This window comes from Pelodiscus sinensis, chromosome 7 (assembly GCF_049634645.1).
Source record: "Pelodiscus sinensis isolate JC-2024 chromosome 7, ASM4963464v1, whole genome shotgun sequence".
Taxonomy (NCBI): Eukaryota; Metazoa; Chordata; order Testudines; family Trionychidae; genus Pelodiscus; species Pelodiscus sinensis.
In genome coordinates, this window is record NC_134717.1 from 395,833 (window position 1) to 463,666 (window position 67,834).

The following is a 67,834-nucleotide window of genomic DNA, read 5'->3' on the forward strand; positions in this document are numbered from 1 at the left end:
ACTGGGGTGCAGGAGGTGGGGGACCCCAACACGCTGTCACAGGCTGTCTCTACACTGGCCAGTTTTTCCACAAAATCATCTGCTTTTGCGGAAAAACTTGCCAGCTGTCTATACTGGCCGCTTGAATTTCTGCAAAAGCCCTGAGGATCTCATGGAAGATTGTCAGTGCTTTTGCGGAAATACTGTGCTGCTCCCGTTCAGGCAAAAGTCTTTTTCCAAAAAACTTCTGCGCAAAAGGGCCAGTGTAGACAGCTCAGATTTGTTTTCCGCAAAAAAGCCCCGATCACGAAAATGGCGATCGGGGCTTTTTTCCGGAAAAGCGCGTCTAGATTGGCCACAGACGCTTTTCCACAAAAAGTGCTTTTGCAGAAAAGCGTCCTGCCAATCTAGAGGCGCTTTTCCGAAAATGCTTTTAATGGAAAACTTTTCCGTTAAAAGCATTTCCGGAAAATCCTGCCAGTGTAGACGCAGCCTGGGAGCGGTCGTCCAGCCAGCTCTGCCCCCACCTCACAGCAGCCCCCTCTAGATCCCGGCTTTGTTCATGTGGAGCCCTCCAGGGCATTCTGTTGGCCCTCAACCCTCGTGGGGTGGGACAGAACCAGGGGGCTGCGGCCCATCCCAAGCCAGCCCCATCTCCACCCTGGCTGCCCCCAGAGCTGTGCCGCCCCCTAGGCCTGATGCCCCAGATGCAAAGATCGTTCTTCACATCAGCCAGCAGCTGCTTGTCCTCAGGGTGCTCCAGGGCCTGACCCCAGGGCCGGCACTGCCCTCTGACAGGCCCCGCCCCTGGGGAGCAGCTCCCACAAATCCTGCTTCAGCTCCCTAGGGCCTGGCGCTGGCTGGTGCTGTGCTGAGCCCTCACCTGTCCTGCCTGGTTCCTTGCAGGCCCCCGCTCCACAACTGGTCCAGTGGGGCAGGAGCTCCTGGGGGCTGTAAGGGGCTTTGGGCAGGGCGCTGAGCTGGCACGGAGCACTCTGTCTCTCAGGGGCTTGGCTGGCTCTGGCTCACCCACGCAGGGTCCAGCTGGTCCCCATATGTGGGGGGGGAGGGATTTTCCCCTCTGCCCAGCCTGGCAGGGACCTCGGAGTTTTGTTTCCTTCCACTGCAATGTGGGGAGCGGGTCGCTGGCCAGGATCGTCTGGGGGTATCTGGTGTCATTGCCCTGGCAGGGCGGGGCCTCAGGCATGGCTGCCCCTCGCTCCCTCCTCTGCTCCACCTGTGGCACCGTGGGCTGCTCTTCTGGGGGGGGGTCTCATTTCGGTGGCTGGGTTCGCCTGGGAGGCTGGGGGGGCAGGCTCAGAACATCTGGGGCCACAGGTGCCCACAGGCCAGGGGGCTGCAGGCGAGGGGCCGTAGGTGCCACGGGGCAGGGGGCTGCAGGCGAGGGGCTGTAGGTGCCACAGGGCAGGGGGCTGCAGGCGAGGGGCCGTAGGTGCCCACAGGCCAGGGGGCTGCAGGCGAGGGGCCGTAGGTGCCACAGGCCAGGGGGCTGCAGGCGAGGGGCCGTAGGTGCCATGGGGCAGGGGGCTGCAGGCGAGGGGCCGTAGGTGCCACAGGGCAGGGGGCCGCAGGCGAGGGGCCGTAGGTGCCCACAGGCCAGGGGGCCGCAGGCGAGGGGCCGTAGGTGCCACGGGGCAGGGGGCCGCAGGCGAGGGGCCGTAGGTGCCACGGGGCAGGGGGCCGCAGGAGAGGGGCCGTAGGTGCCACAGGGCAGGGGGCCGCAGGCGAGGGGCCGTAGGTGCCACGGGGCAGGGGGCCGCAGGCGAGGGGCCGTAGGTGCCACGGGGCAGGGGGCCGCAGGCGAGGGGCCGCAGGTGCCACGGGGCAGGGGGCTGCAGGCGAGGGGCCGTAGGTGCCACGGGGCAGGGGGCTGCAGGCGAGGGGCCGCAGGTGCCCACAGGGCAGGGGGCTGCAGGCGAGGGGCCGTAGGTGCCACGAGGCAGGGGGCTGCAGGCGAGGGGCCGCAGGTGCCCACGGGGCAGGGGGCTGCAGGCGAGGGGCCGCAGGTGCCCACAGGGCAGGGGGCTGCAGGCGAGGGGCCGTAGGTGCCACGGGGCAGGGGGCTGCAGGCGAGGGGCCGTAGGTGCCACGGGGCAGGGGGCTGCAGGCGCCCACGGGGCAGGGGGCTGCAGGCGAGGGGCCGCAGGTGCCCACAGGGCAGGGGGCTGCAGGCGAGGGGCCGTAGGTGCCACGGGGCAGGGGGCTGCAGGCGAGGGGCCGCAGGTGCCCACAGGGCAAGGGGCTGGGCACATCAGGTGCTGGGGGCACTGACTGGTGCTGTCCGTGACTCCATAAGCGGGTCTCTGCCCAGCCGGAAGAACGGGGTGGGGGTGGGGGTGGGGGTGGGGAGGGAGCTGGCCCTGCCTGGTGAGAGCCTGGCTCGGAGGGGGGGGGGCTGGTTTCCCAGCGCTCTCAGCCCGGCCCGGTCACTTCTCAGCGCTTCATTTCCTCACCAGTCATCGCCGGCTGGCAGCTTATTTACCTTCCCCCCGCGCTTCCCAGGCTCCGAGGCAGGCGGGGCCCAGCGCCCAGAGAGGCGGGGCCGCAGCCCCAAGCGGACCCCTAAAGCCCAGGGACGGCTCCCCCAGCTCCGTGCTGCCCTGGCCCGCGAGCCGAGCCGGGGGCTGGGACCCGGAAGAGGGGACGTGCCCGCCTGCTCCCCGCGCCCCCCGGGACAGCCCCCCACACTGCGGGCGGAGGGACGCGAGCTCCGGCCGCCCCGGCCGCTCACAGGCTCTGCCCTGGCTGTGCCCGGCGGGATGGCCCTGGAGGGGGCGGGGGGCGAGCAGGAGACGGGCCCCAGCCCCTGGCTGCTCCTTGGCCCGGCCGCTGCCGCTCCCGACCGGCTCCCCCCTCCCGGGCTGGGGACGGAGCCAATCAGACCCCGGCCGCCGTAGTCCTGCTCGGATCTGATTAATGACCCGCCGGCCCCGAACTCCGCCGCGCTGGCATCTGGCCGGGCCCCTGCTGCCTCCCGCCGCCCCCCCCCCCCCCCCCCGGCCCTTCCCCGAGTCCAGGGCCGTTGGAGCGCCGCGCCGCACTGGGCTGGGCCGGGCGGGAGGGGGCGCGCCAGGGGCTGGCCTGAGGCCGGGTGGGGTTAGTGGGGATGCCCGGCAGCACTTGCCGCCCGCGGTTGGTTTCTGCCCCAGCGCCTCTGGCTCCCAGGGCCCGGCCGCGGAGCTCGGCCCCTGGAGCACCAAAGCGCCCCACTTCCAACCACAGGGTCGCTGGGCTCTCCGCGGAGCAAGGGAACCGGGGCGGCCTGTGCGCTCCTGCGCCCCGCCCGCGCCCCGACGCCAAGCAGGAGCCGAGGGGGCCCCTCGCTGCTGAGCTTGGCCGGGCCGGGAGCAGGAGCTGCCGCTCGCCCCCCGCTTGGCGCGGGCAGCGCTGCCGGGGACGCGGGGCCAGTTCCCCCGAGGGGCCGCGAGAGTCGTTCGCTGCCAGGGAAAGCCGCGTCCCGAGCAAAGGTCAAACCCGCCGGGCGGAGCGGCACGAGGCGCGGGGGAGACCGGGCAGGACCCGGCGCTGCAGCCGCAAGTCCCGGCGCGCTCGGTAACGTCTCCTCGCGGGTCCTTTCCTGGAGCCCGTCTCGCTGGCGGGGAGTGGGGGCAACGGGACCCGGCCGGCGCAGGGGGCCCGGGGGAGGCCGGGCAGCGGGCGGCGCAGGGCAGGGGCCGGGCTCCGCCCGCCGGACGCTCTGGCACCGGAGCCGCCCGCCTGCGCTAGGCGAGCACGTGGGAAGCCCGGGTTCGGGGCTCGTGCTAAGCGCCGCTGCACCGTGAGCGGGACCCGGCCCGAGCACCCCGCGTGGAGACCGGCCCCGACCCGATCCCGCCTCGGGCCTGCCCGCACTGCCCGGGAATGGAGTGTAGCCGGTCCGCCGGGCCACGGCCAGACCCCCCAGCGCTGTCCCAGCCCCTCGCTGCAGGGGGTGTCCGCCGCCTGGCCGGGCAGTGCACCGCCAATAACGCATCTCACAGCCCGGGGGGGGGGGCAGAACCAGGGCTGGGGTGACCGGCCCACGCTGGGGGGGGGGGGGGGGGAGGCTACTTGACAGTTCGCTGCTCGTTTGTCTCCCTTCGCAGCGCAGCTCAGAGCCAGCCCCCGCCCTCCCGTCCCGGCGATCGGCCGGTCTGTCCGGCGCCTCTGGTCCGGTCCCTTCGGTTCGCGCGCCACGAGGGCTGAACTCCCGTTCACACTGCGCCCGGATTCGGACTGAACGTCCGCTCAATTCGTTTTGCATTTCAAGGTGCGGTGTGGCGCTGGCCCGTCTCTCCCCTGCCTGCCCCGCCTCCACCCCGCAGCCCCCACCCCCGGCCCGGGCCCCGCCCCACACCCCTCGGCAGTCCCGGGGGATCCTGGCGTTGGCGTAAAGGGGGGGCAGGCTCCGAGTCCGCCTCCCCGTTTCTATTTCCCCTGCCCCAGGATCTGCCTTGGCACGGCCAGATCACGTTTCGCTCCGTTTCCCCCTCCCCCACTGGGCGCCCCACCCCCGTTTGGCTCCGATCCGACCCGCAAAGAGGGAGGGGCCCAAGGCCTGGGGGCAGCAGCGGCCCGGGGAAGCCAATGAGCAGCCGGGAGCCAAGGGGCAGGTGGAGGGAGTTTCACCCGAGGCGCGCGGGGCCGAGGCTGGCAGGAGGGGGCCTGGGGAAGGAGCCAGAGCAGGAGGGGCGCAGAGAAGAAGCCACCAGCCGCTCCAAAACTTTCCTGCGCTCAGGCGCCCATCCCGGCCGCAGGCGGGCGGCGGATCCGCTCCAGGCCGGGGGTGAGGGCGCCCCGGGCCGGGAGCCCTGCTGAAGGGAGCCGGTGGCCCCTGGGAGGAGGCTGGGGCGCTCCTGCCTGCGGGAGAGCAGCGAGATTGCGGACTTGAGCTGGCGGGGCCCCCTCGCGTCTCTCCCGGGTGCGCAGGGGGCCGGGCCTCGCCGGGCCCCATGGAGAAGTCCAAGAACTTTCGGATCGACGCCCTCCTGGCTCAGCAGCCGCCTCGGCCCATGCCCAGCGGCTCCCCGCAGGGGCTGAGCCCCCAGAGCTCCGCGGGGAGCCCCGGCTCCTGCGCCCGCACCGAGACGCCCTCTCCCCGTGCGCCCCAGGTCCCGGGCCCGCTGCCTCCGCCGGGATTCATCCCCAAGCCCGGCCTGCTGCATTTGGCCCCGCCCGGACTGAGCGCCCTGCCGGCCATGTACCCGCCCCCGCTGTACTCGATCGGGGCGCTGGGGGGCCAGCACCCCGCCTTCCCTTATCCCGGCTTCGCCCACCTGCCTCAGCCCGGCCCGGAGCACCTGAAGGCCGCGGCAGTGGCTGCCTCCTTCCCGCTGGAGCACTGGATCCGCGCCGGAATGGTGGTGCCCCGGCTCTCGGACCTGCACGGTGAGTAACAGCCCCCAAGGGGCGCAGAGCGGCGCCCGAAAGCCCTCGAGGGAGCGAACGCCCAGGGCGCCTGCCGCAGGGGGGCCGGATCCCTTTGGGAAAGACCCCCCCCCATGGGCGTCTGCTCCGGGCTCCCCTGTTCTGGCTCGCTGGGCCCAGGCGGGAGGGGGGCAGGACGTGGGGAGACCCGGTCACCGCCAGCCCCGAGCGCAGGGCTGTCTCTCTCCTCGGGCCCCCGCAGCGCCCGGCGCTGGGCCCAGGACGCCGGGAGAGTGGCGAGTTTTGTAGCCGGATCCGTGGGGTTGCGTGTCGGCGGCTCCTGGTGCGGGGCTTCTTCGCGGGCTCCGCACGTCTAGGGCACCAAGGCCCCACCTGCGCCGCGGGCCTGGAGAAGCGGCGGGCGGCAGCTCGGAACACTGAGCCTGGCTAGCCCCGAGGTGGGCCACTGGGCCCGGGCCAGACCCCTGCACCGCCGGGCCTGTGCGCAGCGCCAGGCACCCTCGCTCGGCGCCTCCCCCCGCGGGGTCCCGCTACCCAGGTGGGGCGCTGCCCCAGAGCTGCCGGGGCACTGCCCGGAGCTTGGCGGCTCCCCGCCGTAAAGCGCCATTTCGCGGCTCCGGCCCATTGGCAGTGAGACCTTTGGCTCAAAGGGGGCTCCGGGCCGGGCCTTTGCTCCGGACTTTGCAACGTCCGTGTAAACTAGCTCTCAGATCACCACTGAGCCCAATGCAGCTACGGGGGGAGGCATCGCCCCGCCCCGCCTCCAGCAGCGCCCCAGGCCGGTCCCGCCCAGGGGTTCATCGCTGGGACCTCTGCCGCCCCGGGGGCAACTCGCCCATGGACAGAGCTGGCGAGAGAGTGGAGGGATAGACAGAGGGTGTGGGGTTCCAGAGACTAGATTCCATCCGTCCACACACCCCGTCGGCCTGCCTGCCTGCCTACCTATCCCCACGCACCCCCTCTATCTATCCCCACACATCCCCTCTATCTATCCCCATACACCCCCTCTATCTATCTACCTATCCCCACGCACCCCCTCTATCTATCTATCTATCCATCCCCACGCACGCCCTCTATCTATCCCCACACATCCCCTCTATCTATCCCCATACACCCCCTCTATCTATCTACCTATCCCCACGCACCCCCTCTATCTATCTATCTACCTATCCCCACGCACCCCCTCTATCTATCCCCACACATCCCCTCTATCTATCCCCATACACCCCCTCTACCTATCCCCACGCACCCCCTCTATCTATCCCCACACATCCCCTCTATCTATCTATCTACCTATCCCCACGCAGCCCCTCTATCTATCTATCTACCTATCCCCACGCACCCCCTCTATCTATCTATCTACCTATCCCCACGCAGCCCCTCTATCTATCCCCACACATCCCCTCTATCTATCCCCATACACCCCCTCTATCTATCTACCTATCCCCACAATCTATCCCCACGCACCCCCTCTATCTATCTACCTATCCCCACACATCCCCTCTATCTATCTACCTATCCCCACGCAGCCCCTCTATCTATCCCCACACACCCCCTCTATCTATCTACCTATCCCCACGCACCCCCTCTATCTATCCCCACACATCCCCTCTATCTATCCCCATACACCCCCTCTATCTATCTACCTATCCCCACACATCCCCTCTATCTATCTATCTATCTATCTATCTATCTATCTATCTCTCTCTCTCCACACCTCCTCTATCGAGCTATCTGTTTGTCTGTCTGTCTGTCTGCCCACCCACGCGCCGCGTTGCTCAGACTCGGGTCTGACTTGGGAGGCTCCCGCCTGGCAGCGCCGCTGGGCTAGCGAGGGACCCGTTAGCTTGGCCGGAAGCTTCCTGGCTGCGCCCGACCCCCTTTCACTGTCCGGGTCCCCGTGAGCTGATCTCACGGCGCTCGGCCGGGCGGGGCCCGTGGGAATGAGGGGCCGGGCAGCCTGGCGCGGCAGCGGCCCGGGCCCAGGGAGCGGGGGCTGCCGCATCACGAGGCGCCCCTTGGCAGGCAGCGGCCCGGCCGGAAGGGGCGGCTGCAGGTGCGGGCGCTAAGCGCGTGTCAATGCTCGGCCCGCGGGCTGGGGACAGGATCGCGGTTTCTGGGGGAGGGGCGAGCCCCAGGGGGGGAGGGTCAGGCTCGAGGCCAGACCCCAAACCTCTGCGCTCCGCGGGAATCTTCCCATTGACTTCGCCGGGGACTTCGGCTCCGCCCCGCTGGGGGGCGAGGCTGGGTGCGCCCCGATCTTCCTCCCGCGCCGCACGGGCCTGGGGGGCAGGGAGGGGCCGCGGGCTTTGATTTCCAGGCAGCCCCGGTGGGGCCTCCAATCTCACAGCGCCCTAGAGGGCGGGGGGGCGGGGCCGGCTCCGGGACCGACTGGTAACGCCACCTGGTTCGGGGGCTCCGCTGGGCGCCCCCCGCCAGGAGCCGCGAGGCGCGCACCGACCGAGGGACGCCGAGCTCCGCCTCGCGGGTTTGCAGCGCGACTGGTCGGATCGAATCCAGCGGCAATTGCCGCCAATTGTAACAGTCACCAGCTGAGACGAGCAGGGGCAGGAGCTAGTCCTGCAGGAAGGACTGACGGACAGGCACCGACGGGCCGGACCGAGGCGCGGACGGGCGGGCGCCCCGTGGATCGGGCAGGGAGCTTACTCCGCGGGGAAATCGCGCCAGCGAGTCTGCGCCCCGGAGTTTCAGGCGCGTTTCTTGCGATCAACCAAAGGTCCCGCCGGCCCTGGGTCCCGCCCTGCTGGGTGCGGCCGGCCGGGCCTGGCTTCCGGGCCACTTCGTGTCTGCCGGGGAAACGGGTCCCGGCGGATCCGCGCGGCAAGGGGCTAAGAAAGGCGCCCGCCCGGACCCCCGGGCAGAGTCCCGCGTTGCAGCCGCAGGCTGGGGACCGGCCCGCCCTCGGGGGGCCCGTTTTGCAGCCCAGGATGGAAACCCTTTTCCCTGCAGTTCCCGGTTGCCCGGGGCTCCTCGGTGGCGGGGAAACGCCCCGCCCGGCGACCGCATCCAGCCGACCCGCAGGCGCTGCCAGTCCCGGGGGTCCCGCCCCCCAAGCCTCCTGCCCTGCCAAACCCCTTCCCAGCCTCGCTCCCCAGCCGGCCCCGCCCGGAGCCCCCGGGCCGAAGCGAACTGTCCTTGTCCCGCTCTGTCCCGTGTGAACCGGCCCGGCCGCCTGGGGACGCTCCGGGGCGCGGGTCTGGCTCTCCCTGGGGCAGGTTTCGTGTGCAGCCGGGTCCCGGGGAAGCGGGCAGGTCGGTTCGTGCCCCTCTGCTGCGGGAAACATCTCCCCCCCCCCCCCCCCGCGCACTTCTGGGCCGTTCACACGGAGCCGCCTTTGCCTCCCGGGCGCCGCCGCGTGTCCCCTGCGGGGAAGCGGGAAGCGGGTCTTGGCCGGACTTTGTTACTGCGAGCCGACTCCGGGCGGGCTGGGGCAGCTGCTCTCAGATCCCGGCGGGCACGCGCTAGACACGGAGGCCCTGGGCCGGGGGCAGCCGGGAGCAGGGCCCGAGTTGCTGCTCACGCAGGCCCGGGGGCATTTCAGATGGGGGGGGGGCGACCTGTGCATGCAGTGATGGGGGGGGGGGAGTGCGAGCAAGGGGGGGCGGAGTCAGGGCAGAGGCGTCAGCACTGTTACTGAGCATGCTCAGGACAAGCCAAGCACCAATGGGCGGGAGGGGGACCAGCCCTGTCTCCCCCCCCCCATCATCTCTACCAGGGGCTACTTGGGCTCTGGAAACCCTACTTGTGTGCAGGTCGCCGGCAGGAGCACGAGATCCAATTCCTCTAGAACAGGACATTCAATAACCGAGACCCACTCAGCTCTGAGACTAGCAGCTCTGACAGCTGGTGGCCAGTCACTACCTGGACCCTGGTTGGGTTTAACATTGTCTGTCTAGTCTTACTTTGTTACTAGCTCTGGGCAGAGAGACGGCCCCGACTCCTGGGCGCGCTCTCAGCTCTGGGAGGGGAGTGGGGTCTAGTGGGTACAGCAGGGGGCAGATACATTTCCGGTCTATATAAGAACATAACGGCCAGGCTGGGTCAGACCAAACTCCTTCCAGCCCAGTGTCCTGCCTGCCCCCGGAGGCCAATGTCAGGGGCTTCAGATGGAATAAACAGAAGAGGCATCATCATGAGCCATCCCCTGTCACCCATTCCCAGCTCCTGGCAAACAGAGACTAGGGACACCAGCCTGCCCACCCTGGCTAACAGCCATTGATGGACCTGTCCTTGAACACAGCCCCAGCCTTAGGGCAAGACGAGCGTGGTGGTTGCCTTGGGCCTGGTGCCTTCAGGGCCCCGCGCTGCCCGGTGCCTGCTGGCCCAGCTGCTCGCTTGATGCCCTGGCTGGGAGCTGCTTGGCCACACGGTGCAGCCAACCACAACACGCCACCTTGGGCCCCGCACACTCTTTGGCCGGGCCTGCTTGAACGTGTTTTGTTCCTGTTGGACCCCTGTTATAGTTTGGGCCTTTCCACCACCCCCCGGCAGAGTTCCACAAGTTGACTGCAAAGAACTCATTTGTTTTGTGTGTTTTAAATCTGCTGCCTGTAAATGTAATTGGGTCGGCTTCTTGTGCTACGTTAGTGAAGGAGTAAGTCCCATGTCCTTATTCTGCTTTCCACACCGTTCACAATTCGCTCGACTTCTCACCCCCCCCCCCCACCTTCAGTCATTTCTTTTCCAAGCAGAAAAGTCCCGGTCTGGTTAATCTCTCCTCATATGGAAGCTGTTCCTTATGCTAATCATTTCTCATGCCCTTCTTTGTACTATTTCCAAATCCAATAGATCTTTTTTTAGCTGGGGTGATCAGATCAGCATGCCGCATTCAAGATGTGGGCGGACCACGGCTTTCTATACAGGCAATATGGTATCTTGTCTTATTATCTTTTTCTTTCCTAACAATTCCCAATATTGGGTTCGCTTTTTAGTTTTTAGACGGCCACTGCACGTTGAACAGATGTTTTCAGGGAACTATCCACAAGGATTCCGAGATCTCTATCAGCTATTTTAGACCCCATCATTTTTGTATTTATAGTTGGGATTATATTTTCCCATGCGCACTTGCCAGCACTGAATTCCATCTGCCCTTGCGTTGTCCAGTCACCCAGTTTTGTGAAATCTCTTTGCAGTCAGCTTTGGATCAGTCCCTGTTCACTCCTTTTTCAAGAACCTTTGTGAGAAGTTGAGGCATCCTGGTCCAGACTCCTGTAGCCACATCACGTCTGTGCTGTGTTGTACCCTGGAGAAGCAATAAGCCCCTCTCTATTCTACAGGCTGGCAGAGTGTGTTCTGGCTGCTATGGGGGCGCAGGATCGGGGGGGGGAACCCCGACGTGCCATCACAGACGTTTAACAGCAGTGATTCAAATGCAAATCTTTGCTGCACAACACTCATTCCTACTCTCCCCTCCCCCATCTTTTAAGTAGAGTACCCAGCAATGTTTTAATGATGATCTAACAATGCTTCAATTACTTGAATGACCAGCCTTGTGTTATTCTCAGTCCCCCTGCCTCCCTCTTTGTGTATTTATAACAAACTCTCTGCCCGAATGGCGAAGCTGGGGTGGTGATGCCAGGCCCTAAGCTGCGAACAGATGGAGCTGGAATTGAGTTGGGATTGGTCCTGCCTAGACCAGGGGGCTGGACTTGACCTTCTGGGGTCTCTTCCAGTTCTATGATTCTATGATTCTATAAGTGCAGTGGCGTTTCTCTGCTGGCCCCAGTGTAATTCAGAAGATGAATCAGGCTCCCTTTTTATACTGCATACAGAATCATCCCGTGGAACTCATTGCCACATGATGTGGAGGCCAAGAGGTTAAACAGCCTGCTGTGATGCCAGTACACTCTAGGTGCATTCGGCAGAGGAAGCATGCAGGGGTTATAAACTTGCCTGCTGCAGGGCTCCAGCCAAACTCTGGTGACCAGGTGTGACGGCGCGTTGGGTTTTTCCCATCTCCTGCACCCCCGTAGTGGCACGGACAGACTCCACCAGCCAGTAGAACAGGGGAGTTTATTGCTTCTCCAGGATACAGCACAGCACAGATGGAATCTGGTTCCAGGGCAGGCCTAGGATGCCTCAGCCCCCCTTGAGATGGGGGAGACTGGGCCTCTAAATTCCAGCCCCTTTCCCTAGGCTGTCTCCTCCACTCTCCCAGACAGACCAACCAACTCACTTCCAGCCCTGCCCCCAGCCAGGGCTCCACTCCCCTTCTTCCCATTGTTCTGCTCCCTGGGAGGTAACTGGTCAGACAGGTTCGAAGCCCCCTTGCATAATGACTCATCCCCTGCCCTGCTGGGCCGTGCTGCAGCCAGCAGCCAGTGGAGGTCACTCACAACCCACTGCCCAGCATAGCAACCAGCAAGGTACCCCCACTACGTCACAGCTGGCGATCTCAAAGCCAGGCTTGGCTGCATCCAGCCGGGCCACGGGGAGAAGGAAGGCTCAGCCTCCGGAGCCATCCAAGCCTGGGGCTGGGCTTGGTGTCCAGCTCCGGGACAGCCCAGGGAAACTTGGGGAGGGGCCTCGGGCTGGCTTTGAGAGCCAGGCCTGGCTGCTTCCAGCTGTTGGGCCCAGCCCTTCCCAGGGGCCGGACATGTGGCCCTTTGAGCCCATGGTCCCATCGGACCAGAAGGGATCGAGTCCAGGTGGGGGTGAGCAGTGCCCAGCCAAACATAGAGGCCCTTCCAGGCTGCTTTTCTCCCCAAGCCGTACAACCCCTCGGCTAGGCCGCTGGCCATGCGGCGTGGGAAGGAGGGCTGCCACAGGGAGCTGGGTGGATTCAGATTCCTGGGGGAGGCTAGGACTTCCCTGCCCCGTGAGCAGTAAGGAAGTGCCACGGCGGCAGCTGGGCGCCTGGGCAGAGAGCTGAGATTTATGGGCACGGAGAGTCTTGATTTATGTCCCCCGGCCAGCGAGCGTGTGAAAGCTCTTTGCAAGCTGTGACGGCGCGTTGGGGTTTTCCCGTCTCCTGCACCCCCGTAATGGCACGGACAGACTCCACCAGCCAGTAGAACAGAGGGAGTTTATGGCTTCTCCAGGATACAGCACAGCACAGATGGAATCTGGTTACAGGGCAGGCCTAGGATGCCTGAGCCCCCCCTGAGATGGGGGAGCCTGGGCCCCTAAATCCCAGCCTGTTGCCTAGGCTGCTTCCTCCATGATACCAGACAGAAACTAACTCCCTCTCTTCCAGCCCTGCCCCCAGCCAGGGCTCTACTCCCCTTCTTCCATTGTTCCGCTCCCTGGGAGATACCTGTCTGATGAGTTTCAGTGTCAAAGCCCCCTTGCATAATGACTCATCCCCTGCCCTGCTGGGCCCTGCTGCAGCCAGTGGAGGTCACTCACAACCCACCGCCCAGCATAGCAACCAGCAAGGTACCCCCACTACGTCACACAAGCAGGAATCATCTTGGCTTCCCCACCTGGGCCCGCCCAAATCAGCGAGGCCATGCACAGGAGAGGCGGGCATCCGGCTGCTGCCCAGGGAACAGCTGGAGAGGCCGAGGGCTGTCACGCTCCTGCAGGGGGCAGTGTTCTGCGCCCCCCCCCCCTGCTTAAAGCAAGCGGGGTGTCTGGCTAGGTCTCTTGTGCTCTGCCCGTGGGGGATGGTGAAACAGGCAGGGGGCTGCCAGGTGTCAGTATTGGAGCTCTCTGTTCGGGAAACAGTGAGAAAACAGAACTGTCCGCTATTTTCTAACTCAGACGTGATGTCGACTGTGACGTCCTGTCAAGTGTGTCCGGTGGTTTTGTTGAAACCCTCTGGCAACCCTAGACAGGCGGGGAGTCCCCCGACATGCACTAGACTGGGGCTCAGGGGATCCATGTTCAAATCGGCCACCCTGCTGTGGCTCAGCACCCTCCGCCCCTCTGGGCCCAGGTCAGGGCAGCCCCAGTGCTCAGCATCCCCTGGTTTGGATACAAGCCAGATTCTGGCCTGCCCCTACTGCACCCTGCTGGCAGCTCGCCCGCCTGGGCACGTCTGCCCGGTGTGGTTCAGAGCCGGGGCGCTGGGGTCGGCTGTTCCTTTTCAGCGCGGCAGGGCCGTGCCCGGGGGCAGCGTCCGACTGGCACAGGCAGCCCGAGGCACTGCCATTTCACACAGCAGATTCCACTGCAGTGGGTGCCACGCGTCATGATGAGCAGGAGGTGGGGGGGCTCGCAGAGGCAGGGGCGCTGGGGATGCTAGGAGGGGCCGGGGCGCTGGGTTACCAGGCCAGGAGGGGCTGGGGCGCTGGGTTACCAGGCCAGGAGGGGCCAGGGCGCTGGGTTACCAGGCCAGGAGGGGCCGGGGCGCTGGGTTACCAGGCCAGGAGGGGCCGGGGCGCTGGGTTACCAGGCCAGGAGGGGCCGGGGCGCTGGGTTACCAGGCCAGGAGGGGCCGGGGCGCTGGGTTACCAGGCCAGGAGGGGCCGGGGCGCTGGGTTACCAGGCCAGGAGGGGCCGGGGCGCTGGGTTACCAGACCAGGAGGGGCTGGGGCGCTGGGTTACCAGGCCAGGAGGGGCCGGGGCGCTGGGTTACCAGGCCAGGAGGGGCCGGGGCGCTGGGTTACCAGGCCAGGAGGGGCCGGGGCGCTGGGTTACCAGACCAGGAGGGGCTGGGGCGCTGGGTTACCAGACCAGGAGGGGCCGGGGCGCTGGGTTACCAGACCAGGAGGGGCTGGGGCGCTGGGTTACCAGGCCAGGAGGGGCCGGGGCGCTGGGTTACCAGACCAGGAGGGGCCGGGGCGCTGGGTTACCAGGCCAGGAGGGGCCGGGGCGCTGGGTTACCAGGCCAGGAGGGGCCGGGGCGCTGGGTTACCAGGCCAGGAGGGGCCGGGGCGCTGGGTTACCAGGCCAGGAGGGGCTGGGGCGCTGGGTTACCAGGCCAGGAGGGGCCGGGGCGCTGGGTTACCAGGCCAGGAGGGGCCGGGGCGCTGGGTTACCAGGCCAGGAGGGGCCGGGGCGCTGGGTTACCAGACCAGGAGGGGCCGGGGCGCTGGGTTACCAGGCCAGGAGGGGCCGGGGCGCTGGGTTACCAGACCAGGAGGGGCCGGGGCGCTGGGTTACCAGGCCAGGAGGGGCCGGGGCGCTGGGTTACCAGACCAGGAGGGGCCGGGGCGCTGGGTTACCAGACCAGGAGGGGCTGGGGCGCTGGGTTACCAGGCCAGGAGGGGCCGGGGCGCTGGGTTACCAGACCAGGAGGGGCCGGGGCGCTGGGTTACCAGACCAGGAGGGGCTGGGGCGCTGGGTTACCAGGCCAGGAGGGGCCGGGGCGCTGGGTTACCAGGCCAGGAGGGACCGGGGCGCTGGGTTACCAGGCCAGGAGGGGCCGGGGCGCTGGGTTACCAGGCCAGGAGGGGCCGGGCGCTGGGTTACCAGGCCAGGAGGGGCCGGGGCGCTGGGTTACCAGGCCAGGAGGGGCCAGGGCGCTGGGTTACCAGGCCAGGAGGGGCCAGGGCGCTGGGTTACCAGCCCAGGGAACAGATGCAGGTCAGCGATCTTACCTCCGTGTGCAGCACTGCTGAGGGTGACAGAGGAACATGCCGCCAGTTCTGGGTTCCCCTGGTGCAAGAGGCCATTGGGAAGGGCACAGGAAAGGCCACGGGAAGGGGTCCCGGGCGGGGGAAGGTGTGTTAGCGCCCGGCTCTGGGCTCCATCTGTCTGGCTTCCCAAAGGAGGCTGGAGAGGTGGCTGACTCAGTGCGTGGTGACAGCGGCTGGCCGTAGCAAGCAGAGCAGGAGCCGGGGGCTGGACAAATTCCCATAGGAAGCGCTAGCAGGGCCGGGATCGGTCACTGGGACGCACGCCCAAGGGCAGTGGTGGCTTCTCCAGGTCTGGGTGTCTCCAGGTCTATCCTGGGGCTGCCTGAGAGACTCGGTCCAGCGCAGGGCAGCAGGGCATGACCGGGAGGTCAGACTGGGGTCCCATGGGCCCTCCTGGCTATGCGGCTCTGGCAGTCGGGGGCAGCGGAGAGCCCTGCTCCGCAGCACGGCGCTTGGCGGGGCAACGTCCCAGCGGGACGCACGGCTTAGGGCCACGCTTTGCCGGGTGGGTGCCAGGCAGCGATGGAGCCCCAGAGAGCCCTGGAGGGGCACAGGTGGCTGCAGTTAAACCGCAGGATGTGGCCAAGAAGGATACGTGGCGGGGCTGGGGAACCTGCCAGAAAGGGCGAGTGCCTGAGACCACCAGAGGGGACGCAAGAGGGAGGAAGCCAGAGAGCAGGGGGCCCAGTCCCAGGAGGAAAAGCCAAGGTCTGTTGTGCTGCGGCACCACGCTAAGGCCGAGGACACCTGTGAGCAGCTGCAGTGCTAGGGCCAGGTCTAGGGCCGGTCAGTGAGTCATGGGGCGGGATACAACAGGCCAGGTGAAAACACGGTGAACAGCAAATCCCAGATGAAAGTAGGTACCAACCGACTGAACCGAACCACGGACACAGCGACTCTCTAGGCAGTGCACAAGGAAGCCAGGAAGGCAGCTGTGGGGTTTATTGCTTGGCCCCCAGAGTTCCAGTCTGACACCAGGCATCGGCAGGTCGCCGCACGGCGGAGGCCATGAGCATTAAATCATTCCTAGGCTGCGTCAAATGTAGAAAGAGGCTTGGATGTCGGCCAAGCCAGCCTGCCTCAGCGCTAGCGGGCAGGGAAAGCGGGGATCTCCCCCAGCAAGAGGATGCTCAGAGCATGCCAGGGGAGTCCTGGCTGGCCCAGATCATCCCATTGAACAGCCAGCTGGAAAGCTTAGGTGGAAATAGCCTGGTTTGTCAAACATTCAGCTGTAGGCCATGGAATGTCGGTACACACATGCGCACACGCACGCACACACACACGTGCACACACGCACACACACACACACACGTGCACAGAGACACTCACACACGCGCGCACACACACACAGAGCCATCTACTGGGGTTAATGATAGAAGAGTCACTCTGCTGATCAGAATTGACCACCCTCCCCCCCCCCAAGGTCTAGCAAGATCCAGTGGCAGGCAGATGCAGACAGGAGCTCAGGGAGACGTTTGTTTACGCTGTGGGTGATGAGCCACTGGACAGACTGAGCAGGGCCCTGGATTCTCCATCACGCGCAATGTTCACCTTAGGCTGGGTGGTGGTTGCTGCTCCCGCAGGAATGAGTGCCGGGCCGCCTGTGGCCGGGTCCGGGAGAGGGTCACAGTGGCCCCTTCCCACTGGGGAATCTAGGACCAGGTCAATATTTCGGCAGGGTGGGGGGTTCGACCCTGAGAACTTTGGTCTCTTTCCGGAAGCTGGGCTGGGCTCCGGCCGCTTTGTCGGCTTGGCTGCCTAGTGTCAGTGGACTTGCTGGCTGGCCCTGGGCTACTTGCTTGTGGATTTCAAGTCTGGATGTTGCTCGCTGCTGGACCCCGCCCCCAGCGGCCAGCTGGTGGGAACCAGGCCTGCGTCTGGCATGGTGGCATGGCCTGGCCGTTGGCCAGGGCCTATGGCAGCAGCAGGAAGGCAGGTGTCTTCTCTCCCTTGTCCAGTGGTGGCCTGGCTGGTTCCTCCCCTCGGGGGATTCTCCGCAGGAGCGCCTTGGTGAACCGGAATGGGCCGTTCTCCTCGTGCGGCTCCTGGCATCCTCCTGTGGGGCTGGCTTAGGTAAAAGCCGTCGCATTCCAGGGGCTTCTGTCTCAGGGAGACCCTGCGGGTCCTGGTGTGCGCACCCTGAGCTCCGGGGGCAGCCACCCGTGTCTCGGAGACCATCCCCTGGCATGGGAAGCCGAGAGCCGGAGCAGATGCTGACTCGGCCGGAGCAAAAAGCCTTTTACAACTGCTGTGTGGGGGCCAGTCCTGTGTGTGGCCCCCGGAGTGGGCAGCCGGAGTCGCTCCTCGCAGCTCTCACTGCTCCTCGGGAGGGGGCCTGTGGGTGGATTTGGCTGGCTGCTGCCCTGCCCGTAGGAGCAGTGCAGGCAGGACACAGGGAGGTCACCCGGGCACAAGGCTGCCAGCAGGGTTAGCGAGGAAACGGGCCGTGGTGCCCACGGGGACTGGCCGTGCCCGGCTCCGTGGCTGCAGCTTGTGGGACTCGGCAGCGAGGGGCATCTCAGTGAGTCTTGCTGCGGGGAGGCGTTCCAGTCCTCAGCCCGTGCTTGCGTTGCGATGGCGGGAGCATCCCTGCGCCCCGTTGCCTTGAGCCCACCGGTGTCAGCGCATGTAAACCCTCTCAGAACACGGGGTAGAGCGTGTGCATGGGGCACGTGTCCTGCTGCTTTCAGCTGCCTGAGAATCAGAGCTGCTCTACTGTGTGTCATAGGCCCCACGCCGCTACTCCTAATGGGGACTCTCCTTTAGCTCAGGGGCAGGGCCTGACTGCTTCAGGAGCACAAGGGGTAAAGCTGACTGCAGTGACTCAGTGGGCACCAGGGCACTGGTAGGTACCAGGACACACCCCACCCAGCTGGGAGTCCTGGGTGGAGATTTCACCAGCCAGCCCCACGGGGGAACTCCTCAGGTGCCATCACAGCCGAACCAGGGGGCGCCACGCAGTCCCTGGGGTGCCCTGCTCTGCATCTCCCCCAGTCCCTCTCGCCACGATCACAGCAACAGTCCGGCTGTGCCCAGTCCCAAAGGGCCCGTCACTCGCCCAGGGCAGGAGCACGTCCGATCTCACAGCAAAGACAATGTTTGTAGCCAACTCTGGGGTAAACGATGCCAAGATTTATTACCTAGGAACAGGAAACAGGAGAGGCTGAAGCAGGTAAATGCTTATATGCAAATTAGTTACCATCCCAAATTTCACAAATTAAGAGAAGTTTTAATAATAACCAAGCTCTATCACATAGACTCATAGGACGCCATCCCTGACAGGCGTGTGTCCAACCGGCTCTTCAATATCTCCAGGGATGGAGATTCCACAACCCCCCAGGCAATTTATCCCAGTGTTTCACCCCCTGACAGGCAGGAACTTTTCCCTAATGTCCAACCTCAACCTCCCCTGCTGCAATTTGAGCCCCTTGCTTCCTGTCCTGTCAGCAGTTGTTAAGGAGAATAGCTTTTCTCCCTTATTGTCATGACTTTTTAGGTACTTGAAAGCTGCTATCATGTTTTTTATTAGGTCTTGACCGTTTTATCAGGCGAGTTGGCGTGGAAATTACAGAATCTGGGTATATGTGCATAACATAAGAGCGGCCATCCTGGGACAGATCAAAGGTCCATTCAGTCCAGTGTCCTGTCTGCCCACAGTGGCCAGTGCCAGGTGCCCCAGAGGGAGGGAACAGAACAGGTAATCATCACGTGATCCCTCCCCTGTCATCCATTTCCAGACACACAGAGGCTGGGGCCACCTTTCCTACCCACCCTGGCTAGTAGCCATTGATGGACCTAACCTCCATGAATGTATCTAGCTCTTTTGGAACCCTGTTAAAGTCCTGGTCTTCCCAACATCCTCTGGCAAGGAGTTCCACAGGTTGACTGTGCACTGGGTGAAGAACTTCCTTTTATTTGTTTTAAACCTGCTGCCTATTCATTTCATTTGGTGGCCCCTAGTTCTTATATTATGGGAACAAGTCAATAACTTTTCCTTATTCACTTTTTCCATGCCAGTCATGATTTTACAGACCTCTCTCATATCCCCTTTAGTCTCCTCTTTTCTAAGATGAAAAGTTCAAATCTTTTTAATCTCTCTTCATATGGGACCCGTTCCAAACCCCTCCTCATTTTTCTTGCCCTTTTCTGAACGTTTTCCAGTGCCAAGAGATCTTTTTTGAGATGAGACAACCACATCTGTCCGCAGTATTCAGGATGTGGGCACACCATGGATTTATATAAGGGCAATAAGATATACTCTGTCTTATTCTCTATCCCTTTTTTAATGATTCCTAACGTTCGGTTTGCTTTTTTGACGGCTGCTGCACACTGCGTGGATGTTTTCAGAGAACTCTCCACAATGAGGCCAAGATTTCTCGCTTGAGTAGTTGTAGCTAAATTAGTCCCATTCATATTGTAGGGATAATTCTTTCCAATGTGCGTTACTTTACATTTATCAGCATTGAATTTCATTTGCCATTTTGTAGCCAACCACTTAGTTTGGTGAGATCTTTTTGAAGCTCATCAGTCTGTTTTGGTCTTAACTATCTTGAGCAGTTTAGTATCATCTGCAAATTTTGCCACCTTACTCTTTACCCCTTTCTCCAGATCATTTATATCTAAGAACAAAAGAAGTTACCTGACAATTGTAGGACCAGCGTTAATTAAGCTAATTAAGTAGGCTGGATGTGTCTCATTCATAGTATCTGATGTGGAAATGCGAATATCAAAGGCAGGGAAATTGCCTTTGTGCTTCATTAACCAGTTAAGATCTTTAGTCAAGCCTAAGTTGATAGTACTGAAATTGTAAATGAACTCCAGTTCAGCTGTCTTCCTCCGTAATTGGGTGATAAAATTCCTTTTTAGAAGGTGGCTGCTTTTAAATACATTATTGAGTGTCCAGAGAGGTTAAAATGTTCCCCTACAGATGTGTGTGTGTTACCCTTCCTGATGTCTGACTTGTATCCATTTGTCCTTTGGCACACAGGGCATGTCTACACTAGGAAACTATTTTAAAGAATCATAGAACAGGAAGGGGCCTCGAGAGGTCATCGAGTCCAGTCCCCTGCCCTCACAGTAGGACCAAGCACTGTCTAGATCAGGGCTACTTAACATGTGGCCCGCGCCCTGTTTGTGGTCCATGGCACAGTTTGGGTTTATGCAGGGCTCAACACGTAGCCCACGGGTGGGAGCCAAAACAAAAAAGTAGGCAATGTTATGGTCTTCTGTTGAGATGCGTTTTAGTAGTTACATTCCTGGACTGTCACTGTTCATGAAAAGTGCTGTCCTATGGGTGGAAATGGGGTAAATGTTGCCTTTTATTAATATCAGCAGAACTGACTTAAATGGGGCCTGCGTGTTGTGTAGTCTTGCCTTAATCTTTGTATTCATGCCCGTCAGTGTGACGCTATTTGCATATATTTACATATCTATTTGCATGTATACGCAACCACACTTAAGGTGTGGCCCTCGGCACATGAGTATCATTGTGGCCTCTGGGGCTTCCACAATTGAGTAGCCCTGGTTTAGATCGTAGATATCTAGTTATTTTGGAATAACTAAAATTGATTTAATAACTCCTGAAATAACAAAATCAAAGTAGTGTGTCCACACTACGGGGAAGCCTCGAAATTAGTCTGAGGCAGGCTCCGTTAATGTGGACGTGCTACCTTGAGTTAGAGCCCCAGGAAGTGCTGAGCAGTAATTACAAAGCTTCAAAGGGGCAGCCGTGTTAGTCTGTAACTGGAAAAACTAACAAAACAACCAACAGTCCTGCAGCAACTTAGATGTACATGGCATCATGAGCGTTTGTGGGCACAACTCACCACTTCAGTCCAGTCATCTGAAGAAGTGGGCTGTGCCCACGAAAGCTCCTGATCCCATCCACATGGTTTGTTAGTCTCTACAGTGCGACCCGACCATTTGTTGTTTTTGGAGTTCAAGGTGTTGGTCCAGTTTTCAAATAAATAGCACAGAGGAAAGGAGGAAAGAAGAAAAAAGGGAAAGAAAGTGTCAGTTAGACTGTCCATGCTAAATGAAACTGCTAAGAATACCGAGAACCCACTCTAAGTCCCCTTTGTTTGGTTTTTGATGTCATTGGGATGTGGAATGTAGCGGGCCGTCCATCCAATGTCTTTGTTTAGACTTCTGTTGTAGGAAGTAATTATTTGGGGAGCAATTAGTTTGAATTACTCTGGGGAGTAGTTTCAAAAAGTGCTTGGCGTGTCCACGCTCCCGCCATTTTGAAATCCTTCTTTTGAAATTAGCGTTAAATCAGTGTTATTCCTCGAGGAAAGGAGTAAGATTTCGAAATAATGGGCTTGGTAGTGCGGACGCTCCGCTTATTAATTCGACTGTCCGCTTTGGCCCATATACACGACGAGGGGCCTTGCTGGACTGGATGGGAATGGTTATCCAACCGGATATGCACCCGCCTTCATCTAGCTCCATCTAGGTTGTATGTCCCTAGTTTGTTTCTCAGAAGGTCATGTGAGACTGCAGCAAATGCTTTACTGGAGCTGAGCTATAGCATACGTACCACTTCCCCCCGTCTGTAGGGCTTGTTACCTTGCCAACAAGAGCTATTAGGTTGGCTGCACGTGATTGGTTCTTGACAAAGTCGTGCTGTTCCTTATCACTTGATTATCTTCTAGGTGTTTGCAAACGTGATTGCTTTATTATTTGCTCCACTGTCTTTCCGGGTACTGGAGCGAAGCTGACTGGTCTGTAATTCCCCTAGTTGTCCTTATTTCTCTTTGTACAGACAGGCACGAGATTTGCCCTTCCCCAGTCGTCTTGCATCCCCCATGACTCTTAGAAGATCATCACTAATGGCACAGATAGCTCCTGGGCCAGCACCTGGAGCATTCCGGGGTGTATTGTACGGTACGTTTTAGGGCTACCCAGTGCTAACGCAGGGGATCTCGTTCTTATGCGTAGTAAACCTTGCGCCTGGGAATCCAAGCTGTATAGGGGCCCACTTCCTTCCTGCCAGGGGGTTTTATTCCCCTTCTCTCTGAGCTCAGAGCTCCAAGTTCAGCTGACCGGAGGAATTCACTTGCAAGACTCATCTTCATGGGAGGGATGACACAACCGCCGTCCTTATCTCACACTAGTCCGTTGGGAGTTGATGGGCCTTCCTCAGCTGGGGACCAGCACTGCACGCTGGTTAATGCCTGTCTGCTGTCCAGCGCGTTACACACAGAGACTCACAATGCAAATGCTCACATCTGCCCACACAACCGGCATAGAGCTGTTATAACAGATGAATGCCGGCAGCCTCTCACAAGCATTCCTTAAGGGGAGCCAGGCTGGTCCTAGCTGTGCATGTCAGTGTTCGGCTGAAACATGGAGACCTCGGCATGAGCTGGCACCTGGCCTGCCAGCGTCACAGGTCTGTCCCTGCTTTTGCTGAGACTGTCCTAGGAGCTATGGTTAGAGCCCTACCAAATCCAGTCTGTTTGGTCAATTTCACATCATAGGATTTTAAAAATTATAAATGTCATGATTTCAGCTGTTTAAATCTGAAATGTAATGGTGTGGTAACTGGAGGAGTCCTGAGCCAAAGGAAGAGGGTTGTGTGTGTGTGTGTGTGTGTGTGTGTGTGTGTGTGTGTGTGTGTGTGTTGCAAAGTTATTATGGGGGGGGGGGGGGTTGCAGGACTGCTACCCTTATTTCTGTGCTGCTGCTGGTGGCTGCATTGCTTTCTGAGCTGGGCAGCTGGAAATCAGTTGCTGCTGGCCAGGAGCCCAGCTCTGAAGGCAGAACTGCCAGCAGCAGCAGCACAGAAGTAAGGATGGCCTGGTATGGTATTGCCACCCTTCCTTCTCTGCTGCTGCTGGCAGGCTGCTGCCTTCAGAACTGGGTATCTGGCTAGCAGCTGCTGCTCTCCAGCTGCCCAGCTCGGAATACAATGCAGACGTAAGGGTAGCAATACTGTGACCCTGCCCTGCAACTCCCTTTAGGTTAGGCTGTCCAATTAGAGAAACACTGGTCTCCCCATGAATCTGTATAGTACAGGGTGAAAGCAGACAGAAAGCACTGGGGAGACCAAATGTCACGGCTCGTGATGGGTTTTTTGTGGCCGTGAATTGGTAGGGCCCTGATCATATGGTTTGTAAAGCACTTTGGGGCCTTGGGATGCAGGGTGTTTTATGGACCTGTCACCGTGTCCTGTACAGAGGCCAGTCATTACACTGTCCCCTGGGACAGCCTGCAGGTCGCCTGCTAACCTCAGCTGGCATTGGCGACACAAGCTGACGATAGGTGGCAATAGTGTGTTGGAAAGCCTGCTGTAGACAGGCCTCCCCTCTTAAAATGCAGACTTGATTTGCATCTAGGGACCAATGGTCTTTCTGGAACATTGCACCCCACTGAAAAAGGATGGAAAGTTCGGACACAGAGTTATTAGTGGCTTGTTGCATGAGCGTAACTAGCAGCTCTTTCCACAGGGAGCCCCTTAGAACTGCACCACCACTAGCAACAAGCCTTCTCCAGGATCTGTGTCCAGAAGGTCAGTGACACCTGTAGGAGGATCTGTAACAGCCCCCTCGGGTGGCACCCAATCGTGTTACAGGGAAGACTCCTTGCCTTCCTTTCCAAGAGCAACCCTCTTCACAGGCACCAGCCGAAAGGGCTAAGGGCTCTGTAGCTCTCCAGCCTCCGAGGAGTCTGCACAGCTCAGCTGTCCTCGGCCCGCCGCATCTTCCTGTGGCTGGGAGTGAAACTGGGCGGAGAGGCTGGGATGAAAACAAGCCGACAACACGTGGAATTTGCCCCTTTGGGTTTGACAAGAGGCTCAGCCTCTGCTATCGCCAGGTCTTTGTTAACCCTTTGGTGCCTGCAGTGGCACACGCAGGGCTCTCCGCGCTCTCCTCAGGCCAGGTGCTGGCAAGTGCCGGGGCTCTACGGGTTAACGCTCTCGTTATATTCAGGGGCTGACATCTGCCAGGCAATCATCTCAAGAAGGAGAGCGAGGAAGCAGATAGTAGCCAGGAAGGGGAGCGGGGCTGGGAGGTGTTCAAGGACCTGGGCATGGACGGAGCTGGATCTCATGGAGAGAAGTGTCCCCAAAGGGAGGAATGTCATAGGCTCTGGCCAGGGACACGGCTCCACTGCCTGCCCTGGCGGATGCAGGTGACCTCATGGTGCTTGCTCAGAACTCACCAGCCCCTACGAAGTCTATGGACGAAGCAGCAAACAGGGAAATTGTCGGCATGGGAACTGGGCAGGAACCTCCCTGAGCTAATAACCACGCACAGCCCTGAGACAGCAGTGCCCGTGCTTCACAAACAGGCACCCATTAACTGGCGCTGGCCCCTGAGGCAGAGACGTGCCCTGCGGGGGTTTATGAATCTTGCAGTCACTGAGTGTTAGAAAGGTGCACGGGGCTGTATTGTAGGTGCCCAGACGCCAGGTGCCATGTAAGAACCTCGAGGGATCAGACCATGTCATGCTCCATGGCTGGGGCCTTCCCACACTCTGAGGAGACTGAGGGGGATATGATAGAGGTCTATAAAATCATGAGTGGTGTGGAGAGGGCGGATAAAGAAAAGTTATTTACTTGTTCCCATAATAGGAGGACTAGAGGACACTAAATGAAATTAATGGGTAGCAGGTTTAAAACGAATAAGCGAAAGTTCTTCACACAACGCGTAGTCAACCTGTGGAACTCCTTGCCAGAGGAGGCTGTGAAGGCTAGAACTATAACAGAGTATAAAGAGAAGCTAGATAAATTCATGGAGGTTAGGTCCATAAAAGGCTATTAGAAATGATGTCCCTGGCTTCTGTTTGTCAGAGGCTGGAGATGGATCACAGGAGACAAGTCGCTTGATCATTGTCTTCAGTCCACCCTCTCTGGGGCATCTGGAGCTGGCTACTGTCGGTAGACAGGATACTGGGCTACTTGGACCTTTGGTCTGACCTAGTACGGCCGTTCTTATGTATTCACAGCCATGGAAAGCACACCACTGACATCTGGGCTTCCCCGCGCCCCCTGTGAAATCTGGTCTTTGTGCTTTTACCCCGTTCTACACAGATTTCACGGGGAGACCAGCCTTTCTCAGACGGGGGGTCCTGACCCAAAAGGCAGGTGCAGGGGATCGTGGTAGACATTGCCACCAGTATTCCTGAGCAGCCCGCGAGCGGCAGCTGTTGGTTGGGTGCTAGTTCTGAAGGCAGTGCCCCGCCCCACAGCATGCTGACTTCAGAACTGGGTGGCTGGAGAGTGGTTGCTACTGCCGGAGGGCCCAGCTCTGCGGACAGCAGTGGAGAAGTAAGGGTGGCCATGCCGTACCCCCCCAGGACAGCCTTTCTCCTGCACAGCTGCTGGCAGTGGCTCTGCCTCCAGTGCTGGGCTTCTGGCCAGCAGCCACCAATCTCCATCTGTGCAAGCAGTACAGCCACCAGCACCAATGCAGAAGGCAGGACAGCAGCAGTGCACCCCCCGTACAGTAACTTTGTGACACCCCCCCCCCCCCCCCGCTCCCTTTTGGATCAGACCCTACAAAAACAGCCCTGTGAATTATTGGCTTTAAACAGCTGAAATCATGAAATGTGCGATTTTTAAAATCCCATGACTGTGAAATTGACCAGAACAGACTGGGACTTTTGTAGGGCCCTCAGTACGAATACCAACTCCTCTGCCAGCGAGGGGCCACCTCTGGGACGAAGCAGCAGAGGGGTATAGGACAGATGTGAGCAGGGGGCTCTAGGGAAGTAGAATCCTGTCGCCTGAGGTGGGGGGAGGCAGGACTCTGGGGTTTCACCCTACTGACCCCAGCTCTCCCAGAGCGCATCCCTGGAGCGTTAGGACCAGTTACAAAACTCAACAGATCTGAGCCAGAGGGAAGAACGTCCCTGAGCCGGCTTTCCACAGCCCCTCCCCCTGAACTGCCACGCTGGCTCAGCTGGTGGGACCTAGCAGAGGAGGCCGCGGTTCGAGGTGCCCCGGGAACAGGCTAGATGTGCCTGGCTCTGAGCTGCCTGCAGAGATGAGGAGGCGGCAGGCAGCAGGTTAATAGTGTTCGTTAGCCCTGGCTCTGCGCACGCGGGGAGACCTCCTGGGCCTCGGGCCCCCAGCGCTGACATTCCAAGGCACCGGCCCTGCGGGGTTGCTCCCTTTTCCGATGGGCATTACAGCCTCTCGGGCTGGCAAGCCGAACGCCGCTCCTGAGTCCCGCCCTCCTGCCCACCATGCATCTGACTTGCTGCTGCCCTGCCCCTGGCACCAGCCCAACGGGCCGCTGGTCTGCCCTGGCCGTATGGCACACCTGGCCGGGGGACCCAGCCTGCTGCACCCCTGCAGCCGGCTGATACAGCTCCCTAGCGCTCTCTGCATGGGGCTGGGTAGGGGCAGAGGGGCCTTGCTCTCCCCAGAGCTGCTGGCAGACTTGGTGGGGACACACAGCCTAGGAAGCGCTCGGACCCCCCAGGGCAGCCTGACCCATGGCCAAACCGTCCATCACCTCTCCATGTCTTGCTCAGCAACCCCCCTTCTGCTTTGAGGGCGGCTGCTCACCGCAAGAGCGACCTAACGGCGGCCCCGAGAGACAATAAAGCGAGCCGAGCGGAGATCAGGGGGATCAAAGGGAGCGGGCCCTGTCCCCGCCGCGCAGAGCGACGAGCCGCGCCGGGTTCTCAAAGGCGCCTTTGTTCTCGCCCTCCTGGTTCAGCAGGGCCCGGCGATAAAGGCCCTCGGGAGATAGCAGCCCGGCCTGCACGGGCCGCTCCCTTATCGCAGCCTCTGGCAGCTGGGGGCCATCAAAGCCACTTCACGCTCATCAAGGAGTTCTCACGTCGCTAACGGAACCGCTGCCAATCGCCCGACGAGCCCTGATAGCGCCGCTGCCGGTTAATATCAGCCGGGCAATAAAACCATTAGTGCAAGGCGAGGTGCTGGGAGCCGCACTTGGCCCGCCTGGCCCTGGGGCGCTCTGCCTGGCCCTGGGCTGGGGCTCTGCCTGGCCCTGGGGCGCTCTGCCTGGCCCTGGTCTGGGGCTCTGCCTGGCCCTGGGGCGCTCTGCCTGGCCCTGGGGCTCTGCCTGGCCGTGGGGCGCTCTGCCTGGCCCTGGTCTGGGGCTCTGCCTGGCCGTGGGGCGCTCTGCCTGGCCCTGGTCTGGGGCTCTGCCTGGCCGTGGGGCGCTCTGCCTGGCCCTGGTCTGGGGCTCTGCCTGGCCGTGGGGCGCTCTGCCTGGCCGTGGGGCTGGGACTCTGCCTGGCCGTGGGGCGCTCTGCCTGGCCCTGGTCTGGGGCTCTGCCTGGCCGTGGGGCACTCTGCCTGGCCCTGGTCTGGGGCTCTGCCTGGCCCTGGTCTGGGGCTCTGCCTGGCCGTGGGGCTGGGACTCTGCGTGGCTGTGGGGCGCTCTGCCTGGCCATGGGGCTGGGACTCTGCGTGGCCGTGGGGCACATTGCTTGGCTGTGGGGCGCTCTGCCTGGCCCTGGGCCGGAGCGCTGCCTGAACCTTGGGCCAGGGCTCTGCCTGGCCGTAGGGCTGGCGCTCTGCCTGGCCGTGGGGCTGGGGCTCTGCCTGGCCCTGGCCCCGGCCCCGCCCACTCTGCTCTCTTCCTGTCCCCTCTCCATCTCTTCCCCCGTGGTCCCCCCACTTGTCTCTCACGCCTCTTTGCACCCTCCCCTGCAGCCCCCCCGCCTGATGAGCGAGTTCCTCCTGGGCTCCTTCCCACCGGCTGCTGGAGAGGCAGAGGTGCAGAGAGGAGTGGGGGGGGGGCCCCTCATGGGAGGGAGCGGAGTGGGAGCAGGGCCTGGGGCGGAGTATGGGCGGGGCTTTGGAGGGAGGAGCAAGGGCAGATTTTGGGGCAGGGGGCGTGGCCATGCCCTGGGTGCCAGTGGCTCCTCCCATTTCTAGGGAGCATCAGGCTCTGGAGCCCAGCCCCCCAATGTCCCTCTTCCTTCTGCCTGCTGTGACCCCCCCCCTCACCCAACCCCCTGCACTGCCCCTCCACCCGGGACACTTCCCCCTCCTGCCCTCAGCCCCACCCATGGGGGCACCCCCTTCTCCTGCCCAGGCCTTCCAGCCTTGCTCCTTCCCCCAGCCAGCTGCCATCTCCCCTTTGGGGTCTCCCACCCGGCAGCTCCTGCCCCAGCCCTGCCACCTCAGCAAAATGCCCCGGCTCAGCCTTTGCCCGCCGAGACGCGGCTCCTGAATTCCTGCTCCCAGCCCCCCGGATCCCCAGGAGCCCCCTCTGCGCCCCCATGGCCCCGTCCCACCATGGCCCTTGGCTCTCACCAGCTGCTGGGGATCTGAGCGCCTCCCACTCTAGCAATCCCCCCCGCCCCTATGGTGCCCATCTGTCTGCCTGGGGCAGGAACGTGACCCTGGGTCTCAGGGGCTCAGCCGGCGCCCGGTCAGTCCTCGGGAAGGGGCTCGCTGTGGGCCCAGCCGCCTGCCCTGCCTGCTGACCTGAGCCTGCTCCTTCCGTTGCAGCCACTCCACAGTCCGGCCTGATGGGGAAATGCCGCCGGCCCCGCACGGCCTTCACTAGCCAGCAGCTGCTGGAGCTGGAGAACCAGTTCAAGCTCAACAAGTACCTGTCCCGGCCCAAGCGCTTCGAGGTGGCCACGTCGCTGATGCTGACGGAGACGCAGGTATGGACCCGCGGGAGGGGGCAGGAGCTGGGGCAGGCGGGGGATGGGAAAGGGGCGTAGGGGGCAGGGCCCCATCTTACAATGAGGAGTCCAAAGATCTGGCTCTTTTACTAGCCCAGCGACTCCATCCAGAAACTGGCCACCCAGCGGCAGGGCCCAGCCCCACGCGGATTTCTGGGGACGTGTTCTGGGACCCTGGGCAGGTTCTAGCCCTGCTGGTCTTTGGAGCACGTGTGCACGTGTGTGTGTGCGTGTGCACGTGTGTGTGTGCGTGTGCACGTGTGTGTGTGTGCGTGCATGTGTGTGTGAGTGCACACTGTCTGGGACCCTGGGCAGGTTCTAGCCCTGCTGGTCTTTGGAGCGCGTGTGTGCGTGTGCACATGTGTGTGCATGTGCACGTGTGTGCGTGTGCACGTGTGTGTGCGTGCGCACTGTCTGGGACCCTGAGCCGAGTCTTGCCCTGTTGCCAGAGAATCACCGACTCGTGCTGGCCGAGGCCTCGGGAGGTCGTTGAGCAGGGTTCCTGCTAAGCTGCGGCTGGCCAGCCGGCCGGGAGTGCTGCGCAGCACAGCCCCAGCTCCCTGCATCGGCCACCGCTTGAGGGAGCCGGAAACCCAGCCCCCGCCCTGCCTTCCATAACGAGCTGCCAGCTGGCCAGGGGCCTGGCAGCCCGGCTCGGCTGCCCTCTGTGGGCAGCTTCCTGGGGGACCAGGCAGCCCAGTCCTGGGCCCACCCCCTGCAAGGAACCCTGGAGGAATGGGCAGCCCAGCTCCAGCCTCCCCCCCAGCGAGGGGCTGCCACCTCCCCGACCTCTCAGCCCCCCACCCTCACCCCCTGCATCCTGCTCCCCCTGGCCTGAGTGCCCCCCGTGCCTGTAGCTGTAGTTAGTTCATCAGTAACTGCTGGGTGCACAGCGGGGCACGTCCCACCAAGTGCACGTGAGTCAGCGCGGCGCACAGGACACAGCGCAGCCCCTCGCCCACGGGAAACCTTAGAGGAGCACTGGTGTGTGTGTGTGGGGGGGGGGGTCTGGCTGGGACCCTGGGCTGAGTGCGTGTGCGCGTGCATGTCTCTGTGTGCTCTGTCTAGGACCCTGGGCTGTGTGTGTGTGTGTGTGTGTGTGGTCTGGCTGGGACCCTGGGCTGTGTGTGTGTGTGTGTGTGTGTGTGTGTGTGTGTGTGGTCTGGCTGGGACCCTGGGCTGAGTGCGTGTGCGCGTGCATGTCTCTGTGTGCTCTGTCTAGGTCTCTGGGCTGTGTGTGTGTGTGTGTGTGTGTGTGTGTGTGTGTGGTCTGGCTGGGACCCTGGGCTGAGTGCGTGTGCATGTCTCTGTGTGCTCTGTCTAGGACCCTGGGCTGTGTGTGTGTGTGTGTGTGTGTGTGGTCTGGCTGGGACCCTGGGCTGAGTGCGTGTGCATGTCTCTGTGTGCTCTGTCTAGGACCCTGGGCTGTGTGTGTGTGTGTGTGTGTGTGTGTGGTCTGGCTGGGACCCTGGGCTGAGTGCGTGTGCATGTCTCTGTGTGCTCTGTCTAGGACCCTGGGCTGTGTGTGTGTGTGTGTGGAGCTGTATGACGCAGGCCCCCACAGCCTTCTGCCAGGCTGGCCTGGGGCCACGTGCGACTGCGTTTCCCACCCTTCGCCGCCCCCCGCCCCTGACCCGGCCCCGTCTCTGCGCTGGGCTGCGGAGGGCTGAGGGCGGGGAGCCAGGCAAAGAACAGACACCTGCTGCCTCCCTCCTGCGGCCAGAGAGCTGCCAGCTCTGGGCTCAGCTCCGCCAGGGCTGGGCCGGGCCAAGACTTGGCTGGGGGCCCCTGTGGAAATCCCGTCCCCCGCCCTCCCGGCAGGGCCCAGCCCCGTCCAGCTCATCCCTGGCAGGGGTGTGTCCAACCGGCTCTTCCATATCCCCAGGGATGGGGATTCCACAGCCCCCAGGCAATTTATCCCAGTGTGTCACCCCCTGACAGGCAGGAAGTTTTCCCTAATGTCCAACCTCAACCTTCCTTGCTGCAGTTTAAGCCCCTTGCTCCTAGTCCTGTCCTCAGAGGCCAAGGGGAACAAGTTTTCTCCCTCCTCCCTGTGACCCCCTTTTAGATACCTGATAACTGCTCTCCTGTCCCCCTCAGTCTGCTCCTGTCTAAATGTCAGGGTGCTGCAGGAAACAGTGTCAATGAATGGGAACAGGCTGCTCTGCAGTGTACGCCAGGCTGGGGTGTAGGACTGCAGGGATGGGGGTGATCTCCAGGGCGAGGGTGGGCCGGCAGGGGGTGCTCTCCGGGGGGGGGGTCAGGCAGGGGGTGATCTCCAGGGTGGGGGTGGGCCGGCAGGGGGTGCTCTCCGGGGGGGGGGTCAGGCAGGGGGTGATCTCCAGGGTGGGGGTGGGCCGGCAGGGGGTGCTCTCCGGGGGGGGTCAGGCAGGGGGTGATCTCCAGGGTGGGGGTAGGCCGGCAGGGGGTGATCTCCGGGGGGGGGCGAGGAGGGGCTGGCAGGGGGTGATCTCCGGGGGGGGGCGAGGAGGGGCTGGCAGAGGGTGGTATATTTATTTGTTTGGCTCCTTGGTGTCAGGACCCCGCACTGCGTGTGGGTCTGTGCGTGGTCCAGTGGGGCCGGGCTCTGCGCTCCTGGTGCTGTGACGGCGCGTCGGGGTTCTCCCCGACCCTGCACCCCCGTAGCAGCAAGAACAGACTCCCCCAGCCAGTAGAACGGGGGGTTGTTGCTCCTCCAGGACACAGCCCAGCACAGACGGGAGGTGGCTACAGGAGTCAGGGCCAGGATGCCTCAGCCCCCTTGGGGGAGGGGGTCCATTGCCTCACCCCCCAACCCTCAGCACCCAGCTTAGTCTGGTCCCTTCATGTTTCCCAGCCAGGAACTGCCCAGCCCCCAGGCCCTGCCCCCAGCCAGGTGCCGTCTCCACCTCCTTCCCTTTGTCTCTCCCCTGGGAAGAGCCTTGTTCCCTGCCCAGGCTGGGACGGGGTGTCTGGGCCAATCCCCATGGGGGTGAGTCCGTGGGAATCGCACAGCCCAGTGCAGGGGACCCGGGTCACAGAGCAGACCCCCCCACAGACGGGTCAGTGATGAATAAGGCAGCGAGGGCCGTGCCGTGCCCAGGGGCTGGTGGCCTGTTCGCGCTGGGAGCGGCTGCCCCGGGTGCGCGGCTGGGCGCTCTCTGTAGTCACCCCCCTGCTCTGCGTCCCCTGCAGGTGAAGATCTGGTTCCAGAACCGCAGGATGAAGTGGAAACGCAGCCGGAAAGCCAAGGAGCAGGTGGCCCAAGCTGAGGCCGAGAAGCCAAGAGGGGTCAGCAAAGGCGGGGAGAAGCTGCTGCCCAGGGAGCTGAGGGGACAGGAGGAGGGCCCCAAACTCCCCAGGCACGACGCCAGCTTGGAATTGCTGCGCCAGCGCGCCACACGGCTCGGCGCCAGCCCCGGCTCCTCCTGCTCCGGGGAGGAAGAGGAGGAGTTCAGCGCCATGGACAGGAAGCCTGGCTCAGCCTTGTGAAGGGCGGCCCAGGGCGATCACCCCAGAAACAGAGCAGGCCAGAGGCGGCGCGAGGGGCCGGGGGCAGCCAGACGCAGCTGGTCTGTGCCCACCTCGGCTGCTCGCCCCCCGAGCCCCGGCCGGGCGCGGGACGGACTGTGCGGCACCTGCCCGACTCCTTTAATTTATGTGTGTTTGGTTCTATTTAACCGTAGTGACCCTGTCGGTGTAGCGGGGGCTGGGCCGAGACCCCCGCGCTTCCCCCATAAAGATGTTTGCTACCGTGTATCGGCAGGCTGGTGCTTTTCCTTCCGCGGGCCGAGGCCAATACGCGGGCACGGCCCCTCCCTGCCCCACAAGCGGCTCTGCTGAGAGCTGGGGGCCTGGGCCCACAGACCAGGGTGCACGGGCCTGGAGGGGCAGCGCTGGACACATCTCAGGCAAAGCCTCGGCTGGGCGCTGAGCGAGGAGGCCCTGGCGGGGGACATGCACATGCCCCCCCATGTCACTGCACTGACTCTGTGCTGGCATGGAGCACCCCCAGCCCTTCCCCCGACCCGCCCACCCGGGGAGACCCCCCGGCAAACACACGGGAGAGGGACCCAGGGCTCCTTGTGCTGCATTGGGACTCCTCTCGGGCCACTTCTGAGCCCCGGAGAGCGGCGGGCGTGGTCCTAGTGCTCCGTGGCCCAGCTCCCAGGCCAGGCTGTGCCGTCGCTGCAGGGCAGGGTCTGGCGCCTGCACACGCAGGGGAGGTTGGTCAATGAGCTGCAGGACTTGGTTCCCACTGAAGTACCGGCTGACCCGGCTCTCCTGCCTGCTGGCTGCAAACCCAGCACCCCTGCCAGGCAGCGTGCGCAGAGGGCAATGCATCCCCTCTGGAGCCAGCACCGAGGGGGCAGCATCCACCCAGGTCAGAGCCAGAAAAGGACAAATGCACCTCTCTCCATTTGCACTTCCAAGGGTCCTGCAGCCAGCCAGCCAGCCGACCAACTGTCCAGACAGTCCCTTCCCAGCCAACCAACCGTCCTGCCAGTCCCTACCAACCAACTGACCGACCGACTGACCGTCCTGCCAGTCCCTACCAACCAACTGACCAACCGACCGTCCTGCCAGTCCCTACCGACCGACCGACCGACCGACCGTCCTGCCAGTCCCTACCAACCAACTGACCGACCGACCGTCCTGCCAGTCCCTACCAACCAACCAACCAACCAACCGTCCTGCCAGTCCCTACCAACCAACTGACCGACCGACCGTCCTGCCAGTCCCTACCAACCAACCAACCAACCAACCGTCCTGCCAGTCCCTACCAACCAACTGACCGTCCTGCCAGTCCCTACCAACCAACCAACCGTCCTGCCAGTCCCTTCCAACTGACCGTCCTGCCAGCCCCTACCAACCAACCAACCGACCGACCGTCCTGCCACTCCCTTCCAACCAACCGACCGTCCTGCCACTCCCTTCCAACCAACCAATCGACCGTCCTGCCAGTCCCTTCCAACCAATCGACCGTCCTGCCAGTCCCTTCCAACCAATCGACTGTCCTGCCAGTCCCTTCCAACCGATCAACCGACTGTCCTGCCAGTCCCTTCCAACCAACCAACCGATCCACCAACTGTCCTGCCAGTCCCTTCCAACCAACCAACCGATCCACCAACTGTCCTGCCAGTCCCAACCAACCAACCGTCCTGCCAGTCCCTTCCAACCAACCATCCTGCCAGTCTCTTCCAACCAACCAACCAACCGTCCTGCCAGTCCCTTCCAACTGACCGTCCTGCCAGCCCCTACCAACCAACCAACCGACCAACCATCCTGCCAGTCCCTTCCAACCAACCGACCGACTGTCCTGCCAGTCCCTTCCAACCGATCAACCGACTGTCCTGCCAGTCCCTTCCAACCAACCAACCGATCCACCAACTGTCCTGCCAGTCCCAACCAACCAACCAACCATCCTGCCAGTCCCTTCCAACCAACCAACCAACCGTCCTGCCAGTCCCTTCCAACTGACCGTCCTGCCAGTCCCTTCCAACTGACCGTCCTGCCAGCCCCTACCAACCAACCGACCGACCGTCCTGCCAGTCCCTTCCAACCAACCAACCGATCCACCAACTGTCCTGCCAGTCCCTTCCAACCAACCAACCGATCCACCAACTGTCCTGCCAGTCCCAACCAACCAACCAACCAACCGTCCTGCCAGTCCCTTCCAACCAACCAACCAACCGTCCTGCCAGTCCCTTCCAACTGACCGTCCTGCCAGTCCCTACCAACCGACCGACTGACCGTCCTGCCAGTCCCTTCCAATCAACCGACCGACTGTCCTGCCAGTCCCTTCCAACCAACCAACCAACCAACCGTCCTGTCAGTCCCTTCCCAAGCATCCAACCAAACAACAAAACAACCAACCAACCATCATGCCAGTCCCTTGCCAGCCAACCAACCAACCAACTGCCCTGCTAGTCCCTTCCAACCAACCAACCGTCCTGCCAGTCCCTTCCAACCAATCAACCGTCCTGCCAGTCCCTTCCAACCAACCAACCGTCCTGTCAGTCCCTTCCCAAGCATCCAACCAAACAACAAACCAACCAACCAACTGTCCTGCCAGTCCCTTCCAACCAACTGACCAACCGTCCTGCCAGTCCCTTCCAGCCAACCAACTGACTGTCCTGCCAGTCCCTTCCAACCAACCAACCAACCAACCGTCCTGCCAGTCCCTTCCAATCAACCAACCAATCATCCTGCCAGCCAACCAACCAACCAACTGCCCTGCCAGTTCCTTCCAATCAACCAAATGACCGTCCTGCCAGTCCCTTCCAACCAACCGTCCTGCCAGTCCCTTCCAACCAACCGTCCTGTCACTCCCTTCCCAAGCATCCAACCAAACAACAGACCAACCAACCAACTGTCCTGCCAGTCCCTTCCAACCAACTGACCAATCATCCTGCCAGTCCCTTCTAACCAATCAACCGACCGTCTTGCCAGTCCCTTCCAACCAACCAACCGACCGTCCTGCCAGTCCCTTCCCATCCATCCAACCAACCGTCCTGCCAGACCCTTCCCAGCCAACCAACCAACTAACCGTCCTGCTAGTCCTATTCAGCCATCCAATAACCATCCACCCAGCCACCCATCCTGCTAACCCCTATCCAGCCATCCAACTTATCAACCAACTAAACAATCACCTGTCCTGCCAGTCCCTACCCAGCCATCCAACTAAGAGAGACAGAATCATTTGTCCACTCATCTGTCCACACAAGCAGCCCATCATCTACCCAGCAAACCCGCCCCTTCCATACCAGGTGAATGGGCACCCTTTGCATCAGAGATCCCACAACAGACTTGATGGGGACAGGCCACATGGAGACGGCTGGTCTGCTGAGCCGGAGCCCTCAGTGAGGACAGGCAGCAGTCTGGGGGCTCAGAAAGCTCCCTTCTGCCAGGAGATGGCTCTTTCCTTTCAAGTTTGCGAGTGGAAATCAGCCTGCCCCACACGGCAGCACCGGGGGCCAAAGCGTCAGCCCTGGAGGAAAGCCCCGCCCAGCCCAGCCGGGCAAGGTTCCCTGTCCCAGCAAGTTCCCTTTCTGGGGGGGCAGGTGTCAGACTCCCCAGTGGGGCTCAGCACAGCGCCGTCGCCAGGGCCCCTTTCAAAACCTTTATGGGCGTACCACTGCCACTGGCCAAGCCAAAGCAGGGTGCTAAGCAGGACACCCATCGGTCCTGCAGGTGGCAGTGTGATGGCACATCGGGGTCCCCCACCTCCTGCACCCCCGTAGTGGCACGGACAGACTCCGCCAGCCAGTAAAACAGAGGGATTTTATTGCTTCTCCAGGGTACAGCACAGCACAGATGTAACCTGGTTCCAGGGCAGGCCTAGGATGCCTCGGCCCCCCTTGAGATGGGGGAGACTGGGACCCTAAATTCCAGCCCCTTGCTTAGGCTGCTTCCTCCATGATACCAGCCAGAAACCAAACTCCCTCACTTCCAGCCCTGCCCCCAGCCAGGGCTCCACTCCCCTTCTTCCCATTGTTCCACTCCCTGGGAGATCACTGGTCAGACAGGTTCGGAGCCCCCTTGCATAATGACTCATCCCCTGCCCTGCTGGGCCGTGCTGCAGGCAGCAGACAGTGGAGGTCACTCACAACCTACTGCCCAGCATAGCAACCAGCAAGGTACCTCCACTAAGTCACAGGCAGACCGATCTTCCAGCCCTGAGAGCATCCTCCCACTGCCCCGCCGCCTGCCCCATGGGTGCTGCATTTCCGGCTGTCTCGCTAGCAGCGAGGTGCTGCAGGAGACCCAGCACCCGGCAGAGGGTTGCACTGAGCCCTGGGGTCCCCAGCGCCCCGTCCCTGCTGCTGGGCTCTCCCAGGGGCGGGGACACACTGGAGGGGAGTGCGAGGGTGGCGGAGCAGTGCATCTGCAGGGATTGAGCCTTGCTCCTGCAGGGATTGAGCCTTGCTCCTGCCAGGGGCAGGGGACCCCAGCCTGTCCTGTAAGCAGCAGAGGGACCCCTGGGGGCAGAGGAGGAAGCCCCGAGAACAGGCCGGTGCGGAGCCAGGACAGGCTTGGGGGGAGAGGTGGCCAGGAGAGCTTTGCAGCTGGCAGGTGCGTTTGCACGGCAGGGCTGGGTAAGCCCAGGGAGCTGAGAGCATGTCCCAGCTGCCTGCTGCCCAAGGCCAGAGCCTGCCTGCCCAGGGAAGGCCTACCTAGCAGCCGGCTGCGTGGGGCAAGCGTGACGCACAGTGGCTGCCTGCAAGCACTGCAGCTCTGCGTGCCCAACTGCAGCCTGCCTAGGCCGCTCGGGCCATTTGCCTGGCGCTCCCAGCAGCAGCCGCAGCCCTAGGACTCAGGGTTCCACTCCGGGGGCTGCTGCTCTGGTCGCCCGGGCTGGGACAGTGCAGCTCACACTCACACAGCCCCAGTGTAGGGCAGGGAGCCTGCCAGGGCTGCAGGGGCTTGGACAGGAGACCGGGGCATGGCTCAGCGCGGAGCTACACAGGCGTCCTGGTCAGCACTCGGCCGAGAGCCCAAGGCAGCCTGCTCCAGAACCCAGCCCTCTGCGCTGTGGGCAAGCGCCCTAGGCAGCTGTTAGGAGACACGGGCACAGGGAGAGCACCGACGGTCCCAGCACTCCCGGAGACGGGCCCAGCCCCTGCACGCGCCGGCACAGAATGAAGGACATTGCAGAGAGCCGGCGAGTGGGGAGAGAGTGAGGGAGGGTGGGAGGCTTGTAATGGGGCGAGGGAGGTGCAGGGATGGGGGGATGGAGGGACGGGGGTTGTAAAGAGGCGGGGGAGATGCAGGGTGTGACGTAGTGGGGGGTAACTTGCTAACTCACTGGCTACTGTCTGTAGCACCACCGAGCAAGACAGGTGATGGGTCATTATGCCAAGAGGTATCTCAACCTGTCTGACCAGCTACCCTCCATGGAGAGGAACAAAGGAAGGTGGATGCTGCCCTGGCTGGGGGGTAGGGCTGGAGGAGAATGAGTTAGTTTCTGTCTAGAGCATGGAGGAATCAGCCTCAACAACAGGCTGGGGGGTTTAGAAGCCGAGACCCCCCCCATATCAAGGGGGGCTGAGGCATCCTAGGCCTGCCCTGTAACCAGATGACATCTGTGCTGTGCTGTATCCTGGAGAAGCAATAAACCACCTCTATTCTACTGGCTGGTGGAGTCTGTTCGTGCCATTTAGGGGGTGCAGGAGGCGGGGGACCCCCAACGCGCCGTCACACTGGTGTCAGAAGTGGGATGCATTGCACCCCGTGGATGGAGTTTCCAGCGGCGAGCGACAAGGCGCAGTAGAAGCAAGAGCCCTGGAGCAGGTATTCAGGAGACTGAGCGAAGCGGTTCCTGGGAATCGTGGGTGCTGCATCACTAGACCGGTGAGTCTGCACTGAGGGGCCCAGCGGGCAGATGGCCTACGCCCGACTCTTAAAGGCAGAGCTGGTGAAGCTGTGTAGAGAGAGGGGCTTGCCTGTGCAGAAAGCAACCAAGGCCCAGCTAATTGCCCCACTGGAAGAGAATGACCAGCCACGGGGCCAGGATCTTGTCCCCAAGAGGGGCAGCCAGACCCCCCCCTGCGAGTGTGTCAGGCTCAGAGAGGGGGAGGAGCACTGGAACCCACCGGAGAGATGAGACAGCTTCCCCCAGGAGGCCTGCAAGCTGTAGCCCATCTAGGGCAGGGGCCAGCCCAGCGGAGCTGCGGCAGCTGGAGATCCAGCTGCGGATCAAGGAATTGGAAGTACAGGACCGAGAGAAGGAGCGCCAGGACCGAGAGAGGCAGTGACAGCATGAGCTGGCCATGGCAGAGCGGAGACCCGGCGGGGCACCGGCTGCGCAAAGTGCGGATGGGCCCCAGGGTCCCAGGATTGCCAGACGCTTGGAGAGGCTCGTGGTGGCCCAACTGAAGGACGTGGGTGACATAGACGGGTTCCTCAGTGCCTTTGAGAGGGCCTGTGGACTGCAACGGGTTCCCCCAGCTGACTGGCTGCAGGAGCTCATCCCCACACTGAACCAGGAGGCGGCTGGAATGCTCAGTCAGCTGGAGGACCTACAGCCAGGGGCTTACAACCGAGTCAAGGAGTCCTTGCTGCACAAGTTCGGGCTCACCCCCGATATGTACAGGAAGAGGTTCCGGGGGGTGCAGAAGGAGCCACGGGAGACCTATGTGGACCTGGCCTCCCGCCTGGCGCAATACTGCCGCAAGTGGGTGTCTGGAGTCAGAGCCCAGACAGCAGAGGAGCTGCTCAAGCTGGTCCTGATGGAGCAGTTCTATGAAGCGTGCCCACCCAAACTGAGGCTGTGGCTCAAGGACCGGAGACCAGAGAACCCCCAGGAGGCCGGGAGGCTGGCGGACGAGTTTATGGAGAGCCGGTCCGGGTATGAACGGGAGTCCCGGAGAGAAAGGGAATTGCGCAGAGACTGCAAACTGAGGCAGGGGCCGGCAGGCAAACCTCAGCTCAGAGAGAGGGGAAGGATGCTCATTGCACCTCCCCTGGGAGGTCTGACCCTCGGGAGGCGGATTTCTCCGTGTACCGGGTGGGGGCAGGGCGGCCCCTGCGGAGCGAGTGCCTCATACCCCTGGAGGTGGATGGTAGGAAGGTGACGGGTTTCTGGGACACGGGGGCTGAGGTGACTCTGGCCCGATCCGACATAGTGGCCCCAGAGCGGATACTACCCCACACCCAGCTGACCCTGAAGGGCATAGACGGGTCCCCGTTTAAGGTGCCTGTAGCCCGGGTGCATCTGAAATGGGGGGCGAAGGAAGGTCTCAAGGAAGTGGGGGTGCACCCGCACTTGCCCACCGAGGTGCTGATGGGGAATGACCTAGAGGAGTGGCCCCATGAATCCCAGCGGGCTCTAGTCACCGCCCGTAGCCAGAGCCAGCGAGAGTCTGGCAACCTGGATCCAGGGAAGGACTCCCGGCAGAGTCCTCAGGGTCCCATCCCAGCTTACACGGGGTCCAGCCAGGCTGGGACTCCGGACCTAGGCAGAGGTGGGGGACAGGTCCCGATCCCTGCCTCAGCAGCTGAATTCCAGGCTGAGGTGCAGGCAGACCCCTCCTTGCAGAGGCTGAGGGACCAGGCTGGCCTCCGTGCAGCTCAGCCCCGGGGGAGAGGTGGCCAGGAGAGATTCCTGTGGTAGCGTGGATTCCTGTTCCAGGAATGGCTTCCCTCCAGGAAGGCGAGGGCATGGGGGGGTCCAGCGGCAGCTGGTCGCCCCCCGAAAGTATCGCCTCAAGCTGCTGTATTTGGCCCACGACGTCCCCGTTGGGGGCCCCCGGGGGATCCGGAGCACCCGGCTGAGGCTGCTCCAACACTTCTACTGGCCGGGAATCTTTACAGCCGTGCAGCGGTACTGCCGGTCCTGTGACTCCTGCCAGAGGGGCGGGAAGGCCCAAGACAGTAGGAAAGCGGCTTGGGGGCCCCTACTCCAGATAGAAGACCCTCTGGGCTTGCTGAGAGAGTTATGGGAAGGGAAGACCTCCCTGGATGGAGCGTCGGGAGTGGAAGCCGCCCTGGCTGTCCAGAGAAGGCTCGCTGGGCTCATGGCCCCGGCCCGAGAGACCCTGGCCAGAGATCAAGGCCAGCGGAAGGGTGGGTGCGACCCCCGAGGACAGGCCTGTGCCAGTCGCCCTGGAGCGGGGCGGCGAGTGGACAGAGGGAAGCCAATTCATGTGGGGCCTCGCTGCGGCCGGCCCGAGTAAAGGGGAGCACCCATGGCCCCAGGGCAGGTTCCCACGCAGAGGACCCGAACTTCCCTAGGTCACGAGCGGAGTGACCCTGCTCAGTTCGCTCTCGGAGGGGGGAGAACTGTGACATAGTGGGGGGTAACTTGCTAACTCACTGGCTACTGTCTGTAGCACCACCAAGCAAGACAGGCGATGAGTCATTATGCCAAGAGGTATTTCAACCTGTCTGACCAGCTACCCCCCATGGAGAGGAACAAAGGAAGATGGATGCTGCCCTGGCTGGGGGGCAGGGCTGGAGGAGTTAAGTTAGTTTCTGTCTGGGAGCATGGAGGAAGCAGCCTCAGCAACAGGCTGGGGGGTTTAGAAGCCGAGACCCCCTCCCCCATATCAAGGGGGGCTGAGGCATCCTAGGGCTGCCCTGTAACCAGATGACAGCTGTGCTGTGCTGTATCCTGGAGAAGCAATAAACCACCTCTATTCTACTGGCTGGTGGAGTCTGTTCGTGCCATTTCGGGGGTGCAGGAGGCGGGGGACCCCCAACACGCCGTCACACAGGGCTGGGAGGATGGAGGGACGGGGGTTGTAAAGAGGCGGGGGAGATGCAGGAATGGGGGGATGGAGGGACGGGGGTTGTAATGAGGCAGGGGAGGTGGAGGGATGGGGCGATGAAGGGACGGGGGTTGTAAAGAGGCGGGGGAGATGCAGGGTTGGGGGGATGGAGGGACGGGGGTTGTAATGAGGTGGGGGAGGTGGAGGGATGGAGGGACGGGGTTGTAAAGAGGCGGGGGAGATGCAGGGTTGGGGGGATGGAGGGACGGGGGTTGTAATGAGGTGGGGTAGGTGGAGGGATGGGGGGATGGAGGGACGGGGGTTGTAATGAGGTGGGGGAGATGCAGGAATGGGGGGATGGAGGGACGGGGGTTGTAAAGAGGTGGGGGAGGTGGAGGGATGGGGGGATGGAGGGACGGGGGTTGTAAAGAGGTGGGGGAGGTGGAGGGATGGGGGGATGGAGGGACGGGGGTTGTAATGAGGCGGGGGAGATGCAGGGTTGGGTGGATGGAGGGACGGGGGTTGTAAAGAGGCTGGGGAGATGCAGGGTTGGGTGGATGGAGGGACGGGGGTTGTAATGAGGCGGGGGAGATGCAGGGTTGGGGGGATGGAGGGATGGGGGTTGTAATGAGGCGGGGGAGATGCAGGGTTGGGGGGATGGAGGGACGGGGGTTGTAAAGAGGCGGGGGAGGTGCAGGGCCGGGGGTTGTAATAGGGCGGGGGAGGTGCAGGGCTGGGGGTTGTAATGAGGCGGGGGAGGTGCAGGGCCGGGGGTTGTAATGGGGCGGGGGAGGTGCAGGGCCGGGGGTTGTAATGGGGCGGGGGAGGTGCAGGGCCGGGGGTTGTAATGGGGCGGGGGAGGTGCAGGGCCGGGGGTTGTAATGAGGCGGGGGAGGTGCAGGGCCGGGGGTTGTAATGGGGCGGGGGAGGTGCAGGGCCGGGGGTTGTAATGGGGCGGGGGAGGTGCAGGGCCGGGGGTTGTAATGGGGCGGGGGAGGTGCAGGGCCGGGGGTTGTAATGGGGCGGGGGAGGTGCAGGGCTGGGGGTTGTAATGGGGCGGGGGAGGTGCAGGGCTGGGGGTTGTAATGGGGCGGGGGAGGTGCAGGGCCGGGGGTTGTAATGACCGTTGCGTCTGGGGAAAGGCAGAGGGGCCGGCAAGGGGTCTGCCTGTTCGTGCTTGTGGGTATTTCGACTCCCATAATACAGCCATGAGCTGGATGTCCCTCTTGGGCTGTCCCTCCTTGCAGCCCCCAATTCCTCTCCACCCCCCCACAGCGCCTGGAGACTCCTGGGGCTGCCGCTTTGCAGGAGCTCCCGGTGCTGCTGGGAGTTCAGGGGCCCTGCAGGGCCAGGCTGCAACACCCTGACTGAGTCAGGGCGAGACACATCCCACCTTTCCCAGCCCGGTTCTGTGGCCGGGGGTGGGGTCCGTGGTCGTGTTCACATCCCTCCCATTCTGGGCTAATACCAAACCAGCCGGTGCCGTGGCCTAGGGCTCTAGGCTGAATGAGGCCCAGCCCGAAGAGCCGAGAGCAGGAGACGGGGCCGGCCAGACGGGGACCAGGAGAGCGAGGACTGCGAATGAGCCGGAGGAGAAAGGGCGGGCGCGCTCCAGGACGAGATGGGAGTGGGGAGCACGTAGGGATGTCACAGGTTTCAAATGTTCACCTTGATGGGCTGTGACAGGTTTAATTTCCAAAGTACACCCGTTAAAGTGATGGATGGGAAGCGTTAATCTTGCGCCGAGTGTGTTTGGGGCCCTTCGCGGCTGTGAAAAGGGTTTGTTTTGCTGCTGTTATTTATGAGGCTGTTTCTGCAGGCTCCGGGCACGCATCCAGTTCTGGTGGGACAAGGGGAGGGGATGCTCTGGACACCTTGAGGGAGATAGAGGCTGATTTACAGCCACTTATCCACATGACTCATGATGTAAACATAGACAAATGCCATTAAAGACACATTTCTCCCCTGCCGCCCCCCTCTGCCCGCACTGCCATGCGCTCTCCAAGCTGAGCTGCTCTCTGGCAGGCCAAGGGCACCCTGGCCAGGTGGTTCCTACAACGGCCTCTGCTCAGGGCTATACAGATGCAATAAGTAAAAATAAGCTGCAAAAGTAAAGAGTGTGACATGTGCTAACCTAAGGAGAGGGGGCGCATCATTCATATTTTGCCCCAGGGGCAAAACGCTTTGTTAACCCTACCTGGGACAGGTGACAGGGTCAAATCAGCGTGAATTGCTTAATTAAAGTCAGGGCTACTTACTGTAAGTGTAATGCACCAAACCAGGCACACAACACTCCTGTTTGTCACGCTGGCCAGCAAGAAGTCACACAAGCAAACACGGCAGACTTTCCAGCTTTTCCTGTGCCACAATCAGCACCCGCCTTACGCAGCGGAGAGGTTCTGAAAGCCGATCTCACCAACTCCAAACAGGCTCTTCCGATCCCACAGGACCGGTCCTAATCCCGATCCCAGGCCAGTTTATACCTTAGCTCTTACCCCAGAAAGAGCCGCTGGGCCAATCCTTTAGCATCTAACCTTGAAAGGTTTATTAACAGAGAGAAAGAAAGAAAAGATTGAGAGTAGAATTGTTAAGGGAATCAAATGACGTCCACCCATTCCAAAGTTCTTGGTGCTGGCTTGTAGCAGAGATGGAGTAATCTGCTGTTTACAGGTCTCTGGAGAACAGCCTGTGTTAGCGGCGCCTCGCCACTGTTCATTACCCACACCACTGGTGGTGCGGAGCCAGGACTCAAGGCTGGAGGAACCATTCATCCGATCTGACTGGGAGGGAGCAGGGCTGCTGCTGCTGCAGATGGACCAACAAGGAGAGGCAGGAGGCCAGGTCCTAGAGATGAACCATGTCTCCTCTGATACCGGCACCAGCTTCAAGGGAACAGTGGGATCTAGTCCCTGCAGATGACAGTGGATGGGATCAGATGCTCTGTAGTCTTCTCAATGGTGGCAGGTGGGGGCGGGGGTTGCTGATTGGCAGCCAAGCTCCTGTGGGAATCCCTCCATGCTCCAGGGGCCCATCCCAGGCCAGAGGCTCTGTGCCTCGCTGGGTCCAATTCCCACACCACAGGGCCCACCTGGAGCAGCTTCATAGGCAGCCCCACCGGGCCATGGAGCTGGGGGCTGATCCGGAGAACCCCGTGTTCTCACGCCAGAAACCACCCCGCACCCTCAGTTCCTATCTGCCCCAGCCTCTCCCCCACCCCTCCCCTGACCTCTCCCCACCCTTCCGCCACAGCTTCACCCCAGCCCCCTCCTCTACTGCTCCCCCTCCCCTACTGCTCCCCTTTCCCCACTTCCCCAACCCCCCTCCTCTACTGCTCCCCCTCCCTACTGCTCCCCTTTCCCCACTTCCCCCAACCCCCCTCCCCTACTGCTCCCCTTTCCCCACTTCCCCAACCCCCCCTCCCCTACTGCTCCCCTTTCCCCACTTCCCCCAACCCCCCTCCCCTACTGCTCCCCTTTCCCCACTTCCCCAACCCCCCCTCCCCTACTGCTCCCCCTCCCCTACTGCTCCCCTTTCCCCACTTCCCCCAACCCCCCTCCCCTACTGCTCCCCTTTCCCCACTTCCCCAACCCCCCTCCTCTACTGCTCCCCCTCCCCTACTGCTCCCCTTTCCCCACTTCCCCAACCCCCCTCCCCTACTGCTCCCCCTCCCCTACTGCTCCCCTTTCCCCACTTCCCCAACCCCCCTCCTCTACTGCTCCCCCTCCCCTACTGCTCCCCTTTCCCCACTTCCCCAACCCCCCTCCTCTACTGCTCCCCCTCCCCTACTGCTCCCCCTTTCCCCACTTCCCCAACCCCCCCTCCCCTACTGCTCCCCTTTCCCCACTTCCCCCAACCCCCCCTCCCCTACTGCTCCCCTTTCCCCACTTCCCCCAACCCCCCCTCCCCTACTGCTCCCCTTTCCCCACTTCCCCCAACCCCCCCCTCCCCTACTGCTCCCCTTTCCCCACTTCCCCAACCCCCCTCCTCTACTGCTCCCCCTCCCCTACTGCTCCCCTTTCCCCACTTCCCCAACCCCCCTCCTCTACTGCTCCCCCTCCCCTACTGCTCCCCTTTCCCCACTTCCCCAACCCCCCTCCTCTACTGCTCCCCCTCCCCTACTGCTCCCCTTTCCCCACTTCCCCAACCCCCCTCCTCTACTGCTCCCCCTCCCCTACTGCTCCCCTTTCCCCACTTCCCCCAACCCCCCCTCCCCTACTGCTCCCCCTCCCCTACTGCTCCCCTTTCCCCACTTCCCCAACCCCCCTCCTCTACTGCTCCCCCTCCCCTACTGCTCCCCTTTCCCCACTTCCCCCAACCCCCCCTCCCCTACTGCTCCCCCTCCCCTACTGCTCCCCTTTCCCCACTTCCCCCAACCCCCCTCCCCTACTGCTCCCCTTTCCCCACTTCCCCCAACCCCCCTCCCCTACTGCTCCCCTTTCCCCACTTCCCCCAACCCCCCTCCCCTACTGCTCCCCTTTCCCCACTTCCCCAACCCCCCCTCCCCTACTGCTCCCCCTCCCCTACTGCTCCCCTTTCCCCACTTCCCCCAACCCCCCTCCCCTACTGCTCCCCTTTCCCCACTTCCCCCAACCCCCGTCCCCTACTGCTCCCCTTTCCCCACTTCCCCAACCCCCCTCCCCTACTGCTCCCCAGCGCCAGCTGATCAGGGGCGGGGCGAGCGGGGCGGGGTCTCGGCGCTGCCCTCTGGCGGCCGCTCCCGCCGCTGCGCGATTCGCCTCCAGCACCGGGCCCCTCCCGGCCGCCGTCGTTGCTCGGGGCGATGTCGCCGCCGCGTCCAGTTTCCATAGAGACGGCAAGATGGCGGCGGGCGGACCCCGTGGCGCTGAGCCCCGCCCCCTCTGAGGTACCCCGCCCGGCACCCCCAAACCCCGCCCCGGGACCCCCCCTAGCCCCGCCCCCTCTGAGGTACCCCGCCCTGCACCCCCAAACCCCGCCCCGGGACCCCCCTAGCCCCGCCCCCTCTGAGGTACCCCGCCCTGCACCCCCGAACCCCGCCCCGGGACCCCCCTAGCCCCGCCCCCCTGAGGTACCCCGCCCTGCACCCCCGAACCCCGCCCCGGGACCCCCCCTAGCCCCGCCCCCTCTGAGGTACCCCCCCCCCCGGGGCTTTGCTGTTTCGGGAGGCCCCACCCGAAGCAGACGCTGTGCCCCCCCCCCCCCCCCCCCGCAGGCTGCCCGGCCCGGACCCGGCAGGGGCCCTGCCCAGCCGGGTGGGTGCTGGGGGCTGAGCCCGGGCCGGCTGGGGGGAGCCTGGGAGACCAGCCTGGCCCGGGCAGTGGCTGGAGCGGAGCTGGACAGCGCGGGGCGGCCCGCTCCCCGGCTGGCTGGGCCCTGTCCCACGCTCCTGCCCCCTTTGGCCCAGCTGCCCGGTGCCCGCCCAGGGAGCTGCCCAGAGCCGCCTCCGGCCACACTCCGGTGCAGCAGACCAGGCCGGTGAGCGGGGTTCCGGGGACGTTCTCATGGCCGCTTGCCTGCTTCACGGGGCCCTACAGGTTTCGTGGGTTTGGGGGGTGCCACCGTGTCACCGTGACGCAGGGTGACCAAAGCCGTCCAGTGACTCTTGGGGCTGCACTGCGGGGTGGCTGGACCGTCACCCCTCTCGTGGCAGCGGGAGATCCCTGCACAGACAAGGGAGTCAGTTGAGTGACGTCTCCCTCGCCCTGCAGGAAGAGCCATGTCCCAAGCGAGGGCCCCTGAGCGCTCCGCACGGAAGGCCAAGGAGAAGAAAAGCACTTTTGGGGGCATTGAAGTGACGGAGGCTCTCCACTGGCATGGCTGGGAGCTGGGAAAGGAGTTTCCCAAACATTTGTCCTTGAAAAACGTTCATATGAAAACCCAGAAGCTGAGTTACAGGTAGGTGGGGGCCTCCTCCTCTCCCCTCACTAGCGGGATCAGTCCCTCTCCATCCCTCCACCCATGCTGATACCCTCCCTGACCCTTGCATGGCACCCTCCTGCCCCTTCTCTTTCCTGCTAGCTCTGGGCTGGAGTGTGCGCTTGGAATCACAGGGCATCCTGCTCTGCAATATGCCCTCTTGGGTACAGAAAGCTTGTCCCTGGCAAGAGTTTGTCAAGCGCAGTGGCTTGTTTCTTTGAGATAATACGTCTGTCCTTGAGCCGTGTCAAACCCGATGAGAATCAGCGTCTAGTGGGAGAGAATCCAGGCAGGATGCGTACTGGTGTGGCCGGGAAGCAGTGCATCTGATAGGCCCCTGTTCTGCAGGGCTTCTCACACATCTCGTGACCACCTCAGCTCCAACTGTCACTGGTCTGCCCATTGCAGAGTTGCCTGGTGGGGGTGGGGCCACGTAACACTATTGTTCAGGGAAAGAAAGGGCTCGAGGGTTGTGATACTGTAGTTGATTAACCAATAAGCAAAAGCTTGTGGGTTAATGCTATAGGTTGCACACATCCCCCACCTTGCTAGTAAATTTTTTAACAGGCTGCTCAGCAGCCCAGCTCAGTCCTGGCTCATGCTGGGTCCGGGAGCTCAGCCCTCTGCCCCCCTGGACAGGGGCTGCTACCACCCTGCACTGCTGCTTCTGTATCAGACGCAGCACCACAGGTCTCCAAGGGGAGCTGGTTTTTAAACTGGCTCCCCTCTTGGACCAGAGCCCGCCTGGCACCCTGCGCTGCTGCCACCTCTGATACAGAGGCAGCAGCACGGAGTTGCAGGGGGCTTCCACTGGCTGCCGGCCCCACCCCAGGGACTATAGAATAGTTGAGTGACCAATAAGAATTCATGAGGTTACTCAACTATTCAGCTAACCGATATTTAACATCCCTATTGGGATGCCTCGTGACATGGTCATCGCACCGTCTGCCCTGGTGCTCTGGGCAGTGTGATCAAGGGGCACGGAGCAGCGCAAGGCGGGGAGGGGGCAGAGGTCCTGGGGAAGTGTTCAAGAGGTGGGGAGCAGGAGGCCCTCAGGCGGGGAGCAGGGAGGGAGTTGGATGGGGCTGGGGGCCGGGCTGTGCATGGCTGTTTGGGAAGGCACAGGCTCCCCCACCTTTCCCTACCCAGCCCTCCATACAATTTCGTACTTGATGTGGCCCTCGGACCAAAATGTTTGCCCACCCTTGCCTTGGACTCAAAGGTTGAGCTTGCCGTGGACTAGAGTTTGGGTGCCCACGGTGTCTAAGGATGAGGCCCACGGTTTTTCAATCTGGGCACCCAAAGATAGAGGCTGGTTTTGGAACCATTGTTCTTAGCATCTCTGTGCCCTGTTGACCAGGGTAATGCTGCTTCCCCGCCTGGCAGGGGCGGGGCCAGGACGGCATCTCGGAAGGTGGGAGTCGGCACGGTTGGGGTGCTGACTAGGTGCTGACCTCAGCTCCTCTGCTGTCTCTCTTGTTTTGATTTGATTTTCTAGACCTCCTGCCACAAAGTTTTTCATCACTGTTTTCCCGCAGCCAATTGTCCTGAGCCCTGGGATGTCCTTAACTCTTCCCATCATTTTCCGCCCCTTGGAAAAGGTAAATTGGTACCTCCCACAGCCCTGCCTCTGCTGTCACAGCTGCCATCTGCAAGGCCCTGGGAAGGGAGGGAATAGGCGGTGGGGGTCAGCAGATCCCTTTCTCTCCGATGCCCTTTGGGTTTTTTAGTTTAGGGGGTTTTGTTTGCTTTTTTTAAAAAACATTTCTTAAGTGACTATATCGCTGGGGGGCCTGTATCGCTGGGGGAAGGTGCTGAAGTGTTGGCCCTAGAGACCGAGAGCTTCTGTCCGTGCCAGAAAAGGTACAGCCTGAGCAGCAGCAGGGTAAGTTTACACCCCATGCTAGTGCGCCTCAGTCCTGCCCTGAAGGGACTCCTATGGTCCACTCTACTCTTGGCTGCTCTGCAGTTTGCCCACACGTGGTTTCCCCAGGGGCCAGTCTGTGTATCCTACATGTTGCCTCTTCCTTCTCAACACAGCATGCTTGGGCTGTCAGTCACTCGCCCAGATGGGGCCTGGTGCTGGGGATTTTAGTGCAGAACCCTTGATTCTGGGGTCTGTTCTCTTTCCCCTTTGGCCCACTGACCTAGGCACGGTGCGTGGGCTGTCAATTGACTGTGGGTTGAGTGGCAAGAAGCTCCCCCCTCCTTCCCTTTGATTGCAGAATTTGTTTAGTGTCATTTTTGCGCGTGTGCTTGGACGGAGGAGATAGGGACGGACAGTGTGTGGGGAGTGCGTGTTAGACACAAATGGTATGTGAGCCCATTCTAGTGCTGATTCCCTCTGTATCTACTGCATGGCCAAGGCACACTGCTGCTCTGCGTAATAGCCCGCCCTGGGAACTTGTACGCCCTGGGCTCGGCCATGGCGGGGAGCCTTTCATCTTGCGGGCACTGGTTCCAGTCTGCCCCGAGTTTGGAGGGCTGCCTCGCTAGGCTTTGGGGAAGGTGAGAAGGAGCATTTTGCCTGGAGGTTTGTGTCTGGCCCTGGCCGTGTGAGCGGTGGCATGAAAGTGTTACACCCACTTGCTAGTCAGTGGCCTGTGTGAAACCAGTCGGTGGTCGTGTTGTTTTCAGGCAGGCAGGTGTCCACGTCGCGCCGGGCCCCTTGTGCAGCTGGCAGCCTGCTGGCCAGACGCCAAGGACTGCCTGGGCCATAAAGGGCGGGGAGTCAGCTTGCCTACACACGAGCTGCTGCCAGGGTATGCTTGTGGCCCAGTGGGCTGTAGTGTGTGGAAGGGGTGTGCCTGGCAGTTCCCTGCACTGCAACAAACAGCCCATCAGTCTGCAGCCCTCCGCCCGCCCACGGTGCAGGTAGGCGCGCGTCCAGCAGAGCACTTAGCCACACGTCTCTGCGCTGCTCCAGGAGCCCTACGGGGGGCAGGGGGCCTCGCATGCGCACACGCAGGGGCTTCGCTGGGTCAGGGTCTCAAAGAGGTTGAAAAAAGAAAAGTGCCAGGGGACAAGCAGAGGTTGCATGAATGTATCTGGCAATGCAATGGGGTGCTCTCTGGGGCTGCGCGATTCACGTCCAGGAGAGAGAGCCGGTCCCTAGCGCGTCTCACGTCCTACCCCCATCTCACCTGCTCCAGCAGCACTGGAACGCCGGAACACCCCTGTGCCCAGAGGAGGGTGGGTAGCCAGGGGCCAGGGAAAGAGCCTAGCCGGTGGGAGACTGGGTCCTGTCTGGCTGTCCGGCTCTCCCACCCTCCTCCTTTCCTTCTGCAGAAGGAGTATGACGACAGCATCTGCTTTGAAAAGCCGGAGGGTGAGTTCTCAGTCGCCCTCCGAGCGACGCTTCCACGCCACGAGCTGCTCTTCCCAGATGCCATCCAGCTGCCTCTCTGCGCCATCCATGACTTCACTGAGGCCGCATTTCCCCTGTGCAACATTGGGTGAGTGAGCCCCCAAGCTGCTCAGGTCGAGCAGAGCCACGGTCCACACCCACTGGCACCAATCCAGCCTTCTTGTGCCTAGGCCAATTTGGCTCCGTTGGCTCATTGGTTAGATCTTGCTGTGATTCCCAGCCGAGGCTGCCATCATTCCCTGGAAGCCACCTCCACAGCGCAAGACCTTGCGGGGTTAGGCTGTACAGGGGAGGGCTCTGGGGTTGGGCAGTGATGCGAGGCTCCAGTTCCTCCTGATCAAGAGCACAGACGTGGGGAAGAGCCTTTCAGACCTAGGTCTGTTTTGTTAGAGCTGCCAATGCTTGAAATGCTACGGCAGCACTGGTGCAGCGCTTCAGGAAGACACTACCAACGCCGATGGAAGGGGCTCTCCTGTTGGTGTAGGTATGCCACCTCCCTGAGAGGCGGTAGTTGGGTTGCGGGAGATTGCAGCTGTCAGCCTAGTGCTGTCTACACAGGGACTTGGGTCGGCTGAACTCCGGGGCTCAGAGGCTTGGATTTTTCACACCCTTGACTGATGCAGCTAAACCAACCTAATTTTAGCCCCGGCCTTTCTAGATGGAAAGTCTCATCTGTAGCTGGGTACCCTTGCTTGTGGAATGCATTGGGAGCATCTCCTGGATGTTAAGGCCTGAAGGGACTGTTATTTCATCTAGTCTGACCTACGTAACAGACCTTTTGAGGTCCCTGCCAACCCCTGTTTCTGTGATTCCTCAGGGCAGGTAGCTACATCAGCCCCCACCAGAGCAGCAGATTCCTCTCTTGGGAATCTTGGCTAATGGAGCTATGGAGACTAGACCCCCCTCTCACTTCCTGGGCTGGGCTAAGGCCTGTTGGCAGGACAGAGTGCCTGTGCTGAGCCTGCTCTGGGTCAGCAGAAGCCTTGGGTCTCTAGGGCTGGGGATCCAGCCTTAATTTCACCCAGAGAAAACGGAGCGAAAGCCTGGGGGTCCCCCTGCTGGCAGTTAGTGTCTCCTGTCAGGGCTGGGCTTCTGATGCTGGCGGTGGTAGGAGAATCATGGACTCACCGACACTAGAACTGGCAGGGACCTCGAGAGTCATCGAGTCCAGTCCCCTGCCCTCACAGCAGGACCAAATACTGCCTAGATCACCCCTGACAGGCGTCTGTCCAACCCGCTCTTCAATATCTCCAGTGATGGAGATTCCACAACCCCCCTAGGCAACTTATTCCAGTGCTTCACCTGGAATTTCTGTTTCTGGTGTTGGTCATCTTCCCTCCCAAGTGCAAACTAATGGTTCTTATCAGCCTCTTGTAACTATTTAGTCTTGGAGATGCTACTAGACTAATTGTGTTTTTTTAAGTTTTTCCTGTTACAGACTCACTCGGCTATCCCTCTGACGCTTATCTACTCACTGTCTTTTTTTCTTCTCCCCTTCAATTTTTTTCCTCCCCTCCCCCCTTCCCTTATTTATTCTCGGATCCGGACTTCCAACACTCGTGCCCACGAAAGCTCATGATACCATCTACATGTTTTGTTAGTCTTTAAGGTGCTACCAGACTATTTGTTGTGTTTTTTAAGTTTTTCCTGTTACAGACTAACTTGGCTACCCCGCTGAAGTTTTTCACTATCCTGACAGTTGGGAAATGTTTCCTAATGTCCAACCTAAACCTCCCTTGCTGCAGTTTAAGCCCATTGCTTCTTGTCCTGTCCTCAGAGGCCAAGGGGAACAATTTTTCTCCCTCCTCCTTGTAACACCCTTTTACGTACTTGAAAACTGCTCTCCTGTCCCCTCTCAGTCTGCTGTTTTCTAAACTAAACAAATCCAGTTCTTTCCGTCTTCCCTCCTAGGTTGTTTTCTGGATCTTTAATAATTTTTGTTGCTCTTCTCTGGACCCTCTTCAATTTCTCCACATCTTTCTTGAAATGTGCTGCCCAGAACTGGACACAATCCTCCAATTGAGGCCTAATCAGCACAGAGCAGAGCAGAGCAGAGCAGAAGAATGACTTCTCGTGTCTTGCTCACAACACTCCTGTTCATGCAGCCCAGAATCATGGTTGCTTTTTTGCAACAGTGATGGCAGGGAGATGCGTCCAGGGCACTCAGGTGCTGTTCCTAACACTGCCTCTCAGCAAGGCCCAATGTCTTTCAATGTGTCTGATTTGAAACAGCTAATCCCTGCTCCGGGTTCACAGTGCTTTCTCTGTCCTTCCTCCTCTGCACGTTCCTCCTCTCAGATATGTGACTAACAGGCGTGCATGGGGCAGGGTGTGTTGGAGGAGATCACTGTATACTGCATTTCACGAGGTGGGGGGGCTTCCCTTCTGTTTGTGTGAGCAGGTCTCTGTCTCACAGCTCAGCCTGCGGCCGCGGGGTTCAGTTGCCTCGAGCCTCCATGTGTGCACCTCGACCTCCCCGTACACGCAGTCAGGATCTTGAACAGCGCATGCACCTGGAGAAAGGGGTGGAGCTAGTTGTTAGTAATTTCACACTCCTTCCCAGGCCGCCGGCAGAGCTTGTTCATTCAGCCCTTCTCTGAATTTGCCTCTCGTCCACTGGCCAGCCAGCAGCACAGAAATGATAGCAGGTGTTACCCGCACAAATGTCTCTGTCTCTTCCACACTGTAAGGAGACACCTTTACCCAGTTCCTAGGGCTCAAGGTACAACCCTGTTAATTTGCATACCCACCCTCACCCAATTCCTAGGGCTCAGGGTGCATCTTCCTATGAGTTTTGCAGGAACTTTAGCCACTGAAAGAGCCTCACACAGTAATATCCTTCTCCTCTATTGATTGACAATTCCCAAACAAACCGACTACACATGCTAAGCACACGGTGTCATGCTCACCAATCCGGCTGCAGCCAGACTTCCCCTGCTGGCCAGGCAAGGTCAGTCTCTCTGGATCTTAGTTGCTGCATGTCACGGTTGTGCAGGAGATAAGAGGCAGCTCTTGTCTTAGGCTGGGTCTTGGAGGTGAGTCCCCCTTCTTGGGGTTCCTTGTCTCCCTTTGGTCGTCTTCCAGCCTTTTGCGTCCTTCCTTCTGCTTCTGTTACTTCTGATCTTCTTTTTCCTGATCTCCTTCTTGGACCCCAGTGTATATAATGAAACCTGAGTCTTGCTTAGCTAGACCTTAACCAATTAGTATAATTTTACTAACCAATCATAATAAAATTACCTAACCAATCATATCCCACCACCTTAATTGATTTACACCTAGCAAAATTAATTATCCAGCAGACAGGAACAGTTACAAACCAGACAGGGATCACACAGACAAACAATAGGAAAGTGTCATGACAATGATCATAGTGTGGAATCCTCATTCTATTCTCTCTGGATAAGCAGTTTCTTGCCAGACAGAATGGTGTTACTTCAGTTTTCTTTACCTACCCTGTGTGACGTAGTGGGGGTATTGGGCTGCTTTCTATGCTGGCTCTGTGGTAACCCCCACTGGCTGCTGCCAGTACCACAGCCCAGAAGGACAGGGAGTGAGACATTATGCAAAGAGGGTCTCAACTTGTCTGACCAGCTACCCCCCATGGAGAGAAACAAAGGAAGGTGGAATTCTGCCCTGGCTGGGGGGCAGAGCTGGAGGAGAGTGAGTTAGTTTCTGTCTGGGAGCATGGAGGAAGCAGCCTCAGCAACAGGCTGGGGGGTTTAGAAGCCGAGACCCCCCCCCCATATCAAGGGGAGCTGAGGCATCCTAGGCTTGTCCTGTAACCTGATGACATCTGTGCTGTGCTGTACCCTGGGGAGGCAATAAACCATCTCTATTCTACTGGCTGGTGGAGTCTGTTCGTGCCATTTCGGGGGTGCAGGAGACGGGAAAACCCCAACGTGCCGTCACACCCTGAGATCTGTGTCTTTATCCAGTGACAGTGGGGAGCGATCAGGACACAGTCCACTCCTCATAGCCTGGGGTGACACTTTGTAATACAATGTAGATGGAATGTGAGGATGTGGCTCCAGGCCTTACAGTACTGGCTGCTGCTCTTCAGTCTGGCTGCAGAAGGCGGCTTTGGTTCAGGCCTAGAACAGGCCTTCCAACATGGCCACAGAAAAGCCGTATTGTTACACAGGCTTCCAGGACCCACGTTTCCACGCAGGGGCAGGCACGCAGGGACTGCTGATGCTCACAGCGGCTGGAGAGAGGTGGGCTGAGAGAAAGGCAGGTGGAGCGCAGCAGGCTTCAGGCACTGGCTGGCTGCTGGCATCGCCTGGCCGGGCGTGTTACATCTGCATGTCCCGTGCCAAGGCCTGTCACTCGAGGACCGCGCTGCTTGGCTCCTCGTGATGCTGCAGCAGCACACGCAGGAACTGAACAACACTCGTCGCTTCCCCTCGAGCCCGGCGGGGCCGCGGGGAGGTGGCAGTGGGCTGTTGCTCAAACACACAGTGGTCACTCTGGGCAGGGACTCTGCTGCCTGGCCATGTCAGCCAAGAGTAAGGAAAGGCGGAGTCGTCCTGTGTGACTGGTTTTGAATGAAAGGGCATTAGGTTCAGGGGGCATCACAGCGGAGATCACCAAAACCGTGAGGGGGGGGGGCTCGGTAAGAGGGCCAGCCCTGGGGGGAGCTTCAGGGCAGGGGGAGACAAAGCTCTGGGGGGGGGGGGGAGCAGGTGGGAGGCCTCAGACCTTCTGCTTGGAAACGGTCACATGTTCTACCGTGTTTGAAACAGGGGCAGGGGGCGGGGGGAAGCTGGCAGTAAATTGTGGCTAGACGGCACAGAGGGCCCAAAGGGAGCCAAGTGCAGATGGCTCTGCTGTGAACCATGCTATGTGTCCAAGTGCACTGTGGAAGGCGTTTGCCTTCTGCTGACACCCCGGGGGCGGGGCAGTGGCCCCAAAAGGCTGACTGGAGGGGCACAGCCCTGGTGTGAATGTGCCAGGAGAGACGCACCGAGAGGTGGGTTGTGGGCGTGATGTTTGCTTACCGCACGTCTCCATTTCCTCTAGTGACCTAATCACATTATTTACCTGGGAGACGCCGAGCCCCTTCCACCTGGTGCCGGTCAGTGGCATGCTGGAGCCCGGCGCTGAGTGCGTGATGAAGGTCACCTTCCAGCCCCAGGCGGCGCTGGTGTACGACGAGACCGCGATATGCTGGTTTGGGGACAATGAGGAACAGAAGAGGCCCCTCCAGCTAAGAGCCATTGGTGAGGCTTTCTGGAGCGTAAAGGCGAGGGAAGGCTGCGGAGTCCATCGGTGCAGGAGTCTGTGAAATCACAGTCCATACAAATGCACCCAGAGCCATGACGAATGGCCCTTCTCCTGTCCCAGGCAAATCAGTGGTGACCAAAGTGAAGCCTGCATACAAATTGGCCTATGAACTTCTGGACTGGGTGTGCAGTAGGAGTGTGAGCGGTTAACCAGTAAGCTTCCCTCGGTGTGGGCGATGCTTACGTGTTATGGCTAACCCAGGGGCCTGGAGCAGCCTCTGTCCGCGGTGGGCCCGGCCTTGTGCACCCTGGACAGGGGTATTCCAGCCTGGCTGACGCAGCGCCTGCTTGCCTGCCTGTCCTGTTTAAGTGATTAACTCATTAAACGTAACATTTAAATGACTAACTAATTAAACATCCCTATTGTGCAGCCATCCTCACCCTTAATACAGAGAGAATGTGGAGACTACGGGTCCCAGCACGCAATGCTGCAGCTTGGGCGATTCTCATGTTCTTCAGTAACTTGATGGGGAAAGAGGAGGTGATTTAATTTGCATAGTTGCAAATTTGCATAGTTTTACACCGAAGCTGCAGGCCCCTTGCCTACACTAGGGCTCTCATGCGCGCTACGGGGCCAGAGCGTGGCTCCGCGCAGGCGATTATTTTGAACAACCACAGTTACTAAGATCTAGAGCAGTGGTCCCTAACGCGGTGCCTGTGGGTGCCATGGCACCCGCTGGGCCATTTATGTGCACCCATCGAACAATCTGGGCCGGCCCTGCCCTTGGGCGTGGGGCACATGCGCAGTGCTGGCCCCAGGTGCATGGGGCATGGGTGGCCCCTGCCCCGGGCACACAGCACAAGCGCGGTGCCGGCCCCTGGCGCATGGGCGGCCCCTCCCCCGGGGTCGCGGCACATGCAGGTGCCGGCCCCGGGCACCTGGCAGATGGGCAGCCCCTGCCCTGGGGTTGCGGCACATGCCGGTGCCAGTCCCGGACGCACGGCGCATGTGCCGGCGCTGGCCCCGCCCCCCCCCGGGTGCGCAGTGTGTGAGCAGCCCTGCCCTCAGGCGTCCGGCAGCCCCAAAAGGTTGGGGACCACTTATCTAGAGCTGCTCTTTGCCAAGGGCTGGCCAGCGTACAGCCGCTGGAGGTCTGACGTGCGCTATCCGGAGAGGGGCGGACAACAGGACTTGCCTCTGGGTTGTGTGTTCTGACTTTTAACAGCCAAATATCCCCACCTGCTGGTGAGTGTGGTGGGGGAGCTGTGCGAGGACATCGAGCATCGGAACTTCCGGGACGTGCTGTGCTTCGGGTCTGTGGCTGTTGGCACCACCATGGAGAAGCAAGTGGAGATCTACAACCCGTCCGTGGTGAGCTGGCGAGGAGGGTGGTGGGTGCTGCTTGATGAGGGTTTGTAATGCCAGTCTGTGTTCCTCCCAGACCTCAGCAGCTAACGTGCTTTATTCTCCCCTTACAGCTGTACAGATAACATCGGGGACGTAGGGGACAGGGCAGTGGGGTCTGCGTGTCTGGAAGCTGTGAGCGTGGGCACAGAGTGAGGCTGGGGGACTGGAGCGCGACAAATAGATTCATGCCCAGTGAAGGAAGGCCCCCCGTTTCTCTCCAGTTCCGCAGGGCGCGAGCCAAGCTGCGGGGTCACTTCTCAGAGTGAAACTGCACTTTGCAAATGATGCTTGAGGAGTGGGTGCAGTTAGCACTGTGCTCAGGCCAGGCAGAATGCAGGCAGGACTGCGCAGGCTTCCTGCAGTTCTTCCAGGGCACTTGACTCCTGACCCTTAGCCTCCTGCTCTTTGCTCCGGGCCATCCTGCCCCCAGATCTGCAATACTGTCACATGCCAGTGGCGGCAGCTACATAATGCCTCAGTAACGCCAGGGTGTCCTAATTAGCCAAGCACGCTGCCTTGAAATGCCTAGTTATGGGGCTAAAACAGGGGTGGGCAATCATGTGATGGGGGGCCACTCCAAGATTTGGGAAAGTGGTTGCGGGCCGCGCTCTTCCATGCTATTCAGGGAGGAGGGGCGGGGTCTGGGATGGAGGTTGGGTGCAGAGGGGAGTTTGGGGTAAGGGATTGGGATGCAGGAGGGAGACTGGAGTCTGGAAGGGAGTTTGGATGAAGGAGGGGGCAGTGGCCTAGGGCAGGGGACTGGCGTGCAGGGGTTCGGGATGTGACCTAGGGTAGGAGGGGATTGTGATCTGGGGCAGGAGATCTGGGAGGGAGTATGGGTGCAAGAGGGGACAGAGGGTTTGGGTACGTTGAGTGGGGGGCAGTGGGTGGGGGCAGGGAGGAGCTGGGGTTCCAGAGGCAGGCTGTGACCAGGAGACTTACCAAACCGGCTTGCCTGCCTGCAGAGCTAAGGCTTGCAGAGCTAAAAACGTTTCTCAGCCAGCCTGCCTGCCTGGCCATGTGCTTCAGTGAACACCTGAGCCCTTGTGACGGGCTGCAGAGAAGGCCCAGCTCTCCGGGTGCAGGACGAGTGGCGTAAGAGCACGGACCCTAACCTCAGAATGCAGAGCGGGCTGCGGCCGGCGCGGGGGCGGGACCAACCTGCCCCTCTCCCCCACAGGTCAGCGTCCCCTTCAGGATCGAGAGAGCAAAGGAACCCCTGCTCCGGGATTGGGTCTTCTCTTGTGATGTCACGCAGGCCGTTGTTCCAGCCAATGAGAAGCTGCTTGTCTCTGTGCGCTTTAGCCCCCAGACAGCCGGGGTGCAGAGTGTGGACTATCTCACCGTCGTGCCGGTAGGGCACCTCACCCAGACGGTCCTGAAGGTGACTGGCTTGTGCAAAGGTATCAAGGGACAGCCTCCCCGACGGCCCCCAGCCCCCTCCCACGGGGGGTAGGGAGAGGGTGATGGAGAGCCCTGGACATGGCCTGGGACTGGCCTTCTGCATGGCTCCGCGCTCTTTGTGGTCCCAGTGGGGTGTAAACTCTGCCACCTGCTGAGCCCAGCTCTCTGCTGAGGCAGCTTGGCTCAGGGAACCTGCCCGATGCTCTGCCTCGGATTCGGGATGATCCCCTCTTGGCTGGAGTAGAGTGGGCAGGAGGGCCAGGACCGACCCAGGCCTCGGTTGTTGTTCCAGGTCCCTTAGTGTCCCTGCAACATTCCTTCGTCAACTTTGGCTGGCTCAGCCTTGGGGAGAGTGCGATGCAGCCTTTGGAAATCAGCAACATTTCTGATGTCCCCGCCTATTACCAGTTTGACGTGGATGGCCGGGAGAGCGTCTTCTCCTTTGACCGCCCATGTGGCGTCGTGAGCGGGATGGCGTCGCTCATGCTGCGGGTCACCTTTCGGCCGACTCACCCCATCGCCTGTTACCGCAGAGCGGTGTGCCTCGTCCACCACCAGGTAGGAGGGCAGTGGCGGGCGTCGGCGCGACGGGGCTGGGTAGAGTGGTGCTGCAGAGCCTTTGGTTGCGCGTGGCTCGAGGAGGAGGGGTCGCTGCGTGCCCACTGCCGAGGAGGTACAGGGTCACAGGCCCCAGGCACGGCTCGCGCTTCAGAGTGAGACGCTTGTCGCCAAGACCAGGTTACAAACTGAGACCCAAGTGCCCCCCCACCTAGTTGATGAATGTGGGCGCGGGAGACAGACTCTGCGGGTACGGATTGTGCGACACGCTTCCCCCACGTGGCTGTGCCAGCACACGCCCAGCCTGGCCTGCAGGGCCCTCCGAGTCCAGCCTGAGGCTTTCTGTCAAGGCCTTGCCAAAATACCATAACCCTGGCCTACGGGCCCCGTGCAGTTCCAGTCCGGGCCTTCCCCCACCCCATGCCAGTGTAGACGGCTCATGGGAGCACATCCCCCTGGACCCCCGTCAACATCTTAATTGCTAAATGGAGGGCCTCTCCCTGCACCCCTCCCCGCAGGCACCAGGCACCTATGCCAGCCCTGACCTATTCCCCTTTCTTCTGGCCCTGGGCTCCCCTTTGCAGCCCTGTCAGTCCTTCACAGTGGCTCCTGCTAATTCAGCCTGGGCCTCTTCTGAGCAGCCTCTCCGCTGTGCTGCGTTCTGCCGAGCGGCGTGAGATTGCTGGTGTGCGCTAGGGCAAGAGGGAGACCCGCACGCGCAGCTGGGTTTGAGCTCCGGCAATGGAAGGCTGGTGCACTGCCCCTGCATTGTGTGGCCTACACCCCCCCCCCAGCGGTAGCAAAGCAGAACCAGTGGGACCCGGGGGTGTTTACGCAGGGCTCCGGCTGCAGCTTGCACTCTGCGGTGGGGTGCCGAGGAGCAGGAAGGCAGCCAATAGGAGGGCAGGCAAAGTAGCTTGTTTCCTGCAAGTGTTTCTGCCACTCCCCCAGGATCCATTGTTCCTGGATTTGTTTGGTACCTGCCACTCGGACACAACTAAACCAGCCATCCTGCGGCCCAGACACCTCTCGTGGTACAGGACCAACATGGCTCGGGGACTGACCTTCTACCCTCCGGACATCCTTAGCTCCATGCTGAGGGAGGGCAAGCTGCAGATGGATGGAAATGGAGCCCTCATGCTGCCTCCACAGGTAGGGGCTGCCATGGGCAGGTGCCATGCTGCTCCTGCTCTGCCCACCAGGGTACCGGCTGCCCTGGCGCTAATGATGCAGTCGCCACTGTACACAGCGTGTGCCAGCCTTCATCTGCCCGGCTTCTTATCCAGACTCCGTTGCTTGCCCGCCACATGCCTTTCCACTAGTGGCTGGGCCATCTCTTGCCTCAGGCAACCTCAGATGGAAGTTTGCCTAAGAAGAGGAGACTTCCTGGATCCAAATGCTGTGGCCAGCTGAGCAAAAAAGGGAAGACCTCTGTGCTTCGCTACAGCTGGCTGGTCAATGGCAGCCTGGGCAGTGAGGTCACCTGGGCTCCAGCCTGTGCTGGGCAGTAGTGCTTACCCCTGGGCTAGCCAGAGATCTGCTTCCTTCTCCTAGGTCCCTGAAGACAAGCCCCCTGAGACGTATCCGGACATCGACGCCATGACCGAATACTTCCACGATGGCGTAACCAGCGACCTCACCATCTTCCCCCCGCACGTCAGCGTCAGCGGCCAGGAGTTTGACTTTGGGCGCTGTGTGCCGCTCCAGAAGGTGGAACCGCTTCCTCTCTGCCTGACCAATCACACCAACGGAAAGATCACTGTGACGTGGACACGCAGGCCGGAGAGTCCCTTCCGCGTGAGCCCTGAAACCTGCGACATCCCGCCGCTCAAGTCCACAGCCTTGCGCCTCTTTTTCCAGCCCTCTCAGCTCAACACTCTGTATGCAGCAGAGCTGGAGGGCTTTGCCTTCTACAAGGTCAGTAGGAATGACCAGAATCTGCAGCAAATGCAGCAGCATCCGTGCCAAGGGCGTGGCCTGTGGTCTGCCCAGTTGGGGCTGAGATCTGCCCGCCCCCGGTGCTCCAGCCCCAGGGGGGAGTGAGCTAGGGAGGAAGAACATTGCCACAAACCTGCCCAGGTGGGTTCGTCGAGCTGGCTTTGTTTAATGGCCTTTTGCCATCTCGGACTGTCTCTGCTCTCGGTGAGTGGCCCAGAGGACAAGTGCCTCTTCCCACTCTGCGGGCTGCCTCACAGTGTGACAGCCTCGTGTCCCTGGCCCCTCCTGCCGGGCCCTGTGCTCAGGGCTCTGCATTTCATTAGCACCCAGGCATAGCATTTCCTGGGCCACTGCCGCACAGTAGGCGGGACTGACCCCCGCCACAGACCAAACCCTGGCCCTTCAACTTGGGGCTAACGATCTGCAGTTCGTTGCCACCCCACGGAGCCACCCTGGTTCCCATTGCCATTGGCGTAGGAGAATGGCTGGGAAGCGAAGAGGTGGGCACTAGTCTGGGAGTCAGAAGGCCCAGGCTGAGGTCCCAGTTCTTCCACAGGCTTCCTGTGTCACCCTGGGCATGTCACTTAGCTCTGGGCTTCACTTGCTGTTTTATGGCGATGTCAAGGCTCCTTCCCCACTCTGGCACAATAAGTGCAGAAGTGGGGGCCTGCAAAAGTCCCCCAAAACCTTCTCTTTCCAGGCTTTGGTATAAAACTTCCCCCCAGAATCTTAAAAACCTGGGGATAAAAACCTGGGGGATAAACGTCTGCTGCCACCACCCAAGTAATGAGAAGGGAAGCAGGGGCGAGATCACCTGGGAAATCTCACCCCTGAAGTACAAACCAGGACACACACATTCACCAATCCCAGGTTAATAACAAGAAAAGAGAAAGAACTTTTATTACCCCCACAATAGTCCTGCTGCAAACATCCTGACTAGGTGGAAAAGTCACAAATTAATCTCCTCGGGGGGGACACACCCCACCATGGGCCTAGAACCTAATTACAGAGGAGAGCAAAACCCCATTTGAAATGCACAGACATCAGATCCCATTCCCAAACCATACAACAGGAAAACCTCGCGGATTTATCTAACCCTACCCTACTTACAGACTGTGAAGAGACATTCTGTCTGACTCCCTCAGGAGCTGGAGAGAAACTGCCCAGGGACAAAGGAGAGAGAACCCTCCAAATTCCTTTGTCCCAGTTTGAAATTCCTACCTGCATTCCTATTGGCCAACTCTACCTGGCTTAGGTATAGTTCACCCCTTAGTCCCCAGGCTGCTGGCTAACCCTCACGATCATGACAGGCGGTAAGAGCATGTGGCAGGGGTAATGCCAGTAACGAGCATGCAGCGATACCTCAGGTAAACACGGAAGAGAGCCGGCCAAGGTCTCCAGGCACTGGGATGTGTGTCTTTGCTGGAGCCATTCCCAATCCCGCCCTGGCAGGCCAGCTTCACTCCTGCATGGCAGCTCCTCCGAATTCCCTAGGGTGGCAATCATATGTATGGCTGCTCATTCTGGAAAAGAGACGGCTGAGAGGGAGCAAGGGTGTCACAGGGAGGAGGGGGGAAATTGTTCTCCAGGACAAGCAGCAAGGGGCTTAAACTGCAGCAGGGGAGGTTGAGGTTGGACATTAGGGAAAACTTCCTGCCTGTCAGGGTGGTGAAACCCTGGAATCAATTGCCTGGGGGGCTGTGGAATCTCCATCCCTGGAGATATTGAAGAGCAGGTTGGACAGATGCCTGCCAGGGATGGTCTAGATGGTGCTGGGTCCTGCCGTGAGGGCAGGGGACTGGACTCGATGACCTCTCCAGGTCCCTGCCAGGCCAGTGTTTCTATGCTGGCCCATGCACTATCTCCTTTGAAGATGGGTCTGCACCATGCTCCCTCCCCACGGACCCATGGCTGTGCCTCTCCTTTGCCGGCAGGTGCTGAGACACTATAGCAACATTGAAGAGGAGAGCACCATGTGCCCATCCTGGTGCCTGACCATCCGGCTCAGGGGCCACACCTTTGAAGAGGATCGGCAGCACTTCATCCCGCAGTATGTCCTGGACGCCCCCAGGGTGAGTGGGTTGGCTCGTGTCACACGGAGAGGGGGTGGTGCCGGACCACGTAACCCTCTTCCCTGCTGCCCTTGTTGGAGACGGGCGCTCCGGTGGCATCCCACTGTAGGGAGGCTGTCAGGTGGGGGACCCCAGTTCTCCTGGGTCTCAGCTCGCAGTGAACGTCCTGGTCCTTCCTGTCAAAGCTGATCCTGTCACGGGTGAGGATGGCTCGGAGAGCCCCTCTGCCCTGGTGCCTTGGCCAGCCTCCATCCACAGGGCGGGCGTGAGGGGGAGCAGCACAGAACGTAAGGACACTATTGGACGAGAGGTACCCGGCAAGCAGGGGAGGTGTAAGCTGTGCTCTTGCCAGGGGTTGTCCTTCCCCATCCTAAGGAAGAGCTGCCTAGCTCCGCCTCCAGGCCTGCCTCCAGCCCTCTAGGAAGGCCCCGGCTGGTGCCCGTCAGACTCTGGAAAGGGGAGTGTAATAGGCAAGCATTTCCTGTGCAGCCTGGCCTTCTGAATGACCCCGGCGTGCTGCTTTCTGCCCCCAGGCCTTCCCTGCGGTGGGTCCGCACACCAACACGTACTGCAGCGTGCTGCTCTGGAACACCGGCCCCTCCCCTCTCACCTTCTGCGTGAGCCGGGACATCTGTCCCTCTGTGCTGGTCAAACCCTGCTCGGGGTACATGGCCCCAGGAGCCCAGCAGATCTTCCTTCTGGCCGCACAGCCGGCGGCCACGGCCATGCAGCAGCACAGGCTGCCCTTGCAGCTGAACGCCTATGCCAAGTACACCCAGGTAGGGCCGGGGAGCAGGGCTGCTTTGCATGGTTGGGAGCTCTGGGTTCCTCTCTTCTGGAAATGGGAATGTCAAGTCTGCCAAAGTGGCCGTTGGATGGCATCCAAGTGGCCATTTCTTTCTGGCACAGCAGGCCTGGGACCCTTCGCTTGTGCCAAGCTCTCTTTGGGGCTGCCTGTGGCAGCACAAGGGGCAGGCCCAGGCTCTGGGCCCTTCCGAGCTCGGCACTGTTGGGGCCCCAAATGGGCCTTTTGGAAGGAGCTGTGACTCTGCCTGCTCCTCTCAGAGCTCGGCCGGGGTTTCCTGCTACTGTCTCTTCCCCTTCCCCGAGTCCCACAGGAGATCCTGCTGCAGAGCAGTGGCGAACCCCTGCTGTTGCTCTTGGAGGGAGATGGGAATCTGTACTTCAAGCCTACCTGTGTGGGAAGCTCAGCCACGCGCACGTACACCATAAAGAACTGCACGAGACTGCCCATGCACTTCGAGTGGAAGATCCAGCAGCGTGACAGCAAGGTCCTGTCTGTCAAGCCCGCCACAGGGATCATCCAGCCCAATGCAGCCATGGTCAGTGCTACCAAAGTCACCGCTACCTGCCATGCCTCTGGAGATTGCTGCGTCCAAAAACGTGGCAGCAGTTCACAGCCCCGTAGGCCATAGTTGGAGGGTGCCAGCTCGGGTCTCAGACAGGATCTAGACAGCTTTCTCCAGCCTGGGCCAGGTTCCCGGGGAGTAGATTTGCTCCATCAGATGCTGCTGTGCAGGTGTCCCTCAGTACCTCCTACGGAGGGTAGCAAGAACAAAAAGCACCTGAGTAGGTTGGTTAGTTGGATGGCTGGGTAGGGGCTGGCTGGGTGTGTGTTCCCAGTAAGAAGCCCCAGAGTCGTGGCTAGGTCATGGGCAGAGACACAAGTGGGTGTCGGCACAGCGTTGTATGGTGGCTGGTGACCGAGTGATCAGTGCTGGGAGGAAGGTGCTGTCTGCCTTATGCACCCAGGCAGCAGCGGATATAGGGCAGGGTGAGCGGGGCGGCTGCCCCGGGCCCCGCGCTTCAATAGGCCCCGCGCCCTGGGCCGCGCAAAACTCTCATCAGCCCCTGCACCCAGGACTGCCAGCGACTCCATAGTGCGTTTGGAATTGGTACCCTGGCTCAGGCAGTGGAAAGGCTGAGACCACCAATGATGCCCTCTCCCTCCTGCGATTCCAGGCGCAGGCATGGACCTTTACTCCAAGGGAGGAGACCAAGTATCTCCTGCGAAGCTGGGTGTCAGTGCGCAGAGCCCAATGGAGTTCAGCCCCTGAGTCTCCCGAGAGCACCCGCTACACCCTGCGGGTGATTGGAGAGGGGGCACTGGGCACCATTAGGGTAAGTACGAGAGTGTGCTGGAGGGGGAACGAAGAGGAGTCTCTCTGGAGGATTAATTGGCTTAGCAGAATCTCCAGCCCCTGGTAACATGGCAGAGGAGGGAGGGGACATGGGTACTTGGATCCCATGGCAGTACAGAAGAGACTGAGACTCCCACCCCGCTGTACCTCAGAGTTGGCTCCGCACCCATCTGTCCTTTGGTTGTCAGAGTCCCTGTGCAGTCACCCTCCTCTCGTAACACGCAGCTTTTCCCAAAGCAGCCCACAAGCCCCTGCTGACAATCTTTACCGTATAGTCTGGAAAAGTGCATCCGTCCGTCTGTCTGGGAGTTTGTTTGTTCGCTCCTCCGAAACGGCAAGAGCTAGGTCCACCAAATTCGGGAGGCAGCTTCCTCTTAGCCTAACTTAGAGCAAGGTCAGGGGTTGGTTGTGCCAGGACAATGGGATGTGCCTGGAATCGGATTGTTTCTCATACCATGGAAAGGGAGGGGGCTGGAGGAGGGAGATTTATACTGGAGAATGACCACACGGGGGCAGCAAGGGATCAGAGATGGGGACAGGAACAGCTATAACCCCACTAGGCCAGCAGGGGGCAGGGGTGGAGAAAGGGACAGCTGTCTACTGTACATTTCAGAGAGCTTGTGTGTGTGTCTGTCCCCCATCCAGAGGATGTGTGCCCCTCCCCCGGCTGTGCCCACTGCAGCTGCTGCGGCCATGGAGAGGCGCTTCTCCCCTGGCCCCAGGCTGCTGCGGTGAGAGAGGGCTGGAGATGCCCTCTCTCCCCAGGGCAGCCTGCACCCCCGGCCCCTCCTCCCTAGCCCCGCCCCGAGCCATGGCTGAAATGAAGGAAAACAAACCTCATTTGAGCGAAGGACGCGAGCCACGCCGGGCCAGTCGTCTGGTGCCTCCTAAACTCCACGGGATGCTGGGGTCCCTGCCCCGAGCGCAGCCTCGCTGTGCCCCCCCCCAGCCTGACCCGTGTGCGCTGGCTTTGGGCTCTAGGCGCAAGAGGAGCAGCTGGACCTCGGGAATGCTCTGGTTGGCAGCCAGCAGTCCTGTGACCTTGTGCTGTTGAATAACGGGACCTGCTCTCTGAACTACGTCCTCCACGTGGAGCAGATCATCACAGGCCCCTGCAACCCCGAGGAAGTCCTCAGTGACCCGCTTGGTACTGCCCGGGCATTGGGGGTGGCATGGGGCAGGGTGGTTGCAGCGTTCGAAAGGGGATGAAAAGCTCTTGCCAGCTGGTGCGGAGCGATCCGGGGAGGCAGGCTGAGAAACGCGGGTTCTTTCTGGGGCAGCTGGTGTGTCTGAGAAGGCCCCAGCCAGAGTTTTATTGGGTGCTCCAGGGCTCACCGATCTCTCCCTCTGTTGTTAAAGCCATAACAATTTTCTACTGAAACTAAAGCTTTCTCGTCTCATGGGGCACCAGTTCCACCCGAGTTCCTCACTTCCGCGGAAAATGCCCTGCTCCGAGTTTTAGAATTTGGATTCTGTTTTGGATTTGGACAAGAACTATCTGTCTTAAAAAAGCCCCTGCAGACTGACACCGGGCTAGTGCGCCTTGAGGCCTGGCGTGTGCCCACGGCATGGGGGAGCCGAGCTGGGCCTGGTGGGGCGGTGCAGGACTCGCCCGTACGCTGAGCGCGCCGTGGCTGTGCTAGATAGCACTGTGTCTATCGAGAGTTACACTGACACCTCCCGCTCTCGCCTTTCCTTTCTCGCAGCTTTACAGCTGGATCCTTGCAAAGGGATCATTCCTGCGAGATCAAAGGCCATCGTCCAAGTAACTGTCAGCCCAGCCCGTCAGCTGCATTACACCTGGTTGATCAGTTACACCATTTCCACGCCCAAAGGTGAGAGCCCAGGCCTGCCACCTATCTGGCCAGCGGGGCCTTTCCACACCAGGAGTCTGCCCAGCTGTCAGCTCCCCCCGTGCCGTCTCTCCATTCCCATGGCAGTCCGTGCTGCTGGGCTCCCAGGGCTGTTTCCTTTCTCCATTGTGCTGTGTGCAGAGAGGGGGTTAGACACAGCTGAGCTATGGCGGGCTGAGGCCGAGAGAGCTCCCACTCCCCCAGCCCTGCACTGCCCCCTCTCCTCCTCCCAGGAACTGTCCTGCTATGTGTTTAGAGCAGACTTGCTTGTGTTTGGGGGCTTCTGACACTTGTGCCACAGCATCCCAGGGGGTCTGGCTCTGGCGGGGATCCAGACCCTATTCTAGCCCAGCCTGGGCAGTTTCCCTCGATATACACACACAGAACGGGAAGCGACTGTCTAGGGAGGAGTCCTGCACAAAGGGATCTAGGGGTCACAAGCTATATGAGAGTCAGCATTGTGACACTGGCAAAAAAAGCCAACATGACTCTGGGCTGCATGAACAGGAGTGCTGTGAGCAAGACACAGAGTCGTTCTTCCGCTCTGCTCTGCGCTGATCAGGCCTCAGTTGCAGTGTTGTGTCCAGTTCTGGGCACCGCATTTCAGGAAAGATGTGGAGAAATGGGAGAGGGTCCAGAGAAGAGCCACACAAATGATGAAAGGTCTAGAGAACACGAGCTAGGAGGGAAGATGGAAGGAATTGGGCTTGTTTAGTCTGGAAAAGAGCAGACTGAGCGAGGACATGAGAGCAGTTTTCCAAAAGGGGGAGGAAGAAAATTTGCTCGTCTTGGCCTTTGAGGACAGGACAAGGAGCAAAAATTGCAGCAAAGGAGGTTTAGGTTGGACATGAGGAAAAACTTCCTGCCTGTCAGGTGGTTAAACACTGGGATAAATTGCCTGGGGAGGTTGTGGAATCTCCATCCCTGGAGATATGTAAGAGCAGGTTGGACACACACTGGCCAGGGATGATCCAGACGGAGCTGGGTCCTGCCGGGAGGGCAGGGGACTGGACTTGACCTCTCGAGGTCCCTGCCAGATCGAAGTACTCGGTGGTTCTAGGCCATTGCACTGACTAGTTCTTGTTTCTCCTCCTTAGCTCTGAACCCTGCAAGCACCACAGGGGAGCAGCAGGCGCTCTGCTGCGTAGTGGCCACAGGCGTCTACCCAACTATCTGCATCACAGACGTGTGCGCAGCCGGAAGTGCCAGTGGCATCAGCAAGCTGCACC

General features: G+C 61.0%; 2 protein-coding genes across 8 annotated transcripts in view; both read left to right on the forward strand.

The window, feature by feature from the left end:
* Positions 1-3,479: 3,479 nt before the first annotated feature.
* LOC102443572 (motor neuron and pancreas homeobox protein 1-like) lies at positions 3,480-32,421 on the forward strand. 2 transcript variants are annotated; one of them, XM_075932932.1, is made up of 5 exons: positions 3,480-3,552; positions 4,086-4,249; positions 5,091-5,367; positions 28,354-28,514; positions 31,710-32,421. In XM_075932932.1, exons 3-5 carry the CDS (start codon positions 5,178-5,180, stop codon positions 32,004-32,006), a joined length of 648 nt encoding a protein of 215 aa, XP_075789047.1. In that variant the 5' UTR covers positions 3,480-3,552; positions 4,086-4,249; positions 5,091-5,177; the 3' UTR covers positions 32,007-32,421. The 2 variants fall into 2 exon arrangements, with proteins under 2 accessions (XP_075789047.1, XP_075789046.1); XM_075932931.1 differs by lacking the exons at positions 3,480-3,552; positions 4,086-4,249 and having other exon boundaries at positions 4,516-5,367; positions 31,710-32,416.
* A 13,049-nt stretch (positions 32,422-45,470) lies between these two features.
* CFAP65 (cilia and flagella associated protein 65) overlaps positions 45,471-67,834 on the forward strand; it is a 40,693-nt gene continuing 18,329 nt past the window's right edge. For 3 of the 6 annotated variants that reach the window (XR_012905091.1, XM_075932938.1, XM_075932933.1), the window contains exons 1-17: positions 45,471-45,590; positions 46,414-46,600; positions 48,120-48,222; positions 49,910-50,076; positions 55,008-55,207; positions 56,437-56,582; positions 57,799-58,021; positions 58,315-58,580; positions 59,532-59,732; positions 60,135-60,497; positions 62,453-62,590; positions 63,124-63,369; positions 63,709-63,933; positions 64,574-64,732; positions 65,734-65,899; positions 66,459-66,587; positions 67,703-67,834. The exon at positions 67,703-67,834 is cut by the window's right edge and continues 94 nt beyond it. Coding sequence is in view for 5 of the 6 variants with exons in the window: in XM_075932938.1 (XP_075789053.1) it covers positions 46,422-46,600; positions 48,120-48,222; positions 49,910-50,076; positions 55,008-55,207; positions 56,437-56,582; positions 57,799-58,021; positions 58,315-58,580; positions 59,532-59,732; positions 60,135-60,497; positions 62,453-62,590; positions 63,124-63,369; positions 63,709-63,933; positions 64,574-64,732; positions 65,734-65,899; positions 66,459-66,587; positions 67,703-67,834 (3,043 nt within the window). In the remaining variant the exon portion in view is untranslated. Of the gene's footprint in view, positions 45,591-45,817; positions 45,836-45,987; positions 46,181-46,413; positions 46,601-48,119; positions 48,223-49,909; positions 50,077-55,007; positions 55,208-56,436; positions 56,583-57,798; positions 58,022-58,314; positions 58,581-59,531; positions 59,733-60,134; positions 60,498-62,452; positions 62,591-63,123; positions 63,370-63,708; positions 63,934-64,573; positions 64,733-65,733; positions 65,900-66,458; positions 66,588-67,702 lie in introns of those variants that run through there. The other 3 variants (XM_075932934.1, XM_075932935.1, XM_075932936.1) reach the window with 3 other exon arrangements.

Excerpts from the sequence above, each read along its gene's own strand:
- LOC102443572 (XM_075932931.1), top strand. The coding sequence starts at position 4,932 with ATGGAGAAGTCCAAGAACTTTCGGATCGACGCCCTCCTGGCTCAGCAG. Across the intron at positions 5,368-28,353 it reads CCGGCTCTCGGACCTGCACG|CCACTCCACAGTCCGGCCTG; the intron begins GTGAGTAACAGC and ends CTTCCGTTGCAG. Across the intron at positions 28,515-31,709 it reads TGATGCTGACGGAGACGCAG|GTGAAGATCTGGTTCCAGAA; the intron begins GTATGGACCCGC and ends CGTCCCCTGCAG.